A 72,089-nucleotide genomic window follows, 5' to 3' on the forward strand; every position below is an offset into this window, starting at 1 on the left:
ATATTTCCTGTAAATCATGTATTGTGCATACATACGGTAACCGATGATTTAATTGCGTAAGTGTTCTGTACCAACTGATATTTTCTTAGGGAGATATTGAAAACGTTCAGAGGGGGTGGGGGGTTAAGAGTTCCTGATGGCTGCACTCTTGATGTACTGTATTTATCCCCACAACGTTAGAGCTACTTTCCCGTACAATTACGCGAACCACGTGATATCATGTGATTGCTAGCTGAATTACTCGACCTCGTCCGGGAGATATTTTGCTATTTTATTTTGGAGCAATAATTACTAATTCCGTATAGATAAAAAAAATCTAGGATAAAAAAACGCACGATCGTCGTTTATTCTAATGATATGTATTTTTATTTGTTTATGCTCTATCGGTTTACGTAAACCTCCTCAGTTTTAGTTATTGATTAATCGACGTGTTAAAAAGCGAACAAAATATTTCCCAGTGAAATAATGAATTATAATGCGCGTACAGGGTATCGCCGATAATTGTGGATAGGTAAGTTTGAAAGAGTTTACGGTTGCAATGGATCGCAGAGCGTTCGGGAAACGGCACCGGCAATAGTTTCGCCGGAATCCTTTATTTTGTCGGCATCCGTGAGAACGGGTGCACCTGCGTAAGGGCATACGCTCAAAGCCCGTCAAACAAGTCCAGAAAACTTTTAAGTCTTTGTGTTGTTCACTCGCCCACGTCACATCGTTATTGTTATGTTTTTCGGCGATGAGTTCGTCATATATAACAAACTGGGCGCGTAGCCGTGAAAACACTGTCAGCTCGGTGAAAACGGTCCAAAAAACGGCTCTGTCCAGCTATACCGTATGCGCGAAAATCCGTGTTCAAGGCCATCTTAGGCTATGGAGGGGTTTATGAGTACCTGGAGCTTAGGGGTATTTTTAGTAAACCAAAAAAAGATGAATGAAAACATCAAAAGCTTATTTTGTATCATGACTTTTGTGTAGCCGAAAGATATGAGTTATTAATTTTAAAGAAAAATCTTTTGAAATAATGGGATGAAAAATGAAATATACCTAATGCAATCGCACACAATTAAGTATTCATTATTTATTTGACATTAACATTTTAACATTGCTATTTATCTAAAATATTTTTACTGCAATTTAAAATTATTTTATTTTATAGGCAGTCGTATTAATTCGTTACAGATTAAAATTCAAAGTTGTAATTTCTATTATTCGGGGCCTCCAGCCAGATGGGGGCCCTGGGCACGTGCTCCAAGTGCCCATTGGGTAAAGATGGGACTGCCCGTGTGCACCCAAGGCCACAACTAGAACCCACTAGTTGGGAGTGCAGAAATTGTTGACAATAAAATAGATGGTGTGATGATCAGAAAAAAAAACTGGGGTGCTAAATTTGAACTCAAGGTCGCAAAGACCCTCCTGCGACCCTCCGGTCGTGCCAATGATTGCACCGACATTTTTTTCGATTTCGATTCTTTAAAATTTCAACAGTATCGTCGGTACCGGCACACGTGTTCAACTTGATAATCTGATTTACGTTAAAATCATAATCTTGGAACTCGTAAGTAAAAATAAAAAAAAATAATAAAACAATGATGATCTATTTGGAATACAAACGTTATTAGTGGTACTCAATTCTAATGTACCGTTGATAACATTGCTCTTGTTAAACCTCGCATTGATAAGTTCAAAACTGTTCTCGGAAACTTTTCCCAGGACAGATAATCGGAAAATATGTATTGTTGAATACCGATAAGGAGATATATGTTTCAACAATTTAATTCATTGCTGCAGGCATTGTAATAATGATATTGTTTTTAATATCGCATCGTTGATACGAATATGCGCCAACCGTTACTCCGAATTGTCGCGATTCCAGCAAATTTCGAATTAAACACGTTAATGCTCGGAATAACTCGTCGATAAGATGGCGAACAGCCGTAGCGCGTTGTGCGTTGGTCGAATGTGTCTACTGTGTATGTATTGTTAATAAATAATAACTGCAAACCAGAAGATGACTACACGACACATATGATTATTACATGTGTGTTTTGATATTTCAAATGATCGCGAGGACTTAGTCGTGTTCGTACCGACAAGTACATTGCAGCTGGAACAGTGTAAGTATCCACGGTCAAGGATCATAGACGCAACTAAGGCAAAAAATCTAGTGGGGGGGGGGGCTACAGCCCTCCGACCAAAACTTAAAATAACGTGTAGATTACCTCTACTCTTACATACCATATTAATATATTTTAGATTCTGAGCCAAGTTGGATTTACTGCAATGTGTTTTTTTTTTTGTTTGTGACACTATTGTGAATTAAGTATGCAGTATGCGGTATGCAATGTATAGCATAGTATATTTATAGGGAGAGCTAAATCTTGGTCCGAGCGGGGGGAAGCTCCCTAGCTCCCCCTAATTGCGCCTATGTCAAGGATGCCCGTTCGAAACGAGCTTTTGCGATAACGTGGTTCCGTCTCATCTGTACGCTTGCGACTGATGGAATGCGTTGAATCGGGTTTACATATTACATACATCTATGCCCGAAAAGTAACTACGAGTTTATTCGGCTTCCGTTAACCAATGAACGTTTTGCAAATAATATTATTGCTTTCCTTTGTATATAACAGCACGTAGAACATCATTATCGTGTAACAGTAGTATAAATTATACTGTATAACTTGGTAATATTAATTGCTTGGTAACAGTTATGCATTCAATATTTATCGGAGATATTACCGTTACATTGTTACACATCATTGTCGGCTGGAACAGTGGCCCGCAAAAAATCTTCATTCATGAGCCGTTTTTCCGGAGAAATGTTTTTGTTTGAGGACCAACAATGGGATTTGAAGAATAAAAAGGTCCACGTGCAATTGAAAGTAAAGAGATAAGACGAAATAAATGAAAGTTTCAAAATGTCCACTAAATTTTTCTTACATCGTAACGTTCAATAAATTATTATTTTTTAACCATTATTTGGTTAGTGTAGATATACTACGTAGATATACGTAGTGTAGATATATTGCAACCCGACACCGAATCACACGTTAAACATATTCCTGATCTAAAATATCGTGAAAGAGCCTGGCGTATTGAAAAAAAAATGATTAAAAACAGCAATTCAATACTTACGTTTGTATTTTTGTACAAGGTTTGTAGAAAACTTTTACGAATCTAATTTTCGTTTTACATTTTTTTTTATGAAACTTCCTGTCTGTGAAATGTTCGTAACGCTTTGGGAGATGATAATTATTTTTTTAATTGGCCACCATTGAGAGGAAACGCGTTTTCTTACATAAAAACGGATTTTTTTGTTTGGTAAAATTCAAACAAAAATAAAAACATGTGTTGATTTATATTTTATAAAAAAATGTTGTTCAAAGATGGATCAAAGATAACAGTGTTGGTGTGTTGCAGTCCAGGCTTTTAAACTTAAAACTAATCTATCATTTTTTCGTAAAAACTATTCTGAGTAAAAAAGGTCAGGTGGATCACCTTATATTTATAAATATGTTAAATATAGTAGAAGAACTAAATGTCTTATTAGTTTTAACTATTAATTTTATATCTAATATTCAATTCTTATACATAACAATTAAAAATCTTAAGAATTTTCGTCTACAACAGTGTAGCAGATTTTCGTGATTTTTATTACCAAAATTTAATAATCAAACCCCTGTATTTTTATTATCATATTATTTTCTTTTTTTATTAAACTCGATTTTTCATTAATCTGGATTATACGTTATGTGATAAACTTTGTATTAAATACATTTTTATCTGACCAAAATAAATTTATTAACCTTTTCGAAAAAATCTAATATGACCAGGAAATTTCAATTTTTTAAAAATAGTTCAATAAAATATTTTACAAATCATACCACATATAATGAATGATGGTATAAAAATTTAGTAAAAATATCAAGTTCCTATGACCATTATCTTTTGAGTCTTAAAAAAAACAAAAATTCGGTTGTTTTGAAAACCGGTTAAGTATACGTTACTATTTTGTTATAACTTTTCGTTAGTTTTTCATAATTATTAAGAAAACTGTTAAGTAAATTCATGTAATGAATACTTATTTTATTTGTTATTGCTCTATAATACAAGAGGTTCTCATAGCCGTTGAAAATCTGTGGAATAATAAATATTCCAATTTATTTCAATTTGTTTGCGATTTTAAAATCGCAATAAAATGTTTTCTTCAGGAATTCCGATTTTCTCGATAAATCGTATACTATTCCCGATTTTTGTCCCCATCGTAATCCCATAGCAGCATATTTACAAACATTATAAATAAATTTTTTTTGTATCTACTTCTATGTTATGCTATGCAACTTTTCGTATTATTTCCGCTAATATCTTCCGCGTGTTGTGTTATTTCGTTTTCATTTGTGCCGCGGCGTCATCAATTGTTACTTCTTATTCATTTAGTTATTATAATAACCGTCGAGCCGTAACATAGCTTGCACTGGAAGACGAGAAAAATGAAACGCACACCAATCCACTGTTTCGAATTGTTGTATGGGTCCAACGTGTGAGCTACAGAAATAAAAAAAAAAAACCTCTACGGGGATCTGTTCGTACCCCATCCCCTTCTCACGATCCGGCCGACGCGTCGGTTACAATGCAACGACAACACATATTGAATACATGACATAATACGACGCTGTCTCGGGTGCCGTACAACTGAAATCGAGTCGTTTAAATTCCTCGTGCGTGTACGATACGTGTACCGTCTTGGCATAACGGCGTATCGCGTACGCATCGTGCAGTGGTATCTCTGTTTCTCCTTAAGGAAACGATATATTACCGGGCACACGTATACACGGTGTACGGTGTACACGAGGAATACCATTAGGCGTACGTCACGTGTTCCGTACACTACCAATGCAGTGTTCGTGACGGGAGCGCGGGTGTAAAAAGTGAAATAAATTACCGACGGGAAAATATGACGTACGTCGCGCGATGGGTGGGCCGGGCGCGGGGGTTGCTCGGAGACGACCGGAGGTGTATTCCGTTCCCGGCGATTCTCATTAGAACGAAACGAGGAATGAACGTTACGGCGAAAGACCGCGGCGGCAGGATCGGAGGCGCAGGTTAAACGAAGCGGGTAGGGTTAATGCCTGTGGTATGCCCTCCACGGCCGAAGCCGTATTGTGAACAGACACACGAAACGCGTTCGTCGTTGTAAACACATATATACGCGTACCCGCCCGGCTCGTACGGTGAAAATAATAAAATTATTCTTCTCGTTAAATGCCTGTTCCTTTTATGTTTTATATTATATTTCACGCGCGTACAAAAAGGTTTTCGTATTCGACCGCGCACGGAACAACGAACCGACAGGATTGTTCTGGTTCCAAGACAATGTGTGGGGGGGAGGAAAGTTCTTACTGGCAAATTTTAATTATGAGTATACCTACGTTTCTTTTGTCCGTACAATAAGGTAACCCATGTATTTACCCATACGAGACAGGTTACAATACATGCATATTCTTTAAATAGGAATTTTTAATTTTTTTTTTCACCACTCAGCGTGCACATGCGTACATAAATATATGTATATATATATATATAGTCACTATTATGTTAGTTACACCAAACGCGTACGATTTGTTAACGTGTCTTCGTGTTGCACATCGACGTTTCAAAAACATGTAATAATATACTGGTGTGAATAATGGACGAAGGAAAACGCTAGACCGAATCAGAACAATAATTACCGAAATTATTCGTTCAAAAGATTTTACATCCTTCGAATACGATGCATCCCACCTCTCCTCCTCACCCGATATAATACGAGAGAAATGGTTAAATTCGCTATCAACTTTTTATTAAACATGGCTGGTACATTAATATATTTAATACAAGCAATTACGATTGAAAGTTCATTTCTGTCGATTCTATAATAACAATGATTCGTATTCAACATTGTAATCGGTAAATAATAATAATACGTTATTACACATAGTTTTGATATTAATCGAATTATTCTCTAATTTTAAATAGGAAATAATTATCATAATGATTAATGACTTTGTGTAAACCTAATCAAAAGAGCACACAGAGAAACAAAAAAACCCAATTAATATTTGATCACGGAATAATATTAATATGCATTACAATTATATGCGGCTGTAATAATTAACGATAGTAATATGACATAATTGTTTCTACGAGCATATAATCGAGACGAAGCGTATTATTAACGAAGACTAAATTTTAATGTCAACAAATAATATACTTGTCTAGATATCCTAATCGAGTTGAATAAAAGAAATAAATAAATAAATAAAACCGTTTATGTACGCAACGTATTAAACACAATAACATCCACTTAACGCATTTCATAATTTATGCTATTACATCCTATTGGTTTTTCTTGAGAAATCAGTGGATGATTGTAATACGTTAAAACATGTCTTTGCTGTAATATGACAATTTTTCATTAAATATCGACGGGCGTGTTTGCGATATAAGATGTTTTCGTCACGCGGACGACAGATTCGTCTAAAATAAAACAAATTAATTAATATGTACCTAATTAGGTTAGTGTATCATAAATATGTAAGTTTATACTAGGTATCGATAATGTGGAGTTAAATGTGGAGTTCACGCAGCTGTCCATTCAATGGGTCGCGTAGTTTGTTTCTACGTTTTAAACGCACTTCTAAGACTATTGGTATTTTTTAGATGACTTACACATCGAAGTTATATTCAATTGTAACACCTCTTTAAAATATCACAAATAGTACCTGTAAATATAGTGGTTTACAATATGAAATGCAGTGCAGATGTACAGTAATGGAAATTGATTTTTAAAAATTAATCGTATTTTCAAATATTATTCAATATGATCATATTCGAATAGTTGAAAATAATCTGTACAAGATTTAGTTGAATTGATCGTCGAATGGATGGGATGTAAATGGATATATATATATATATGTACGCGTGTGCAATTAATAGGCAACAAGTATCATGCTCAAATAGTTATTTTTAAATCGGTAATTATTCTCAATCATCGACATTTTTTTCTTATCAAAAATTATTTATACAATGAGCACAAGAACAATTATAAATAAGCTAGTTCCTACGTGATAACATTTAAGAATTGTGTACGTAATGACAATTATGAACAAAGGAGAACAACAAGAAATAAGTGACCGACACATGGTATTACGGTGAATATAATATATATAAATATATTTCACGAAAATTGTAAACATTTTAACCGGCTGAAGGTGTTAATTACAAACGAAAAGAAAACCCTGCATAAAATATGTAAAAATATCGAATTGGTAACAGACGTATGGGACTAAACGATATGGAATCGGCGAGACTGGTGGTAAAAGCATTCGGTTGAAACATCACAAACGCAGTTATTCGGAATTGAACACGTTCGCGACGGTGTGAATGAATACGATTTCGATTTGATGGATTCGGAATAGAAAAACCAAAAAATGTCGTTAAGATTGCAGCGGGTGAACGGGAAGATTAGAAATAGAACTGAATATATTACTTGTATATAAGTACAAATTCTATTGCACGAGTACGACGCGACATGGCAGTTGTATTCAAGCCTTTCCATGTCACCCGTACTATACAAAACAAAAAGAATTGTTACTAGTTCTTGAAAATATTTTCTATAATAATTATTAATAGATACCACGAAAATGTAATAGTAAAAACCATAAGATCTTTCGCTTCACCCAGAATCTTAAAAAGAAAGACAATTATTAATTTAAATTACCGAACAAAGGCAAATTAAAAAAAAATAAAAATAAATAATAAAATATTTAAATTACTAAAATAATTTTTTTTCCATTCCTTTTTAAGGCTTCAATAACTTGAATTATTAGCCTAACATTACATTTTTACATAGTATTTTTCTTAAGATTAAATATATTATTTACATTACAGAGATTATTACTAATCAAATGAACGTATACAATTTTAATTATAATATTGTGATCGAATAGAAATTGATTTTATATAGATACTATGATTTTAGCTCTAAAAAATTCCCAAAAACCATTGAACCTACCTGTTATTTTACTTTTTTAATAAAATTTATAAAATAAAATAATAATATCCTTTATTTATGTAGTGAATAAATTATCATACAAATATTAAGCTATTTTAAATATGTTTGAATGGTATTTTTCACACTTTCTACTGTTATTATATAATAAATTTATCTAGCTAAACATTATGATTTACGACTTATGAGTATGTAACTTATGACTTATTACGGCTTACTCTCAAATTTTGAAAATAGACTCGAAAATTCTCGTAAATAAAGACGCATCGTTTGGTATCAACTTTAAAATTCTAGGACGACTATCCAAGTCCTATCCCATCCAGGGTTAACTTCATGGTAGGAAAATGGAATTTGCGGGTAAGGTGTGACCTCGCAAATTTTGAAAATGGACTCGCAAATTCTCGCAAATAAAGACGCATCGTTTGGTATCAGTTTTGAAATTCTAGGGCGACTTGGAGGGGCTACGTGAAATTGGCTTACCCTTCTGTTTTTTAATTATAACTCGCAAACGGCTTACTCGCAAATTTTGAAAATTAACTCGCAAAATATTAGTATAGGTCTCGAGTTAATTCGTGAAAAAGGGTGGGCCAAATTCACGTACGTGTTTTGCTAAACTATTAAAGTAGAATATTAATTATTAAATGTTGACTTCATTATTGATAAATATATGTAGTAGGTACTGATTTTCTTGTTAACGATAGATATTTTTTAATTTTTTGTGTAGGCTCATACATTATAAATGTGACGATAATGAATAAATTCCTAGAGGTTGCAACCCATTTTCCTCTTCGCTTATATAGTGTTATAATACATGTTGCTTATAGTATTTACTATATAGTAGGTATTATTTACTAATTTATACTATTTTTTTTTTTTTTTTTTTTTTTTTTTTTATTGTTACAGCATCAACATCATGTTTATTAGCTTAATTATACTATTTTATACTAATTTATATTAGTAGCGAAGAAAACGATCAGTTTTTTTTAGGGCCTATCTTTACCTATTACACTAGTAGCGAGCGAAGCGATCGGTATTTTTTAAAGGTCCATTGGTACTTAGATCCCACTTTATTTACTTACACACTCACCAATATATAATTAATCAATTCTTCTATACTGGAGCGTAAAAAATATTAGTAAAAAAAAAAAACCCTTGTCTCAAAAACTAGGGTAGGAATTTTTTTTTTTTATTTGCGGAACACACAACTTTTTAAAAAGTAATATTGTGAAAAATGGGGCAGTTTTCTCGCCAAACGCAGTTATGACGCTTGCGAGTGCATTCCAGAAATGCCAGAAACAATCATACTACGACCGTTGTCTGCACACATTTGATTTCGAGGTCGACTTATACATACTGCTTATGACGATGTTATAAAGGTATGTGCTAAAATTCAGCTTAATTGGATTATTTCCGTACGGAAGCCTAATTTTCGTATAATTTGACTGGGCTTCAAAGTAACAGCTACCGTAATAAAAATGTTTATATTTACTAATCTAATAGTTTCTTATCGCTAACCATCGGGAGTTTTATATCACGCCACTGAAAAACCGGTCAATGAGCAGTCCATAGTATTTACAATCAACGATACCATGTTTAATGTTTTAGTTTATTAGTGCATCTGCGTTTCAAACTTTACAGCAATTTTTGATTTTTCTCCCACCCCGTGGTCGCAGTAACGAATCTGCAGCACAAAGTAACCCAATTTATTTAATAGAAAAAATGTATAAATAAAAAAAACTTATAGTCTTAGCGTTTCAAGATGCAACATATACTCAGTTGTAACTGATAATGTCACACGTAGATGTAAATGTACTTAGATATTCCAGTAAAAAATTGTGTTCAACAACGAAGGAGTAAACAAAAATGTAATAAATTATATACACAGTTGTGTACAGTATTTTTTGTATTATTGCCATTACTAAAAAATTAGTGGCATATCATTAGACATGTCTTACTTCCAATGTATTGATTTGTTGATAATTTCAATTAACGAACAGATTGGTATGTCGTATTGATTATTATACATAAATACAATCGATATTAGTAATCAACGTCTTGATTCCGGTTTTAAGTTTCAGAACAGTTGACTATGGACTGTTTGTGGATAATCCAAATGTCCAGGTATATTTTGTAAACTTCTCTGTCTAACCTTTAGCAAATTATAATTACTATTATGTATTTGGATTATAAAAAATCCAAATACAATACGTATTTCAATTCCAAGTGGTATTGGCATATATAAAAAAAAAAAGATTATCTAAAATGAAATAATTATTTGTTCTTAAAAGAAGAAGGGTTTATCGTTTTTAAAAACTATCCGTTTATTTTTGAGTTAATTTTTTAGTTTTTCATTTTTGTACATTAGTACTCAAATGATAATTTTGTTTAAATTATAAGGAATAATTTCAAAGCATTTTATTTTCACAAATAAAGTGCACGAATAATTATGGAAAAATATTATATGAAATTAAAATTCATAAAAAATGAATAGTACAAAATGTAGGATTGAAAATATTTAAAAATGAATTGATAAGTATGAAATTCGATAAAATTGTTTTTTATTTAATTTTCAGTAAGGCATAAGTTTATTTTACATTCTTTACAATAGATCATCGATCATATTTTATTTTTTTGCAACTTTATTATTATCGTACATGGAATAATGTCCAATTCTGTTGTAGCGTATTTCATAGCATGAAGTGTTTTTTGAAGATCTGTATTTTTTTTTCGAAGATGGTGACGATAAAACTAGAAAAATAACGTTTACGTTATTTCTTATCATTTTATTCATAGTTCTATCTTTGGTCCATTTGACCGTATATAAATAAAAAACACATTCCGCTTTTGTTCGAACGTACATCATTGTTGTCGTTCATACCCGTATATTATATGCATACATTGTTGATTATTACGTTGATGCGTGTTAGTCAATAATTAATTGTCGTTACAAGATTATTAAAAATCATAATTAAATTGATTGAGACAATAAAAAAAATATAAAAACCGTACAATCAACGAGATTCGCGTGAAATTGGAATATGAAAAAAAAAATGGTTACTGTTAAAATAAAAACTTATTAAAATTAAAAAATACAAGCAAATTACCAATACATGATTCGAAAGGTCATACCTGGACATGCAAGTGTATTTTACGACTGTTTTTACGACATACTTGTCTAAATGATAATATAATACTATTATAAAACACTTCTTATAGGCATATAATATTTTATTTCTATAAGCACTATACTCTATAGTAATTGAAAAAATTATGTTAAAATGTTATTTACCGATCAACCATCTAACCAAACAATACCATGGGACATCTCATTAGGAATATCAATTTCTATGTCTTCTAGGAAGTTTTTTAACTGACGATGTGTTTTTGTACTTGAATGTATGTAATTCACAATTTTTAAAACAACATCCATTACATGATCATATTTAAAATATTTAGCAGTTAGATGTTCTCTATGGATAACACAACTGAAGGATATAAAGTCTGAGAAATTAATATCATTGTTTAAAAATCCTATTAATCCGTTTTTACAACCCACCAAACTAGGAGCTCCATCAGTTGAAATGCTCATAATTTTGTTTAACGAAATTTCAACTTTTCATAATGTTTCATCGAGTCCAATCTTCGTGTTAATACCCCGAGTGATTTCCTTTAACGAAAATAGATATAACAAATGTTTTTTCACATCTTTATCCCTCGTAACATAATGTACAAATATGGCCACAGCTGATGTTTATCTTTATTATCGTGTAGATTTATCTAAATCTAGACTTTGATACGTACAATTAAAAATGTTGTATTTTAAATGAGTGAAACTATCAAAGCTAATTGTTGAAATACGCTTATCGTACGTCTTGAGACAGGTGCATTTTCAACCATTTTTAGAAGTTTTTGATTTTCAGAATTTGAAACAGAAATTACATTTAAAATACTTTTTTTTATATACTCGCCATACGTATACGGGCGTTTTGTACGAGCAATATTCAAGGCTATTACAAGACTTGCTCCTACACTGTCATCTGCCTCGTTAGTAAACATGGTCATAACATTAGTTTGTGTAATAAATTTTAATTTCATTGAACATAAGTTATTTTGCTTCAAACCAGAACCGATAGGAAATTGTCGACTAAATGTGCCGTGATTGGTTTCGTAAAGACATTTTAAATTACTGACATTAAACTGTGATAATGTAAGTTGGCGTATGAGATAAAATGGTTTATCGTTTTTCTGTATCAAATAGTTCTTTCCAATTCTAATTTAAACTCTCGTTTTTCTAACTTTCGTAATATGTATCGGTAAAATGTTACGAACATTTTATAAAAAAATTATGGTGTTTACAACAGAACCGCTCAACATGGACTATTTTAACAACGATATATTTTCATAATGTACCTATTGGAATTCGCGGGAAAACTCGTAATCTGATCAAAACAATATTGGACCAATCGTAATTCGATATATAAATCGGCCGTTAGCTATGTTAATTACTTTTGTGTTATAAAAGTACAGGATTAAACGAAGAACCTGTATAAAATCATAAAACGCGTTTACAAATATTTCGGTTCTTGGTATTATTGCATTTACGAATATATATACGTGGCTCGCGAACATATTCATGTTGGTTACCCTTGCTTAATAAATATGTGGTAAAATAAATTAATATCTTGTGTGGTATATGAAATGAACGACCACATGGTGGATAAAAACTACCCGTTGTTGAAATGGAGTGACCGTTTCATGAAATATTTTCGTATTTCGGTAAGCATGAAGAGGCCATTTCCATTTCATGAAACGGTCAATTTCGCCAAATGGCACGTGTACACGAAAACGCGCTCATACGTTAAAAGTGATATTTATAAAACCTTTACGATTCACGACACATGAAAGTCACACCGCGGCGCAGCTTTAAACATTTGTGCATCCATCAGAGGCTGATAATTATACCGTCGCCAAGCGTACAAGTGCTGAGTAATAACAGTCAAATTTCTAAACGCAAAAAATCATACGAAAATCGTGACACCAGCAGAGCATATTTTAACATACAAATTACGAGGGGCACTTGTCCCCCCCTCCCCCAGTGATAATTGAATGCTACCCAGTGGAGGGTGTTCGTGCCAGATTCTCATGACGACCGCAGTGACGGGGGTTCATTTTTCCCGTACATTGCTTTGCAGAAGAACACCACTTCTACGAACTACGGTGGTAGACGATTTTATTGAGGTGCCACCTGGTGAAAATTACTTAAAATATATTCCGAACACCAGTAACTGTGAAAAGCACCGCGACTGTACCGGGCCCGCAAAAGCGGTGTGTGTACGTCGATGTCACATAATTCAACGTCAAACGTCGATTGCGGAGCGCAGTGCATTACGTGGTCATTAGCCGTTATGTAACGCAAGAGAATCTAGTCGATTTTAATAACGTACCGTCATCACCGATAATCATTGCTAAATCGCACGACGTGGGATTACTACACAATCGCATGCGATTATTAAAACAATTAACTGTACTCATCTCCACTTCCTTATCTAATTATTTTTTTATTTTTTCAACATAATTTCTCGTCAGCACGTACGTCGACAAAACGAATGCTATGGTGTTATAAATGTCTTCTACGTTATTGTTGTTACAATTCCCATGATCGTACAACAATAACGGAACGATCGAAATTGTTTCGAATTATACGACGAGTCGAATTCGTCATTCGTTTTGATAGATCGTCCGCGTTCTAATCGTAAAACATTACGACGACAAAAAATGTACGCAAGAACAAATAATTTTATTGGTTTTTTTTTTCTTTCGTCTTAATTTTGAAACCGAATACCGTAGCTTGACCGTTTAGAGAATAATACAACTTCGATAGTTTTGTTTTTAAAACGTGCAGCAGTACATTCCGACCACATTGTATGTCAGTGATATTGCACACATATGCATGCACATTTGCAGGTATTCCGAACGCGTTTGCTTGTCAGCAATTATTATCAATCGCAATTGGCTAATAAACACCACGTCGAACGGCAGTTATCGAATTCCACATTCTTCGTCGCGTCGGAGACCTTACGTGCATCGTTGAATTCGAATTTATTCGCTCAAAGGGCACGCTTGCTGATTGTCGCGTTATTACTGTACGTACTCCGAGTGTTACGTAATCAAAACATTAAAAACGAAAATTGGGAGAACAAACTATTACACGGCCGCGACAGTAGCCCGCTGCGTGCATAATACTACCGACTACGACGGATGTTTATAACGTTATAAAACCAAAGTGGACACGATAAAATGAAAAAAAAAAAATGGTCTTCAGAAAATTGTAAAAAAAAAAAAAAAAACAACAATTATTGATGTTGAAAAAAACCAACGTGACTACCGAGTGTTGTAATGAAAAAATGATTCGTACGGATACCGCGCGAGTGTGACTTGACGGTTACGTGGCGAACAATTAGCGTTGCAGGTGTGTTGTAATACGTGCCTTGTAATGTAACGTTTTATTACCCAGTGTAATATTTTATCACGATTTTTTTTTTTTTTATCGTCGGTTTATTCGTTTTCGTCCTTTGTAAATTTCGTTTTATCGTGCACCGAAGGCAATTTACGACGCGCGCGAACACGTACGCGCCGGACGAGTCGTCTTTAAAAATGTTATTTCGGAACATTGTGTTGTTACTTCCTCGGAAGTACAATATCCACGATAATGTTATTCCGCCGTACGACCACAGTGTATCATGTCCGGAGGATGTGCCCTAATCGATGTGTAGCTGAGTTTAAACAAATCCCATAATACTCGTACAATGGTCAGGCGCATCGTGATCTGTATGTTTCTCATAAGTTACCGCGATCTTGAAACGTGTATGTGTGATGCGATTTTTGCAATCGAAGCCGCTTCACAGGATCGTCCGTTGTTTTCGAACCGTTTATAAGAATTTCTTTCCACTTCGGTGAAGAACACTTGTATGTACTATTGCGATCGTATGCATTGCTATACGAAAACGCAAGATCTTGACCGGTTGAAAAGGACTTTGAAAGTTTCGAATAAACACGACAATTACACCAATAACTGTAACGGTAATGACGTTTGTTATTTACACGGGGGTTTTATTTTTCTTGCGCCTGATTCAATATAAACGAAGGTATTTCATCAAACACGTGTCTTGATAATAATAGGTTTTATAATAGGTTTTAAGTCGTCAAACTAAACATGAGTACAGATACGGTCTAAAACAAAAAAACTATATAATTAACAGAACTTATCTATTGTGTAGATATGGAAAATATCCGTATCTCGATTTATTGTCTTAGAGCAGCTCGTCTCTCGGAATCAGTGGCGTAGTGAGGAGGTTTTCCAGGGACCCCGGCCAACATTGGATATAAGGTTGGTGGGTGGGTAGGTATAGACGCCTACGATTATAGGCAACTAGGTAATGTATAGACGTAAACGCCGTTAAGTATGACAATGCTACACTTAAACTTATATGACGTTACAAGTTATTTAATTACAAAATAATTGATAAAGTAATAGAAACAGTTATATTAACTGAATCCACAATATTCGAGTATTAGGTATTGCTGTATAACACGTACTCTCGTATATTATGAATTATATGCTATAATAATAACTGCTATTGAATTATTATTTTGCATAGGTAAGCAAACTTACAATACGGGTACTGGCACCGCCATCCAACCACATGGTGATAAGATACTAAAAAGCCATAGATAAATTAAATAAGTGATGTATTGATGAAGTCGTTACTTTTTAAATAATATTTGTTAAACATAAATGTATAATTTCAATGCAACATAATCAAATTTAAACATTTTTATTATAAAAAATACTGTAAATGAGAGAGATAATTTTAAAATAAATGATATACCACCCTTAGAATTTAAATTTAATTGAAAAATATTAATTTTAGGTAGTTAGGTGGGTTAGTATACTTGGCTCCTGGTCAAAAAGTAGTTCGCCACACTACTGCTCGAAATCTAAATGTCCGATATTCGAACTGTTCTTCTCGTTCGATTGCAGACGGTTGACGCTGACGCGTTACGTGAGTGTACGCGAAAGATGTGCGTTTCGCACGATTTTCACGATCATTTCATATTCGCAATCATATGTAAGACGCTCGGACACTATAATGGTCTCTCTCCGGATCCAACATCTTACGGATAAACCTATCTATAAACGGAACGGAAGTGTACCGCATATACAACGTGAGAAACAAAAAATAAATAATAATTGGTGCAAGTCACAAGCATACCGCCGTACACATGTAATGTTTACGATCAACGTTATTATCAACCCAGGCACGACGCCTTATCCGAACAAATCTTACCCGTTCTGATTGCCGACACGTGAACGCTCTTCGCCGCTAGCGCGATATTTTTCCACGGTCACCCCAAGGTGGTAGACGCCATTCGGGGACGACTAGGTTTCCCTAGTTTTATTTAGTTTTATTCAACCCCTCGTATTTTTTTTTTTTTTTTTTGTTTTTAATGATTCGTTCACGATCAGTAACTATAACGAAAAAAAAATAATAATAAACATATATTCGGGTTTGTTAAATTTCTAAAATTTAAGCCCTCCTTAACAATTATTCAAACTGCGTAAGACTCGTAATGTTTCACTTGAGTGTATCAAATTTTCGTTCGTTTATCCGAGGTTTTAAAATGTATACACAACGGCACATGTGCCACGATGGTTAATCGATACGATGTGGTAATCCAACAAATACATAGTGGACGAAGAAAAATAAGTATACCTAAGTGAATTTCGCACATGCATCCGAACGTAAAAGGAACGGGATTTTTAATATAACTTTTTTATGCAAATATTATTATAATAAACTGTACTATATATACCCATGTAATTAACGTGGAGGAAAAAGAAATGCACGTTTTGAAATGAAACGCATCAAATGGCATCAGGAATTTTGTTTAGGTAGGGTCAATAGGGAGCCAACAATTATAATATGTAAAAACATAAAAAGTAAGATTTCATAAAAAAAAAAATGATAATAATAATAACTTTATTAATATTATTCATTTATTAGCTTTATAATTAATTACTATGATTATAAAAATTGTGTTACTGCAATATATATTTAGTTATATTATTTAAATTATGCCTATAGATATTATTTTTAAGAATTGTTTACATATTTAATAAAAACTATTCAATTTATACTTTCTAGTGATTATTATAATATTTGATTCCTAAGAAAGAGAATTAAATAATACAAATAATGGTTGATTTAATTTTTTAATATTTTAACCATTAATATAACTCCATAATAAATATTATATATATATTGTAATGAATTATTTTATAAAACTATAATTTATTTATAAAAAATGTATTTTTTTTTAAACGAAGTACTTATTATTTACTACTTATTTCCCATACATAAATGTACTTAATATAAATATTTTTGGTCATCATTTATATTGGAGGTACCTATTAAATCAAAGTTAAGTTAATTTTTATTTTACTTTTTTTTTTAAGTATAAATTTAAAAAAAATAGTGTAAACTAACGAATAAAATAAAAAAAAATATTATCTTTTTCTAGATAAATGTTTAGTTATCTTTGCGCCACACCCATGAGGTACACCAAATCATTTCCATGTCCATACATAGCGCGTAAACGATAGTAATTGGATTCTGTTTTTGTTACTCACACGCATAATGTGTTTATTGATTGTTAAATATCAAATAAAAACGATTTAGAAAAAATTAAAAACAACTCTTTATTCTGTTATTTTTATAAAATCTGTTTTATATGGGGATTTTTTTTTCTTCAAGAAACGTTGATGACAGTTATGCTTGATCTCGTGAACTTTAATTTTTTTTCTCCGATAAAATTTCATAAAAAAAATGTATTATTCAATGTTTGATTTGATTTGATTTTTATCTTATTCATTATTTCTTCATTGATTAAATGTTTACATTTCTGTACATATTCAAGACACTTTAAATACATTTTTCTATTAAACCGCGAAAAAAGTCGGATAAATTTTCGTGACCAAGCGTTGACAATTTTCATTATAATATTTTTTTTTTGTATTCACGAATTACTCAAATAATTGGCAATCGCACTTATGTCCAGTATGAATTTTACCTCCATACGGCATATGAATTTGTATTAAAAACAAAAAATATACTTCAGTACAACACGGTTGGATTTGATTAAAAAAAAACTATTGAATTAATTATCTTAGTATAAAAATAATTAATATGCATATAATATATCTTTTGTTTGAAATATGTATTAACAATTGTGATAGTAAATCTCAAAAGCTAATACCCTATGCTGTCGAAACTATAAAGATCAATAAAAAAAAAAATAAAAAATAAAAAATTATGATATTATTCCTATAATGGTCTATCAATTTAAAAACTCTCAGATATGAAACGTTTCCTTCGAGTGTGCTGAAGAAAAAAAGTATACAAAAAAATATATATTAAACGTATTTAGTACGCATGCTTACAAAATAAATATCCTTAAAATGGTTAAGACGAATGTGTTACAATTTAGTACTTACTTCTAGTTATTGTTAACTCGTGCAACGACTACCGCGGTGTATTCATGAAGATAAAAAAAAGTACCCACTAAATGTATTATTTGCCATTGCTATTAATACCCGATAACAGTATTTGACGAGAACATTCAAATATTTGCCTTAATTACACTTGGTGTGAGCGTTGAACAATCATCGGCGACGAGTACAAACTCGTACACGTATTTTTATAACATTGTATTCTATACTTTTACGGGATTAAGATTATAAACTTGGTATACACTTTTAGATACACTTATTTTTAATCTTAAATTTTCCTTCATCCGGCACTTAAGCTCTCCCGTTACACACACCCGTCACAAGTATAAAACAAACACACAGACACATATGATTAATAAGCTAATCCGCACATGTATATTATATGCAAGCCCGTTGGTTTTATTTTGATATATACATGCACAATTTTTCGACGAGCACATCAAGTGGTTGTAAAATGTTAATAAAACTTTTTCTCTTTCTTATTTCGATTTTACTATTCCGTGAAATATCGATTTATGGTTTACAACCGCTGTATTATATTTTATTATGGGGGCCGTAGTATAGCTTATTAAAATAAAATTTGCATAAAATGGTTTTATTGAAAATCTCGTTCCTTTTACAGTCGGATTTATAGACGGAATTCACGTATAATTATTTTTCGTCGTCCACGATATTTGTTGGATTATCACATCGAATCGATTAACCATAGCGGCCAACCTGCGCCATTATATACTTATATATTTTCGAACCTCGGAGTTTAACTAAGACCCTTTTGGTACACTTAAGTGAATCATTATGAGCCATTAACGCGAATCGTTTATACTGTCAACGATGGGTATAATACATATTCAAATTTTCCGAAACACGATCACACTTACGCGATACAAATAAACACGCATTTCATGAAAAAAAATCGTTAAATCATTCGATTATGTTTTAACTTTTTAGCATACGAATAGGTATATACTATACATAAACTATGCGTTCCAAGATTATTATTGAATAATTTACCGGCTGTAAAAAGAAAAAAGAAAACTGTAAACGGTATCGTACATAATGCATAATGTTGTGTACTTAAATGATCCATGACGTAACGCTGGCAGCGGAAGTCATTGTCGTTCAATGTAAAAAGTGTGTATCAAAATATCACTTGCAAAACACCTTAATGGCGTTTTATAGAATAGTATGTCGTTGGTTTTCACGAATTCACACATCCTTGCGTGTCCGGATCGTTTTAAATATGCATGTGACGTCATCATCGTTCATTGCCGATGTCCATCATCAAGTGCATACAATGTCCATTGTAGTCGTGGTTGCAAATCGATCGATGTAAATTCGTACGAGTACGTGATTCGCGAGATTAATCGTATCTACAAACGCATACATCATAAATCTCATCAGCTTTAAAAATAATATTATTAAAATAATATTAATAGGACGATGACGATTGTTGACTTTTTTAATTTTTTTTTTTTTGCAGCAGCAGCCAATAGACGATTTTGTTTGATAAAAATGTGTTTCAATAACACACTATAAATCTAAATGAATAATTGTTATTCCACGCGTATCATTCATTTTTAAATAATTTATGCATATATTTATTTATAACTATATCGTAATTTTGAGTACATAGATAAGTATTTAAGGCGTTTTATTTAAATAATACGTACGTTGTAGGCCATAGATGTTATTTACTATGGCATTTTAGTAGATTTTTAAGGCATTGACATCCGGGCCCTGATTATGAACAAAATATGCTAATACGGAATTATTGATTTGTACTAGTAATATTTTAAAGGTATGAATAAATGGATTAGGAAATGAGTATATATATATACTACTGATGGTTTCTTTCCATTATTTTTTCCCAACAAATGGTAGTTTATGTCCTTATCTAAGGTGTAACCTATCTTTGTGTCAAATGTCATCAAAATCGGTTAGTTTCGGAGTCTATTGGACACTCAATCTATGGATTTTATGGTTTTATAATACTGTTAATTTTTTTTATTTTTCAATTTTTCCTGTAAATACTTTTTCGAATAAAAATACTGAATCAAAAGTTCAATCAAAGAAAATTCATCATTTTTCAAAGGATCTCAATAGTTTTATCAGACATGAAGAGAAACTGCCGGAAAACTGAGGAAAAATGGTAAAAATGCGTTGTAAACGAGACTTTCACTTTTCAGATTTTATTTATTTTGTCATAACTCCAAAAATAATATGGCTAGAAACTTAAAACTTATACGCTATTTCAAAAAATTTTTATTTCATATTTTATAATATTTTCAATAAAAAGTTAAGAACTTTTATATAAGAGTTAATTAAATTTGTATACAATTATTATGGAATTGACTACTTTTACACCAGATCATAATGAAACTTTGGATACAGATAAAACGACATGTTCTAAAAATTTGATAAAAAAAAATATCTATTTTGTCAGACAAGAAAATGTTAAACAGGTTGATAAAAAAAATAATCTACCGACAATAAGATTGTAAAATATATGGTAAAATATATAAATGATTTATTTGTATACCGAAGCTTTGCTCAGATTGATTTTACTAATGAAATGAGTTACCATTTCTTAAAACTCAATAGAACTATTACCATTATTCAGTCCAAAAACCGAAGGGATGAAGGATGAACTTTCACAATCATTATCTTACCTAGTTTCTTTTATTTTATCAATAAGATAAATAAATGTATGTAAATACAAGATCGTGAAGTAGCATTTATTGCTAATTTATATAATAATGTTGTTATTGTACGTCATGGACCGGTTTCATCTATGTAAGTAGGTTAAACTATATTTCTTTTCTTCTACTATTTTACAAACAATATAATTTCTTACATCGGAGACGTGAGATTTTCATCTTTCTCATTACTGGTTTCATATCTTAACACGGAGGAATACTGTTCTGTTTCTTCAAATCGTCATTATCGTGCCCGTCTGTAAACATCGAATGAGTACGCTCCTGAGACAGTTTTGGCCATCAACAACTTACAATGAATTATAACTGAGCTGATTCATCATTCTTCGCTGGTCAACCTCATAACCGTAAACCTAACGAATACAACTATACGTTTTTTCTTTTTCAAATGGATTTATTTTTATTTTTGTAAGCTTAAACAGTGTTACTTTATAACGAAAAGTTTCATAACAGACGAGTTCAACCGGGTTACATATTATATAGGGTGTTTCAAAAAGAACGCAGAATTTAAAACTGTTATAAATTAAATGTATTTATTTTAAAAAAACATTAAAAATATATTCTCTTCGGGGGAAGTTATAGTTTAACAATAAAAAACAATATCGGACCTTCCCTACTAGCCCTACAGGTGACTATTTTTTCCATAAAATTTACCATCATTCGATCACACATTGCTCATCAAGTTCGTTGAGGACATGATGAATTCCAAGATATTTCAAACTTTAATCTGGTAAACTCGTGACTTAGTGTATCTCTATAAGAAAAATCACATGGTGTCAAGTCATAAGATCGAAGTGGGGTAGCTTTGTTCTCCACGCAACGAGATTAGTCTGTCCAGGAACTTCTCACGCAGCAGAGGGATTGTTTCTCTTGGACTGTAACAAATTGCGCCGTGTTGTTGCAAACATACAAGAATATTGAGCCTACTGTGTTCAGTAATTTTTTTTGGTCTTATTTAGACCAAATGAACATAAAAAATGTTTGGTTTCAACTTGTTACACTTCAAGAGAAACAATCACTAGTAGAGAGGGTCATATGCCCGATATTGTTTTACACTATTAAACCTTAACTTCTCTCGAATATAATGATGTATTTGTTATGTTTTTTTTTAAAAGAAAAAAATTTAATTTATAGCAGATTTAAATTCTGCGTTCTTTTTAAAACACCCTATATTTCAACCGTATAACAACTAATAGCATAAGAACTAGATGAGCAACAATTCATTTAGAAATATTTCTATTTGCGTGTACCTAAAAATAAATGAAAAAAAAATATAAAAGAATTGCACAGTTGCAAGTTAATTTATAATAATTTTAGTTTTTCGTTTGCGGAGTCGATATAAACCAGTTATCACACGTTTTACGTTAATATTTAATTTATGATGTTAAACAGTGAAAAAAAAAAAGAGACCTTAAACGAAAACGATAAATAAAATCAGTTTTGAGGGCTCCAGGCATTTTCCCCGAATACTCGGTTGCGCACAGTTATCCCGATAGAATCAACTGTACGTAACTCACTAACTCTAAAATTGGCCTGAATGTAATGAGACAAGAAAAAAAACGTCTAGCTGCGCCCGTTTTACGACCGACCATACTTGGACCTCTTAGTCATTGCAGTTGTGGTTAGGTTGGTTTCTGCACGTTTTGAAGGAACAAAATATTATAACGATTATATTTGGCTACTCGACGTTATTTTTGCAACGTACCGGTTTTCGTTTGCGCATTACTATTGTTAGTTTTGACTTTTTTCGTAAGACATTTACACATCGTTCATTTTTTTGGGTTATATATCATTTGCACTTTTACCAGTTAAAGATCATACATAATTTGCGCATCAATATTATTTAACAATAGAACTGAATAAATGTGCATATACTATAACAACATATAACTATTCAGGAGCGTAGGTAAGGGAGGGTTTGGAGGGTTCGATCCCCTCATTCAAAACTCCCGATGAGTAAATAATTAATAAACGTAATCAGAAAAAAATCTATGCATGTACTATAATGTATATACTACTAACAACATAAATGACATTTTAGTTAAAACGTTCACTGTCAATGATAATATATTTATTTTTTCACGTTAGCTCATTACTAATTCTTTAAAGTTGAAACCCCCTTCATTAATAATCTATACTTACGTCCCTGATACTACATATATACTCAAAAGCTTGAGTGGTCTTCTAATTTAAAGCTACAAATTCACACATCTCTAAATTTTACAATTCAATTTTCAAACATTGTACAGGTATTTCTACGTAATAATATTGTGTAGATAATCAGTTAGACATTAGATAGTAGATTATTGTTTAATATGACTGTTGACTCGTGAGACACTGTCGTAAGCTGTATACTGTAATCGTTAATTGTTGAGTGTATTTAATAATGAGTAAATTAAAATATGTAAACTCAATTCAAGGAAAAACATTTTTCAAATGTTTTTTTTTTTATACGGAAATAAAAACTCTGAACAATTTTACTATAATATTTATGTTCGAAAAAAAATTGCTATGCCTCAATATAAATTGACGAACATCGAACTACGGTGTTAGAAATATGTGGTCAACACACATATCTCCAATTGATGGATTCGGAGGTTGAAAAATACGAAGTAAGTTAAAGTAAAAAAATAAAAACACACATATTTTCAAATCAATACATTTATTGCTTCGCTCAGAATCTAAAATTAATTATTTTTTTTTAAATCAATTTATTTTAGATTAAAAGCAATACAAAGAGAAGAACTACGGAAGAAATATCAACAAGACCTAACAAAATTATTCGGTAGGCAATATCTGAAGTAGACCATAGTAGATGTAACAGTAATATTTCCAACTATAAACAAAAAATATATAGAAAACGAAGAAACTTTTTACTAGTGTTACCGAAATCATATGATGAAGCTATTTCAAAATTAACTTCTTGGCAGGGAACACTTTTAATTTTTAACTTGAAAAATATCTTTATATTAATAATAATACAATTAGTTAAAAGCGACGTTGCTGATATGTCTATGATATTTCTTAAAAAATAATATTGATCATTATTATAACTATTAATATTACTGTTACTGTAATGTTGTCGTCGCGGTCTAGAGAAAACTTAAATCAAACCGTAACGGCACGGAGTCGCGTGTGTACATGATAACAGAGAATTTGACGTGAAACGCGTTCAATGATAATAATAATAATAAATTAAAAGAGGAAGTCACAATTACTCCATTATGAATAACATCAATGCAGCCCCGGCTGTCTCTATTTATGAGCTCGGCAAGCGGTTTGACTGTCACAATTCGCGATCAACTTAGTTCTCGGCTAGCGTACCATTTATTATTACTTTTACAATAGTTATCTGAACCCGTCTCACGTTTTCTACATTCGTGTCGATCCGTCTGAGAAGCAAGTTATTACTACATCGTTTATGGTTTGACATTCTTGAATACATATCTAAATTCGTAATATTAATAAGCCTAATACTTTCAACTATTGAAGTTGAACTATTCGTACGACACATGCCATATCAGTGAACAATAATGTCTGTATGACGCGTCCTAATATTTTTCAAGTGTTTATAAACTCATATATTCGCATTGCCGTTGATATGTTTCAAAGCATACAGTGCGACACTCGTTGAAAACCGGAAGCGAGTTTATCTTTAGTGCCGTTTCTCGATATTGAGTGTTTCAAACGGTTTTCAGGGATTTCCATTTTGGGCAAGCTGCATTTTGTTGAAACATTCTAATAATTATTATATTGGTCGGCTTTACAGTCGTATTTGAACACAATGCCGTAAAAAATACGAGTCCGTTAGGGTAAAGTTATTATCCGAAATCGCACAGTCAGCTTTCACGAATGAGAAAACATTTTTAAACTCGAATATTATGAGTACAAGGGTGAGAAAAAGATTTGTAAAATTATATGTACATAGTTTGGAAGTACATACGGCTGCGAAACCTGGGTATTAAATAAAGCAGAACAACGAACCTCGGAAGCATTGAAATTTGATGTTGGAGAAAGATGCTACGAGTGAATTGGATAGAACACCGTACCAAAGAAAGCATGCTCAGTGAAATAAATGAACGCAGAGAGATATTTAAAACCATCAAAGTTAGACGACGGAACATGATTGATTATAAATTGAGAAACAAAAACGAACTATTTCATACATAGTACAATAGAAGGTAAGAAAAATAGAGGACGTCCGAGAACTTCGTTTGTCGAGTGAATGATCTCCGATGCTGGACCATCGAACTACATGGAACTAAGGAAGTTTACTGGTACAGTGGAGAGAACGTGTCTGACTGCGAAACCAACTATAGGGTTGAATACAAGAAACGAAAAAAGAGTAGAGTTATCAGACACATATTATTTATTGGGAGTAATAGGTGTTCATTTGAAATCCCAAAACGTTCGTATCCTCTGTTCCTAAATATCAACGATAAATCAATCTTTTCATCGTTGTTTGTATTTCATTGCCTTAACCCTACACTGCACAATGTTCCACAATGTTCCACAATGTTCTATTGAATTTTCGATAAAAGTTTTTTAGCAAATATTTTTGGAGTCGCAATTTCATAGATACAAAACCTATTGAATGTTAGAACCTCTAGATAGTAGAAAACCCATAGTAAGACCTTATTTCCACATAATGTTTAAAATAAATTATTACATATCCAAATAATATGACATATTATACTAGTATTTTTTAAACGATCAATTTATTCTATTTAAAAATGCACTCTCAGTCAAAAATGTCACTCTTGAAAATATTCAAATCGTATAGATTCTAAATAATAATTGGAAAAAAAGTCATAAAGTGAATTTATATAAATACCTGTTTATACTTGCATTAACCTGATCCACTTCAAGGTCACCACTGACCCAACTATATAAAAATAGCGGTACAATAATTAATTGTATTTTGTATATGAGTTGTAAAAATAATTATAAAAATAATGAGAAAATACGATCCAAAAGCCTCTTACATGTTTCACTCTCACTGAAAGGTTATCATCTCCCACCGACATCTTCGTTTTATTGTCTTCCAATTTAGCGCTTCATATTTTACTCTAGTAAAACTCACATTCGTTTAAACTTATCAATCCAATTTAATGCGTTTATATAATACACTAATAATACTAAATAATGTAAGCAAATATAAAATGTATATCGTCCAAATAACAATAGCGAGTTGCTGCTCCAGTTACATTTTACTTAAAATCGTTGAAATTTATGTATTGAGTTTGTACGAAATACGTCAAATTGTTAATCTTGTGCTCACAGCTGTTGCCTTGCACATGTATACGATTTTAACGAGCGTCAATGTGAGCCAAATCAATAGTTGATTACAACGTAAACAAAAATGAAATGTAATGTAAATACGACTTTGTTTGCATTTATTTTCGTTGTGCCTCTTGCGTTTCGCAAAAATTGGCATCATACTTTGTTACGTAAAGGTTAGAAAATAATAATAATAAAAAAACAATAAAATTTATTGGATTTTTTTTTTTTTTTATTTTTTTCCCGTGCGCAGTTAAGTTTTAATAACTATAAAAACGAAGGGCACCACTTTTATTCGAAGTGGATGTTTTTCGAACGAAGGTATGGGGCTACTGCGATAATATTGGGTGGCCACTGATTAAGTATTATAATTAAAAATAGGAACGTGGTGTGTACACACGTATTACGGCATAAATTATGTTCGATACGAACTACTACGCGCGATCGTTACCGCACGGTGTCGATGTTTGAAAATAATAATGATGAATTAGAGAATATGCAAAAATTATGCTTGTTCGAATGCGGACAATATTCCGTGGTAAACAACGCATATTAAAACGAAATAATGAAAGTTGGGTTCATCGCGGGAGTACACGACAGGAATATTCTGTTGAATATCGAAATGAAGGTGCAATATCGTTGACCATTTACCAGATATATGTTTAGAATCTCTATATTCAATCGAGTGTTTTCACGTTACAATATTTTTTTCCGCTATTTTTCAGTGGTCTCATGAGTTATGTCCGTCTTCAAACTGTAACCTTAAATATGTAAAGAATGCCATTTTCAAAACTACTACAGATCACAAAATAAATGGTTCTAACCTCGGTCATTTCGCCTTATTTAATATAAAAATCAACAATTAAAGTGTCATCATTATTGGACGACTTATTTTCTCCATTTATGTTATTTGTTTAACTCGTTTTACTATATCACATAAATTTATTATGTCTACCGATATAGATTGAATATTTCAATTTAATATAAAAAAAATAGTCTTATTACAATTCATCGTAGTTCTATAGATATATGTATGTATTAAACGTGAGCTAACGAATTCAATAGAAAATGAAAAACTATTAAAATGTATAAAATGCGAAAAATATGACCATAATTTGTGTTGGTTTTTAGTCGTCGAAATAATGAATTATTAAAATGGTTTGTTTAGTTGTACAAAATGTTTATGTTACGCAATAAATGACTGTTGTTTATATAACTGCAAGTAAAAAATATAAAGAAAGAGAAAAAAGGCACGCTAATGATTTATCGATTGGAATTATCGTTTACAAGATTTTCTCCATCGTTCCGCCAACCCGCCTGATATTGGACCATATACCAGGTAGATACCGATATACCGATGAGACAATAATCTTCCGTGAACATTTAACTAAACGCTCCTGATCGAACGGTCCGGATAGGGCCACTTTCGTATGACCTGCACGCGCACATGCGGTGCATGTCAATCGTCGGCCAAATGACGGAACCTCGAAAGAGACACCGACGACGGTGAACAAACGGAACGGCACCGGGACTACACGAAACGGGCGCGGCGAATATTAAAAATAATGTTGACGAAATATTATACGTTTTGTGTACAAAACACCTCCGGCCCGAGGCGCACTCGGAGCTGTGGGTTGTGACGACGGAGCTGGGTCCGGAAATAGTGTCTGCGCGTCTGTTGGACACATGTTCTCGCTGCACCTCGCAGGACACGACGTATGTGCAATGCGTGTCTGCGTGTTTTGTTTAAGTGCGTGCGTGCGTGTGGTTGTATACGATAAGCATGTGTGTTTATAGACCGTGGTGTTATGATATACAGAGCGCGTTCGGTCGCAAAACGTGGGACCGCCGATCCGGTGTGCCGCTGCGAAAATCTCGTGTGTCCGTTTCAGGCGCATGATGCGCAATCGGGATCCGATAAATGAAATTGAGGTCGGCCAAGGATAAGGTTTCGAACATCCACCACCAGAACGCGCTTGCACTGAGAATTGTGCGTAAAGAAGAAAAAAAAAATTCGCGGCCGCCACGACGGTTAAGGTTTTTCCTTTTAAACGGGTCGTATCGGAACCGCGGCCGGTACCGATATTTCCTTGGTCCGATCCTGACGAGTGCACCGTGGTCCTCTGTTTTTTCACGCGCGCCCTGTATGCGACGCTACGGGCTCTCGTAACGCATCGTGGTGTACTAAACGGTTACGTGTGCGCGCGCGTACACGTATAAACAGTAGAGTGAATTTACGAAGGAAAAAAAAATTAAAAAAAAAAAAAAAAACCGGAGCGAAGTGTGTGCGCGCGCGGTGACACGACGGCGGTACGCCATCCGTCCTACGGCGCGGGAAGACGGTCGTCGACCTCGTGCCCGTCGTCGTGCCGCGGCAGAGTCTCCCGCAAAGGCTCATGTATCCGCGTCGCCTGGGGCCGCGGACCGGAAGTGCGAGCCCGACGGGTGACGTCGACCTTACCGTTCGGGACGAAGGGTAGGGGCACGGTTGATCCGGAAATTCGTTTAAGACGGAAATGCTCTCCTTCCCGTGTCCGCGCGACCGTGGGTTGACGAACTCTCGAAACGCCCACCACATGAGCGAGCACCATTACATCACGATTGCGAAACGGGTCTGCTAAATAGGTGTGCGCACTTACTTAGAAACGGATTATTCAAAACATTCTTCGTCCACGAGACCTAATGGTAATAATAATAATTTTCTCGTGTCAGGCATCATTTGTTTTCGAGTAGTCCTCTCCTAGTTTAGGAGTCCTTCGTTTATTAAACGTCTCCTGAGGTCTATAAAAAATATATAAATTTAAAATATTCACCGGTTTTTACTATCAAATAAAACTCCACGGTTAGACCTACGTTTTCGTTTTTTTCTTCTTTTTATCATTTCTTCCATAACTTCGTTGAACGCTATAATACCTAACCTTGATTATCCTTGATTTGGTTCATCGTTGCGTTTAATCTGAATTATTATCCATTTAGTTAATTGCATCACAAAATAAACACAAATTCAGAAATAACGTGAATTCATCAAGCAAACCGCTGTAGTGATTGTAGTGACAACGAAAACGTACGGATATTATATTATATTACATGTTACATATTATGGTTCAATAAGATTACAAAATAACATTTAACCGAACTATTATCCGTATAACGACACATCGTAACGCATTGTGATGCCAATTTTAAGTTTTAAATGGCATAATTTAAAAAGCGTAATTTTATGGGCCTATGTATTCGTGTGCTATGTGCTATAAAAAATAAACCGAAACCGCTACAGATTATTATTAATTGCCATTAGGGCGGACTACGTGCAACATGGCTACGATGATAAATAAAATAATACGAACGTGTTTCATATTATACAGAATGCGTGCACGTCCAATAGGTCAACAAGTCGTTTTACACGTTCCACATTTTAAACGCACACACACGCACACACGTAAATAATACGCGTCGTAAGTCCAATTATTTCCTCTCCACGGCGCACACCGAAACACAATCCGTCGGAGCGTATGGTTTCCGGATCACGACAACAGTTGTGCGTCCTTCTGCGCGCACTGTGTTGATCGACGGTTAATCGTATGCGATGGGCGGTAAACCTTCGACGGGGAAAAAAAAAAAAAAAAACCGATAAAACTATAATAATTCTTTCCGAGGATACCTGACCTACCTTCTTACAGTGTTTTACCCGTGTACTGGAGATGATGTTTTTTATTTTTTTTTCCAATTCCTTTTCGTTTTACCTGAAATTAATTAAATACCAACCGGTATACCGATGTAATCGCTTAATTTCCCCTCAAACATTCCGCGCGCGGAAAGACTATGATATACGTTAACACACACACACAGCACATTTACCTATATGTATACTCCGATACAATAACAATACCATTTCGATTACGTTTCACGTCGACGGATACGATATGTAGTATTAACCTTTTTTTTTTCTTTTCGGCGTTACATGAAGAGTAGTTTTTACGTGCTCAGTGTGTTTTATTATTTCCACGTATACGATATATATATATATATATATATATGTTGGTGTGTGTGTGTGTTATTCGATATAAATTTATGCAATTTTTGTCGAAACACAATACAAGTTTTCCGAGAATCTGTCGTTAGAAATAACCAACAGTTAGCAACATATATGTTATAGAATGCAGAAAGTAAAAAAAAAAAAAAATATGTAATAGTAACGAAACGGTCCGATGTTTTTTGACGTAATTCGAACGAATTCGACACAATAATACACATATTATTATTTTACATTTGTGTGTTCCGCATACTATTATGATGTAGTCGGATAGCGTGCGGTTCAACGCGACGTACTCGATCCCAGACTGAACGAGGTCTTGTGGAAATAATAATAATAATCACCATGTGAGTTTTGTGATATAAACGCAAGATCTTCGTTTTGATATTGTATTATGCAAACATGTTGGCTCAGCTGTACAGAAATACATTTCTAGGCGATTATTAAAAGCAATCGGGAATAATAATAGTTTTTTTTTTCGATTTTAATGAGACTTCTTAGAGGAAATCGTAAACAAATAATGTTTGTAATCTCCAAGGAGAATTAATGAGATATGTGCTATTAAAAATTTTTATTCAAGTGTATAGTAGTTTTCGGTGCCTAAAAATGTATTACTTAATATTACTGCGCATCGCTGCCGGTGACATAATGTCATTTTATACAGCGCGGGAACTAAAATCTTACCCAGCATCTGGTCGAGTACCGTCCGAGAGGTTGAAACGAGTCCCATAACTAATGAATCCTATCGTTTTTACTGAGCGCGTAAAGAAAAAAATAATGTCTACCCTCCGTGCTGGGATAGAAAAACATCGTTATAATATAATAAATTCAACGTCGCAAACAACGTGGTAATCTCAACGTTTAAGACTACGACGAGTACTGTTAAATCTAATGTTTAATAAAACTATATAGGTTAGAATAATAATACAGTGCAATCCGAATTCATAATTATAACAGCAATGTTATGGTACACGTCAAAACGTACATTATCTCGTTTGCATAACGGTTAGTCTTGCTACAGTTTCTAGCAATGACACCTGTAGACCACATTTTATTCGATATTCTAATATGCGCAACAATTTTACATTCCCCAGAAGCGGATCGATAAGCCAAAGCGACCGTATGGACCTAACGTCAACTATTTTAACTATTCCAAGCTTTTTTAACAAGTGTATACGTTTTGCATGATTTTGTACGGTTATTAGTGTACACACGTAATACCAACAGAATAGGAGTAATTGTAACTCACAGATCTGAATTTTGCACTGGACAACGATAAACACGAGAAAAAACAGCTATTCGTCTATCCCGGTGGTTCCCAACCAGGGTGTAATGATACCCAAGGGGTAGAATAAGTTTTTTTGATGGGTAATGACTGAAATATTTTGTTTTTTTTTTTTTTATGTACATATAATGTATTTATTTCATTATGCATAACTTCTTATTAAAATTATTATTATTGTTTTATTATATTAAATTTATATTTATACAGTATATGCTTTCTTTTGCGAAACGAACATTTTTATACGAGTAAAATAAAAAATAAAAATTAAATGGTTCTTTACATCATATATCCATCATTGAGGTTCCGTAAATCGGTCTAATTGTATTGCTATCCGTGATTTCGATAACCCGATAATGCTGGTTTTCCGTTAGGTCATTCGTGCCATCTTAGCCCTTTCAGACCCAGAATTAAATATTTCAAGTAAGAATTTTTTTTTTTACTAAATATGTAGTAAACGGGGTATAAATATACTAAAAAAATTCTTAAAAAATTTTTTTGGTTATATCCTAATGAGATATTGGATTGTCCTCTGTGAGGGACATTGGGTTCTTACGCAGTCATAATTAGAATAAAAACAAATATTATATGCTATTATTTATTGTGTATTTAAATTTCAAAAAATTAATATAACAGTCTTATCCCTTTAGACTAGTTCAAGTATTTCATGTATAATAATAAAAATAGTTATAACAATGGTTATGTGTATTGATATATAATTATATATTATGTATTTAAATAATAAAAAATTAATATAACAGTCTTATCCCTTTTGACTAGGCCATGTATAATAATAAAAATTAAAAATAGCTATAAAAATAATAAAAAAAATTTTTAGTTTTTTACTCTCTATGTTTTTGACGGTAACATTCTCGCTTAGGAATGAAACATAAATGTATATTACATTTGTCACAATAAACATGTGTCCTGAATGTACATGGGGCATTTTTGCATGAAAAATGAGTAAAAACAAATTAATATGTTCTTATTTCGTATTTTGATAACATATAGAAATGATAATATTTCATCATAATTTGACTCCATAACAGCCCAATGTCTCTTACGAGGGACATACATAACAGCTGTTATAACTTCACTGATACTAGTTTTGGGGGAATAATGATCATTCGTACATATTGATTATTATGTTATCTTATCAAAGAAAAAATTTCAGATTTTTAAAACCATTTCATCCACTAGAAAAAAATATTTCTGTTATCTATTTATTTCAAAAACTCATGAAAAAATTTTTTCGAGACATTTCTTACTATAAAATATACATTATAAGTAGGGCTCGGAAGTTGTTGCATTTGCATGATTTTTTTGAACCATTAGATTTATTGCTAAGTAAGCTAGAAATTCATTCCAAGACACTACAAAAAACATATCAAAAGTTTTTAGTGCATATTTTTGCATATTTAGTGATTTTTAGATTTTAGAGCATATTTCTTAATTTTACAATTTTTTAAAGCATATTTTATAATTTATGGAGATTAGTAGATTCAACATGAAAATTTGTAAATAAAAAAATAAATACATTCATATTCAGAGACCTTACTAGATATTCTTGTATCGTATTATTCAAATTTCCATTTGACATTAAAAACTGTTTTTCCCCTATCGGTTAATATGATATAATATTAATATATATACATAAATTACAACTACAGATAGCTTTATCTAAAATATAATATTATACAAATCTAAAATAGAAACAGCTGCTATCGAAGTACGACGATTTTCTATAAATACTTTTATAGGAAAATAACTCAATGATTATTGACTATTGTTAATGGCATTTATAGACCTACCGCTTAGATATTTTTGTCAGTTCCGGCTTATACGTCCGTGTTATCTGTTGTTGTTAGTAGTTCTATGCGTCATTCTTGTTTCAATTACCTACTTATATTATTTTTATTTCATAATGCCGAAAACCAAACAATCTGCGAAAAATCGTTTAAATAGTTTTGTTTTGGAATATGGTACAGATATATTCAAAACCGACGGAAGTATTTTATTCTGTAAGTTATGTGAAGTGAAAGTTAACAGTGATCGAAAATTTGTGGTCACTCAACACGTTAACACTGAGAAACATAAACGAGCAATTATTAGAAAAAAACGAAAAAAACACAAATTCTGAAATTCAACAGATAGTAACTAATACTCCGAAAAAGTGTCTTTTTCACATGATTTGTGTAAAGCATTATTGTCAGCAAACATACCACTTTACAAAATAAGTAATCCTCAATTAAAATCATTTTTAGAAAAGTATACGTCAAGAGAAATTCCTAGTGACTCGACACTACGCAAAACTTATGTCGACGACATATACGAAGAAACTATAAAAAATATAAGAGAACAAATTAAAGAAAATAGAATATGGGTGTCTATCGACGAAACAACAGACTCTGAAGGCAGATATGTAGCTAACGTTATAATAGGAACTTTAAATACTGACGCACTGGGAAGAACTTATTTGCTAACAACCGAAGTTTTGGAAAAAGCAAATAATTCAACGATAATTAAACTTTTTGATCATTCAATGTTCGTCCTCTGGCCAAACGGAATTCGTCATGATGACGTCCTATTGTTTGTGACTGATGCCGCACCATACATGGTGAAAGCTGGGCGAATACTTCAATCACTGTACTCTAAAATGATACACTTAACATGTCTCGCACACAGTATCCATAGAGTAGCCGAAAGTATACGGGAAAAGTTTAAGAAAGTTGATAAACTTATTTCCAGGGTTAAACAGGTGTTCTTAAAAGCGCCTTCACGTGTTTTAGTGTTTAAAAGTGAAGCACCAGCCATACCACTTCCACCAGAGCCAATACTAACTAGATGGGGTACATGGATAATGGCAGCTTCCTATTACTGCAAATATTACAAGGATATACGTAGAGTATTACTAAGTATAAATTCTGAAGATGCAATTTCTGTTAAAGAAGCTCAACAGTTAATTCAAGATCCCAATGTGGAAGCTCATTTAATATACATACATTCAAATTTTGGATTTATACCGGAATATATTACGAAACTTGAAACACAATATATTTCACTATCCGATTTCACTATATTCACTATTTCATTATCTGCAATTAAATATGTCCAAAATAAATTAAACGACTGTGAGGGTGAAATTGGTGTTGCGGTATTTCAAAAATTCAATAATGTATTGAAGAAAAATTGTGGATTTAAAACGATACTTAATATTTCAAAAATATATTAAGTGGACAAGAAAGTTCAATGAAAGGTCTTCCTGATGCTTTGACCGGTGACGATATTACTTACTTCAAATATGCGCCGATTACGTCAACTGATGTTGAACGTAGTTTTTCAAGGTACAAAACTTTGCTCGTGGATAATCGGCGATCTTTCAATTTTGAAAACATTAAAAAAAGTTTAGTGGTCCAATGTAACACTTTGGAAGGTAAGAACAAAATTATATCCAATGCATTTTAATTATTAATTAAAATACTTTTTAATTAGGCATGTACCTGGTGGTTTTTCTAATTTAGTAATTTGTGTTATGTATTTCAGGTATATAAATATAACTCGACAGAAGTGCATTTTTTTACTCAAGGAACATTTTTAATTTTTAAAGCGATTTTTTTATTATTTTTTTGTTTAAATTATGATTAAAAAATATAAATAAAAATAACTTATTACTTTGCTTTTTTTTTATTAACAAATTTAAAAAAATATTTGTGCTCATGAAAATGTTGTGTAAAATAATTAAATATAAGTGCATATTTTTAGAGCATATTTGTACTTTTTTAAGTGCATAAGTGCATGCATATTTAGTACATTTTAAGTGCATTAAGTTCCGAGCCCTAATTTATAAGACTCACATTATAAATATTATGTTTTTTGTATTCCTTACATTATTAGCATGTCAAACAAATATTATTTATTTATTATAACCAATTTCTAACCTTATCAGAATTACCTCAAAAGAATGTCCTCTGTGGGGGCCATAGGGACTGAAAGGGTTAAAGGGTAGGAGTATTAAATTAACACGTTCACAGCCACCCCATGATTTGAAAAGTCGTAAAAAAAAACACAACATAAAATTCATAAAATTCCATAGATATTGTATAATTCCAAAGATATTATATACAATTATACAATATAATTAACGATTTTGGTTTCCCGGAAAAATTAATAAAGCTAACTAAAACGTGTATGGAGGAGGCAAAATACTGGGTGAGAGTAGATAACGAACTTTCGTCACCATTTACAGTGGATACAGGACTGACGCAAGGCGATTCGTTATCTCCACTACTATTTAACCTAGCTCCGGAGAATGTGGTTAGAGAACTTCAAGCCGATGAAGGTGGTATCCAGGTAAACCAAAATAGAATATAGGTGCTAGGTTTTGCGAATGATCTGGATATTTTGGGTGAATTCTTAACAGACGTAGCTAACGCCACCAAAATCTTGAGTAGTGAGGCAAAAAAAAATAGGATTACACATTAGTGAGGATAAAACCAAAATAATGGAACTACTAGAAAGTGATGAAGACCCCAGAGTTACGGAGGATTTAATCTATGAAAAATTTGAAGTACCACGTTTAAGTACATTAAGTACCTGGGTGCGACCCTGAGTACGAAAAATGACTGGGCCAAGGAGATAGGTATTTGTATAAGTAAAGCAGAAAAAACATTTTTCGCGTTGACAAAATTTTTTAGGTCCAAATGCCTCTCTAGAAAAACCAAAATTAGGCTGTACACAACGATAGTTAGATCAACCCTCACATACAGTTGTGAAGCATGGGGCAATAACTAAGCAAAATGAAAAAAAGGCTGAGGACGTTTGAGAACAATATTTGAAGAAGAATTTGCGGTCCCATCTATGTTGAAGCAACAGGTAGTTGGAGAAGAATGTACAATAAGGAACTACTCGACATAGTTAATATACCACCAGTAACTAGTTTCATCAAAGGGCAAAGAATACAATGGCTTGGGACACATCATGAGAAGGGGGGAAAGTGATACTGCTAAACTGGAATGCACGGGAATGAAAACCACATGGAAAGAGACCCCGCGGAAGACCCAGGAAAAGATGGATCGATATTGTCGAAGAAGATCTAAGAAATATGGGAATAGACGCATGGAGGGAAAAGGTGCTTGACAGGGATAGGTGGTGCGAGGTTGTATTGGCGGCTAAGACTCTTAGAGAGTTGTAAAAACTAGAAGAAGAAGAAGAAGAAAGATACAAGTATTATATAATTCCATAGTTTGTATATAATTCCATAGATTTTATATAATTTATAGATTGTATAATATACAATGTATATATTACCAAAGATAATACATAATTCCATAGATATTATATATAACCTATGGAACTATATACATTCTATGGATTATATAATATCTATGGAATTATATTATATCTATGGATTATATATTATCTATAGAATTTTATACAATCAATGGAATTATACTATATCTATGGATTATATATTATCTATGGAATTTTGTATTATCTTTGAAATTTTATACAATCTATGGAATTATATACATTCTATGGATTGTATAATATCTATGGAATTATGTATTATCTTTGGAAATATAAACACTCTATAGATTAAATACAATATATGGAATTATATAGCAAGTAAATACACATAACACCAACTAAAGTAACATTTCTTCTAAAATATAAATGTGGTATACTTGTTTTTTACTTGTTGTACAAATAATTAGCATTCCATAAGTATTTGTCCATAGTGTAAAAAAAAACTTTAATGTACCAATGTAACCATTTCTTTGGAGTCTGGTAGTATCTTATCATCTAGTTTGCTTGGTCTATACCTGACATATTATTATAGTCAAAAACTATGGAGGGTTTGAATTTATTCCATCCAATTATAAATTGTCAAAAATCAAACTGTAAACATATACAAGAATCATACAGTATCACTCTTAAAAAATAAAATCAGTATGCCTACACAATAAACACTACTAATATCACTATCCAGCTGTTGGATTTTAAAATCAAGTATACCAATCGATACACAAAAAATTTTTTAAATAATCATGTTATCATAATATTTATTAGAATAAATTAGTAGAGTCAAATAATTATGTATACAAATGAATGGACACCATGTCAACTATACTTGACATGGATTTATCTAAAGAGAACCCTATGTCAACTATAGTTGACATGAGGCCGTGAACGTGTTAAATTTTACCTGGTTTGCGGGTAATAGTCTCGATCGGGAACCGCTGGTTATACCCCAAAACAACGATGCAGTTTCGCTGATTCTTCTATTAATTGTATGACTACGGTCGTTTGGTCATTCGAGTTAAATTGATTTTGTTTCAACGTAATCTTGATTGGTTAAAAGGAGAAAAAAATTGTATTCGACCGATTTATCATTGGCGTCGATGGTTTTTTTCTCGCAAAACCCGAATGCCACGTCGTGCCCAGGTGCGTTTATGATCGTCGAAGGTTCACAGAGGATTATTAAGGAACGAGGTTCGTCCGCGAACTTAAGTGTTACAGCCGTTGCGTTCGACAAGTTGCACTAAACGGACAACATATGTGTGTATATGTATTAACAGAGGCGGAACTAGCTGGTGGAAGACAGGGATTCATCCCCGGGCGTAAAATTTTAGAGAGTGTCATTTTTGTAATTATCAACAACTAATTTGATATTTTTAACTTTGTTAAATATTGATAATATTAGGTTAAAACTCAATGAGTATGATTGTACATTAATTATTAGAAGAAAATGCTCGAGAAGAGTATTCGATTATTGGTCTATGATAAGGCGTAATTTTAACATTTTCCCCGGGCGTAAAACGTTCCTAGTCCCTCCTCTGTATATTAGGTTCATTTATGCTGTAACTAAAGAAACGGCGAGTCCGGCGGAAACGTTAAAAACCGATTACGGTCGGCGGCGCGACGATGTAATGCGTTTCTTCGCCCAACCTTCGCCGTCGTGCACTCGGGGAATAGTCACATCCGCGGCGCACGATGCTTACACGGGCGGGACCCGTCGTTTCGCCCGAATTTCGTCGTTATAAGATTTTCGTTTCGTCCGGACCGGTTCAGATCAACTTGGAAGAACTACGTTGGTTCGGTTGAACATTGTATTTTAACGAATGGCAAAAAGAAATGATGCTTATTCGGCATAGGCATGCGCTGTACAGACGACTGAACAAGTTTTTGATCCCGAAAATACGACTGTTATATACAACCTATGGTCATTTCAATCAAAAATAATTTATAAAATCCATAGCAAATACGTTATAACGCGTAAGAAATCCAATCGTTATCGAATCTAGATCGAGCAAGACCTGTAAAGCGTATACCGAAGTATTTTTTTTATAAATATTCTGTAAATTCAATTTTTTAATATTACGTTTTCGTTAAATATTGTGGACTAAATTTTGAATCTGTTAAATGTACCATTTTTGTGAACCGAAAAACTATTTTTACCCTTAAAATGTTGGCCCTCATCAGTAGAGTTACATGCATAGATCCGAGCGCGGATTTACGCGGAACGAACGGCGTCGGTGCGTTAAATAATAATTTAATAATTACTGACGTTCTATCGGTTCGGCGGATAAACGTAAATATCGAAAAGATAAAATGTGCAGACCGTTTCCCGTCTGGATTTCGAAACGGTGAAATCTGCATAAAGTTTTCCCGTGACGGACGTGCGGAATGCGATAATAATTTATGACGCGTGCGGTATAAATAAGTCAGCATACGCGTTGAGATTATTACAGACGTTATTACGACAAACGCGGTCCAGAAATATTTTATGAGAGCATTGGGGATTTAATGCGAATATTCGTATGGCGAGCAAGGTAACAGTATAAGTGTACGCAGTAAAAACGGTTTTACAAAACAATTTTACTCTGGGAGAGGGTACGCACCCCTTCGGCTCTCTCTCCTGAACACGCGCCAATTGTTTCGGTTCCAGATCTGGGAGTAGGCGTGTGCTCACGGAAAGCGATCAAGAGAAATTGAATTTAATTATATACAAGTTACACTAATATATTAATGTATTCTTAAATCACTGCTAACACTCATCAATGTATACGTTTACCTAAAATTTAAAATCATTTAATTTTAATGGTGTATATTGTCGGAAATAATAAAATTGTGATCGATTTATATAATAGGTTATTTTATGTTTTGGTCTATTATTATTATTATTATATTTCTAATCATTACTTTAACAAGAATGAATAATTTAATATTTTATTGCCAAAAATATTAAAATATCACCTCAAGAATTCGATCTCGGAGTTACGTATTTTTTGAAAATATTAGCTCCAATCCGTACTGTGCATATAATGAATATAATTTATAGTGCGGTTTATATTGCGTTCAGCATTTCTTGCTACCAACTGAGCGACAGACCACCCAGGAGTTTAGCGATGAAGTCATGCAATCACTGAACAGACAATTATCTAGTTACAATGCTATTTAATAAGTTATTGGAAAATAATAATCAATTATTTTAAAAGTTAAACGGATCAAGTCAATTATCTCGCTGTACCAGTACCAAAGTTCTATCGTTAATGAGTATGTATGAATTTTACGTGAAAATGTAGAGCATAAAAATAAAAATTTAATGTATATACGTACGTTGAACTTTTGAACGAAAAGTTTCGGTACTCAATAAATCATACCTTAACGTATGCATGGATATTAAAAATCAATATGCATTATTATAAGAGTGCACTAATTATAATATTTTTTCAAACTTCGATTGCATCATTAATATCAACTTGGCACGTGCGGTTTGCAAGCCGAAATACAACATAAACTACACATTTTTTCACCCCAAAATTACATTTTTGCTGAAACATTGGTTACTTTTTTTTTTATAAATCTATCGATGAATGTATTTACTATTGTTGCCATGATATCAACAATGCGCGAGTCGAAAAAAAAAATTTAAAAAAACCGTAACAATTTTTTTCAGCCGAACATTTATGCTTTTGCTTAATCGTTGGTTTTGTTATCGATGAAAAAATGTTTTATTTCCTCGGGTTTTAATTTTTCAAATATTTTGAATTATACATTACGTACTATAACCAATACTAAAATCATTATATTTAAAACACTCGTTGGTGATATATATGTAGTTTAGTTATCACTTGGAAATAGAGTTTTTATCATGTATACATAGTTCCCCGTTACCCATTCATTGTTGTTAATCGATAACATATTTTAATATCATTTTTGACTGATTAATCTCCACGAAAATATATTCTATATAATATATGTTTAGTATGTATATATAGAAATAGAATATTGTGTTAATATGTTACGAGGTGGATAAATCGTCCTATATATTAATAAAATTGAATTGCTTTTAATTATCAACGAACTTGATGTACTATTTTAAGTAAAAATTACTATTTATTGACTATATTATAGTGATTACAGCGAGTCGGTGATTTATTACTATCAGATATAACTACGGTCGCTTGGCATGGTAACGTAACATTTATTAGTTAATAGAAACATTAGTTTTCTAAGTACTCTTAGAATAAACTTTTCGCTTCTATTGTCGTATTACAGCAGTCACCAGAACGATACGAGATTTTCCCTAACTTAATCGTGCGGAATTGTGATAAACATGTAATTTGATGAGGTTATAAAAACACAATGAACAAATAGTCATTCTTGTCGCTTTAACACCAATGTATATTTTATTTGTTTCCTGCCCAAAATTATTCGATTACAAATACTGTGTTATTAGATAACAATCGTAACCTACATTACTAATGGACCGTATTATAATATGATACTCTCGTTAACAGTTATTTGTGTAATCAATTGAGTTTTTTTTTTTATCTCAAATGCATATTTTTTTTTTATGCTAACCAGACAAGGAAGTGCATGATAAGTAACTTTTTTGAAATTAAATGTTCAATTTCTGAGTTGCCAAAACCGTCGATGAAAATATTCAGAAATACGGTCACAATCCGGCGTTCAACACGGCACCTATAATATATAATTATATAGTTTATAATATACTTTAGTAATTTATACAGGTTCGTTGAAATCGAAATCGCACACACGATATCTGTCATAGTGTTATCTCGGATTCAAAGCATTCATCATCGTATTATGTTAAACAGTGCGCCGCCGCACAGTGGGATGATTCCCATATTTAGCAGGCCAAAAGTCCCATTTTTAAAGCCTACAGAATTCTAAATTCTATTGTTAACTATTTTTCATTTGAACATTTTGTGGATAAATTTAAAAATTTAGATCAATAAGTTGAATATCAAGTGAAATAGAGCGGTTTGATTAGAAATATTTACCTTTATATTGAATAATTTCGATTTTTACGCGAAATGTGTCAGAATAATAAAATAAAAAAATAAAATTTACGATTTTGTAGGTTTTAAAAACAGGAATTTTGGCCAGCTAAATATTGGAATCATCCCACTGTGCGCAGCCCATGTCGAGCAAACGATTCGCGTATTAATTCGCAATCGTGCGTGCACGATAATAATAGTTTTCCTTCTCATCGGTCCGACCCAATATCGCCGTCATCCTTGTGTTTTCTTTTGCCCTCGCGAGCGCGTTCACCGCTGCCCCGTGCACGTGTTTACGAATTATTTATTGCAACGGAATGCATGAGCAATCGACGCGATATCAAATTAGCACAACACGCGAAAAAAATAATAATATTAACAATAAGAAGTATTTATAATTTTAAATAACGTTCAGTTCTTAGAATAATGGTGTAGGCTTACCGTTTCTACTTGCATTGTTCAATGAGCAATGAAGAACTGAAAAAAGATGCATGACGTCATTGAACCCGGCTCGTCGAAATAGCCTATCTTGTACGTGTAAAAGTTGCTCGATTCGTACAACGATCCATCGGTCTAAGAATTGTATTTTTTAAGTTTGATTTCCGTAAAAATATATGATTTAACGCGTGTTAAAAGCGATGGTGGAAGCGTCGGAATTTCAATGTAACGTTAATTATAGTGTTAAAAATCCTAAAAGAGATATTTTTGCGCGTTACAGCGCGATTCATTGTTTTGATACACAGAGATCGGTTATTGGACGACGAGTCTAATCAACTCGAACAAAATTTACAACTAGCTAAGCTAGATTAACGTTTTTCTATTGTAAATCAATACGTGTAATGTACAACTATTGGTTATGGAATAAATTATCTTTTTTTATAATTCATTGTGCTACAATAAATTATATTTTATGGTTTAAAGTTCTTCTGAAAACAAATTTACCGATATTTTTTGATCGGTAAGTGGATGACGAGTGGTTGTCACTTGTCAGAGAAATTTAAATTTTCCTTGTAATTTTAATTTTCAATACATCACCGGGGGAACATTCAAGTATTGTATCAGCAGATCACGGGGAGGGGTTCGATAAAACTAACTGTAACATTGAGGGAGGGGGCTAAGTCATTTCTTATATCAGTATAAGTAAGAGTATATCCGTAATCTGATATGAAGTAAGATACTTATGTATACCTACTAGTATATCCTTCTTGGTTACGAAATAATGAAAACGAAATAAAAAAAAAAATAGTTTTTATTTAAATTGTGTATACAAAAATTGAATTGGTTGCAAATAAAATGTTTTTAACTCTTATCCAACGGAGGGGGTGGGGGTGATCTATCTCACATAACTACCTCCGTAGATCCACCACTGGTATAACATGTTTATGATACTTTCATCGGATGGCAAACTTATTGCTATCAAGATCAAGATGAACAAGGTTCAATTTCATAATAATTTAAATTTAAGTGTCTTAATTTTCTTATTTTTATTTTTTGTCATTTAAAAGCAATTTTTTTTATTTTTTTATATTCTATATTATCATTTTTTTATCACATATAAAACGATATATGTTTTCAATATGATTAATATTGGTTGTTTTTTTTAACATTTTCATGCGATGGATAGCGGTGAATTGAGTTGCTACGACATTGGTCAGCGACAGCAATGTGTCTTCGTGTGTGACTGGCCAGCAACGTAGTTGCTCTGTAATCATTGCGTGGAAATATCTGTTTTTTCGTGTTTTCTTTACAATTATCAATTGTTCTTATAGTTAAGAGTCATGAGGTACTGAGATCACAAGTCTTCTTTTCATGGTGACACTGAGGCATCTTTATCATCATTATGGTATCCGGTAGCCGTAGCTTTCGTCGTTAATCCATTATCGTCGTATGATGCACAATTAATCTTTCATATCTTGTCTTTTTTCGTTGTGTACACCTTGAATTCGTTCACGAGTGTTACTACAGCCATTTTTTGTTTAAACGACGTTTTTTTTTTTTATTTTGATGTTTGATAAGTGTTGTTCTACAAAACTTCATTGATGTAATGACATTAATCATTCAAAATTTAATGAGAAACTTCTATTAGTGAGAAAACTAAGTAATAGGTAATATTTTAATTAATGTAATTGGTCTGATATTATTATAATAAAAACAAAAAAATGGGCATGAAAAAAAATAAATAAATTACAAAAAACCTGACCGAGAATCGAACTGAATCTTCTCTCGAATTTCAATCGATCACAGTAAAATGGACTGTTTTGAGGAATACTTGCGTGAAACAGAAAAAGGATGACGTGCCTTCATATCTAATGATTCGAGTAATTTGTTGGCTTTTCGCAGTATTTTACTGTACGCATGTACATTCCACTCCACTTTACCAGCTTTTTAAATCGACACGTCACCTATGTTATACGGCGCCTGAACGAGACAGCTCGGACGCATAGATGGTTAACAATTTTTGCTATTATATAAAGTATAGTTTTGAGATTTAACTAGATAAAAAAAAAAAATTAAAAAAAAATAGATCAATATCTATTATTTTATTTAAATAAAAATTTGTCTGTCTCAGAAATATTTAGAAATATTTATTAACCTGGACATTTTTTTTTACGATATTTAATCAAATCGTCGAACACTGGGGTCTGTAATCACTTACGAATGAATGCAACAAAAAGGTATAAAAATTATCCTGCACACGAACTCGTATGTCAACATTTGCTCACAATGAATTTCGCAAGTCTACAGTGCTGGACGACGACAGTGAATTAAAACACGTTATTCACAATCGTCGCCGAAACAAGTGGAACTATATAATAATAAACAAAATGCCAATAAACACTTACCAAAAGACCGACACAGCACAAAAGCAAACGAAAACGCGGTTATGTAAAAAAAAAAGGCTGTAAGCGGACGAGAAGTTCACAAAATTTGCATGTGCACACGAATACGGACCGAACGATAGAAAACGAGTTGGTGCCGATGACATTTCCACGAAGTCTATGGCCACTGAACACACAATGAAGATAAATGCTTCAGTGTCACCGCCTTAAGACTAGAATTCGTGGAATTATAAAACTTTGTGACACTGAGACGATGACTTAAACTTAGACTGAAACATAACCAAACTTATGAACTCACTGAATAACGGTCATTATTTTTTGGGTGATTTAATTATTTATTTATTTTTTTTACGTACGATGATAATAGCGGCATACGCTATTTGTCGGTCACCCACGGAAACATGTCTCTTCCGCTGAACGTTACTGCCATAGATCTATTAACGAAAGTTAATTTTAGTTGATAGCTCTATGGTTACTGCAACAGAGCAACACGCCAGGAGCGTCTAAAAACCATAGAGTAATATAATATTACTCTATGCTAAAAACAGAATTTAACCATGAAGATACTGTGCATGCGGGAGCTATTATCATTAATATTTCGATTCGTGTGCATCAAATGTAGTTAATCAATATTTAATTTTTAACTTATACGCCGTAACACAATGGCTAAAGTTGCTTTAGCCGGGTAATGTGTACAAAACTATGATTTTAAATGTTAATTGTTTACTTTATCCAACCAGTGTGGCTAGAATGCATAATATCCGGATAGTGTGTACTTTAGCCATGTTTCGAACGTTAGCCGTAACATATATACAACACACACGTAAGTATATTACGAGTATAAGTATATGAGGAACACTATGCGTCTCCTCCCCATATAATTTTTCTGCTTCCGCACAACTGCAGACGCGTTGCAGTTTCTTGTCGTTTCGGGAACGAACAAACATTTCACCGGACAAGACGAAACATGGACCTGTCCACTGTTAATAATAATAACCAATAAACGTAGAGGAACATTTCATTAATACGCGTTAACAAGTGTGCTCATTTGTGTATGTGTGTGTGTGTGTGTGATTTCCTAGTTACACAATTGAGTAACAACAAAGTAATATTCTTAATATTATTTTATACAATTATTATTATGATTAAGCCGTGAAACTATTTCACAGTTGTTAGGTATATGTGGTGTAGCAGAATCCTTGGCAAGTTTGAAACGATTGAAAAGAAAATTATTTATCAATAACATGATTGCTAAAATGTAACTTATCAATAATGATCATTATTGATTGTGCACCAAGGATAGACAATGTTTGAGGTGAGAGATCACCCACCGATCGCGCACCCCTAACCAATACAAATCATGTCGAACACCAAGCCGGATTTATACCTTTCGCTATTCAACTCGAACATTGTAGTCTTACGTGACGTACTATTGTGTTTCGTTTTAATCTTTTTTCCGTCATTTTTCCGTCATATCGTCAAAACTCAAATGCACGTAAATGTTCACACATCGGAAAAATAAAACAAAATGTGTTAGTACGTATATCGGTGTCAAAGGTTTCACGCTGTGAAATCGCATACATGATATCTGCACTCGCGTGAGTACACGTGACACTTCGTACCGGACGAAAACATTCGGTCCATTGTGATTCGGGAACGAAAAGTACACAGAGGATACGGTTATTTTAAAAGGAAGGATGCACGCGCGATCGAGACATTACGCGATGAATAACGTCTCACGGATGATAAATGAGCGCGTAAATGAGATTCGTGGATACAGATGTACGGCCTATATATAGCGCATGAAAAAAAAAACGAATTTACGCGCGTGCCCCGATTGGATCGACGCGAAATCGTATGAATTCAATTATTTCCCTTGTGCATAAACGTATAGACTCGCATCGAGAGTCCCGTGCACCAAACACATCTCGTTAAATACGATCTTTCGAACGTCAACGCGATAATTATGTTTGATCAAATGTGTATAAAGACCAACGAAGCGCATTTGTCCTTTAAAGTCCTTTAAAAAAAAAAAAAAAACATACACAAGATAAAGTACCGTTCGTAAGTAGTTTTGTAAATTTAAATCAACTTTTCTTCGTCGTTATTGATCTCACCTCGAGAGACGCAGACTTGTAAATTATTCAATTATTCACGTATTAAATATTTGATTATTTAAAATGACAGTAAAAAAAAAAAAAATTAATTAAAATAAGTAGGTAGTATTTACCTGTACAACCGAACAACCGTATCGACTGTTAGATTACAGTTGAAATCAATAATATATATATAAACAAAATGCTAAAAATGATTTATATCATAAGTATCTTAATCTACATAAAAAAAATGATTGCAATCGTTTCAACCGTTCCACGCACGATGCGCATTCTATTGTTTATTTTTCCGGATTTTCCTTCAACGTTCGCGGGCGGACAAAACCCCACTCATTGCACCCTTAAACACGCCTTTGAACGTGTTATCTTTCGTAGAGTCGTAAAATCTGGAATACCACACGAAGGACTAGGGACGTAACTAGACACTTATTGGAATCGCGAATCATACCGAACCCATCCGAAACGAATAAAACACGGTGTGCTGTGTTTCCAGAGAATCCCCAGGAGGACAACGGGACAAAGATTCGAATTATGCATGATCTAAGTATTGTGAATTTTTATTTTTAATTTTAAAACATGGTTTATACACATCGAATAACTGCTACAGTTATATATATATATATATATATACATATAATAATAATATGCAAATCACAAAATAATATTGATGACCCTCGGCATACATAATCGAAGGTTTTCAAGTTTAAAACTTCCTAGACGCGTCGTGTAGTCTGCACAATACTGATTGGTCGGTTGGCTGTCGTTATTATTCATAACGCATAATATGTTTTGAATATGACGAAAAACGCTCTGTACATTATCCGCATTAAATATAATATAAGTATGCAAATATTCTCTTTGAAAAATTCGATAGGTTCTTTCTTTTTTTTTACATTCGCCGTATTGAATATTATTACATTTGGCCATAGCCGGAAGGTTTCGTTTGGCTATGCCCAACGTAAACTCTATATACGTATAATAGAATATATGTTACACAAATGTAACTCAAAAGAACTCGTTTGCTTACAAATACGATTGTATTACGACCGTAATGTCCGTTGGTGTTCACGTAAATCAATAAATAACTCTCGACGACAAAGTTTTCTCGTTTCAAACGACCAAAACTTATGAATATGAATGACTTCACTTTTGTTATTTTAAGACTAATATCGCAACCCAATACACCATTATGATGGCAGAATTATATCCTGTATTTACAAATTACAATGTAATTTATTAAATTTTAAATAAAACTGCCTTTAATGATTCTAAGAAGTTAAATCAAATTGTAATAGCATCAAAGCGTTTGTACATGAATGTATGTTTAAAAATGTTATTAAAATGTGAAATTAGCTCTAAGGTATGCTTGTAAAATAAATATTTCTTATTAAAACGGAAATACTTTTACTTTTAAAAATGTTATTACTATATTAACCATGGTTATTCGTGAGCCCAATCTAGGATCCTTCATCAAAATACATATACTACGAGTGATTAAAATAAAAAAAAACTTAAACGTACCTCTTAACCCTATTTATTAATTAACTAACCAGCTTGTTTATTTTTAATTCGCGTTTCCGGAACAAATATTGTTTTATTCCTTCCTTTTCGGGTGACGATATTAATCAATTGACATTAGGTTTTAAAATTAAACAAAATAGGACACAAAATTGATACAATCTCAACGTATACCGTGTTTGTGACAGTAAAATATATCATATAGATATTCAGCTGAGTATAAGCGATTGCGATTTTTTTCCTGCATACGTTCTGATCGACAAACGATATAGATTTATGTAAGCTCATGATGATTATGTTAACGACTCGGATTCGAGTATAATAACGACCGAGAAACCCGGCCCCTTAAACTGAATCACATAATATGAATAGGTACTGTATACAAACACATAACATTATACACAATCAACAGTGGAGCGTGTGAATATGTAAATTTTTATCGGCGTTACTGTCGTACGAAATCCCATGATCGTCGCTCTCCTACATAAAATCCCAAATCACTAAATCCTAAACTCGACGCTGTGTCGTCGCATTGATACGAATATATTTACGCGTGCGTATCAACAAAAAATAAACAACAGTAATTAATGTAATACAATACGTAGGTACTATGCAATGTGTTGGTTTAAAAAATGCACAATTTTCAGCCTAACGAGTATGGTGATATTTGTTACTTATAGTTTTCAATACTTTCAATTTCGTTACTTTTGTCTTAGTGCTGGAAAAGTTCGAAAGATTTTACGATTTATTTTTCTTACAATAATAATTATTTTCACGACTATAACTCAAACATGCTCATCATCAAGTACTGCGGAGTGGATCAATAAAAACAATTAACGATAGATTGAATAAAATAAATTTAATGATTTATTACAATATGCCATTTATCTAAAAATAATTATTCATACTAGTGGTTGACATATCCGGATTATTCAATTCAGTTTTGCTGTCCAATAACTTATTTTTATAATCATATAAATTTAATTAAGATTTTGCAGTTAAGATAAGTTAATTAGATATTCAGCCATAATATCACTGTACGACATAGAGAGGTATAAAATAAACTCAACAGTATAATAAATTATTTTAGTAACTAACAATAAATTACAAAAACTGTTGAAGTCATGATAAATATACTATAATTCATAAAGCATAATACTAATTTGTCATTAAATTTTAATTGCAAAAAAATAAAATAATTTATTATACTATAAATTATCATTTACATATAAAGTATCACATAAAATGTGATACTTTATGAAAATCCATAAATCCGGATACTTCGGTAAATCCTAATAAAAATTTGATTTAAATCTGGATTTGAATATCCGAATAGTCAAAAAATTTAGATTTTCAGATTTTATGCATATCACTATGTTCATACATACCTGTAGGTATGATAAATGTTATATTGACAAGTACCGATTTACCAAATGCTTAAAATAAAATGGATGTGTGAGTGGGTATGAAATATAATTCTAACTGCATTTATAATATGCAACCGAGCGTGAAGTGTTTGAAAACAGAACATTTCTTTTACATTTTTAAAATTAATTTTATGATAAAACGTCATTTCATACTCAATAGTGTAGCACTGTTTTATGTATCGAATTGACGGCATATATAAATAATGGTACCACTATATATACTAATTTTTTTTCTTTACAATTTTTGATTCGTTTTAATACCGATTTTATCTAATATTTTTGGTATTTTTTCTGAATTGTGAAAAACAATTTTTATTTCCCCAGATTTTAAAAAGGGTAACCCTTTATTAATTCTAAATTATCATCCTATTTTTGAAGTATCAGTTATTCCTACACTATTTACTAATTTATCTTTAGTAAAAAACGTAATACTCAATTAATTTGTCTTTAATGCACAAACAGATTATTGTTATTTATATTGACATTTCTGAAGCATTTGATCAAGTTAATTTTGAAATATTGTTCTGTGAATTACATTATTTTGGTTTTTCTGATCCTTTGCTACCTTGGTTTCGGTCTTTTTTATTTGGCCGTCTTCAAATAATTAAATACCTTAATTTTTGTTCTCTTAAATTTAGTGTTCCGTCTGGTGTTAACTAACCTCCAAAGAAATCACTTAAACTGTCCTTTATAATATTTTCATAAATGATTTACCTAAGGTTATTGGAAAATCTGAATTTTTATATTTCTCGATGATACTAAACTTTTAAAAATAATAAAATCTTATCAAAACGCTATAGATTTACCATCATATTTTAACAACTTACGAAATTGGTGATAAAGAAATTGTCTTTTTTTAAATATTTAAAAATATAAGATTTTGTGGTTTAATTTAATCAAGAACCCAATTATTTTTAACTATTTTATATCAAACTATAATCTTGAACTTGTCTCTAATTTTAATGACCTTGGAATTATATTTTTTTCTATACTACATTTTTCTTACCGTACTGAATTAATTAAGCATAAACTAATACATATTCTCGATTTTATCAAACGTTCATTTAACGATTTTTGTGATCCTTTTTCTTTAAAAATTCTTTATTGTTTTCTAGTTTAATTGAACCTTAAATATTGTCCACTAATTTTGATAAATTATACATTAAAACAAACGAAAATTATTATATTTGTACAAAATAACTTTTTGCGATTTATGTCTTTTAAATGCAACACACATAAGCCAACGCATGGTTCATATGATAATATTTGAAATTACTTAAACCTTATTATCCTTAAAGTAAGGCGCATAGCTCTTTTTTGTTCTACAATTTTTTTCATAAATTAATTTCTGGCTTGACTGATTGTTCAAAATTACTTTGTTCGATCAGGTTTAAAATTAATTCCTTTGACTCGAAAAATACCGAACCTTTTTATCCTGAGTATTCTGACTAAAGCTATACGTTAAACTGCCCTGCTAATATAAGCTGATAATACTTTTGATTTTAACTAATTATTATTTTTATATGAACTTCTATTAGTTTATTGTATTATATTCATTTAGTTTAATAATACCTACTAAAGTTAATATTCATAATAATTATGATATATATATATATATATAATATATATATATAATATATATTATAATATATATATATAAATAAATCAATAAATAAGTTTGTATACAGAAATAAAAATAATAATACAAAATAATTCTCAACCAAAGTATTATTATATTTGTAATGTACGACCGGTTTTGAATTAAAAGTTCATTATCAGGTATATGGTACAAAGTCAATAAAATCGCAATTCTGGAATGAATAATAACGATAAATAAATACATATACGTAATATATTCGTATTACGCCTACCATATGAAATTCACGGTAGGAGTTAAGTTACGAAGGTCCCCAATCAGACCGTGGGAGAGTGATAAGCCGGATTCGACGGGGAGCCGTAAGAGTGCGAGTGAAGGGTTCGGACGAGGATTTGTGACGAACCTCTTATTACTGCGCCAGCGGATTGCAGACAACCTTACCGTAAGACGCGTTTTGAATGTATCGCAGCTGAAGGACGCCCAGTAACACCCCCCGCGTAGGCTCAGGGGCGGAACTATGGGGGTGGAAGACGAGGATTCATCCCCGGACGTAACATTTCAGAGGGAGTAATTTTTATAATTATCAACAACTAATTTGATATTTTTAACTTTGTTAAATACTGTTATTAAGTTAAAACTCAATAAGTATGATTGTATATTAATTATTTGAAAAAAATTGTCGAGAAGAGTATTCCATTATTTTATCTATGATAGGGCGTAGTTTTAACCTTTTCCCCGGGCGTAAGACTGTCTAGTTCCACCTCTGCGTATGCTAGAGGAGACCCTCCGGAGTTTTTTGGTGCATCGACGAGCAAGCGAAAACATAACCTTTGATTACGCAATCGTATTGAACCGGTGCGGTGAATCCGTTTTGATTTCAGAAACGAACTGTATTGACGGGCCGATACATGCAATGTCTAGATCGATTCAAACTCGATCGATTGTGCAACAACCGTTTTATTGACGTCTCGGATTGCAGAATGGCTCCTGGACGATTATTACTGGACGAGAATGGTAAAACATCGATGTATTCTCGTTACTTTCTCGTCTTATAAATACGTACAAGGATAACCGTAACTATTTCAATTTCATGAACGATGCGTTTTTACCACGCATACTTAACATGTTCAAGAGTCGATTTTGTTTTTATATATACCATTCATAAGTAACACAATATTGAACAAATACTCGAGTGAATAACCGATAATTTCTTAAATTAATGTTCACGCCTAACAGTGTTCTGTGTTGTAAATTATCATGCATTAATCAATACCTTCTAAATATTAGTTAAAAAATGTTGTAACAGTAATAAGACTTGCAATGGGGTGGGTACGAGCGACATCCGTGAAGATTGCGTTCGCCAAATGAAGAATGCACGGCCACACTCGGTCTCTACTTCTGTCGCTTATCAGACAGATTTTTTTTATGTTGATGATAATAACATGACGTGAACGAGTCGTATTATTGCTTTTGTTCAATTTCCGTTGTGACCAAACAACCTTATGGGTTCTTAGCCATTAGGCGCAAGGTAACGATTGTATTAAAGCAATCAGTAGTATCGTAGGTTTATCAAGTTGTACACTATGGCACTGTGACATTTAATTACGATCGTCAATTATAATAATTTAATATTGTTGTTAAGTCTGAAATAATCACCGTCAGTGTTACTTATACGCTAATACTCATTTAAATTTTGATTTATTATAAAATGATGTTTTAGTTAGCTATCTATAATCGAAGTAATTTGCAAAGATTTAAAATTAATTAAATTTATACAGAGATTGTCAGTAATGCAATCGAAGGACTGTTTTTAATTTGTTTAGAATAATAATTTTATACAACAAGTAAATTTTGTTTGTCGCTTATTTTATACAAATTACATATATATTATTGTTTTTTATAATCTTAAATAGATGTCAAAATATATAAAATGTGTACAGTAGAACCCGTTTAAGACGCTCTCGCTTAAGACGGTTTCTCGGCTAATACGTTCATTTTTACAAGTTCCTTGATTTTGACAACATTTAACATGTAATTAACTCTGGATGATACGCCCTATGTTCCCGGATAATGCGCTCGTCTTGTAAATGATGTTCATATAAAAATATATTGTATATGTATATACATTGTATAAAATTTAAAGAAATACTTCACTAATAATAACGATAACGAATAATAACAAATAGTAATAAATGCACTTTATCATGTTAATGAGCTAAGAAGATTAATTGTACCTTTTGACAACGCTGACGTTACGTTACATCATCTTAATAAAATTGAAAACATCCTGTATTTAAAAAACATCAAAACTTTGAAACAATGAAAGATAGACGATTTTTGAAATAGGTAATATAAATGTAATAATTCACTCTGCAAAATAAAAAATATAATTCATATCTATATAACATGGATGTATTGTAAAATATAAAAAAAAATTTTGTTCCCGCGTAATACGATTTCCCGTTTAAGACGTTATTTGTAACTGGTCCCTTGGAGAGCGTCTCAAACGGGTTCTACTATATATACACATATATATTACACTTTTACCCTAATTTAAATTTTGACTTTACTAATATTTTTATTTTGAATCAACACACACTAGGTGTTATAATTTTGTTTATTTTAAAAAAGTATTTTTTCATCTTTTATAACTTTACCTATCCCCGAAATATCGTTTAGTTCTTTTCAATTTTCATTAGTCGCTATAGTATCGACTCATCTAACATACTTACAAATTTAATAATATATTGAAAATGTTGATCACATTTTCTATTGATTATTATTTATTAAAACAATATATCTAGAGGAAAATGAAATAATCATCTACATCATCTAACTCCATCTAAGATCTAGAAACTTATAATTCAATATGTAACTTAATCTAGGTAAGACTTGTCTTACATTTATATAAATTTCTATTTTTTATTTTTATTTTTTGTATCCGACTTCAACATTGGTAGTGAGTTCGCGTTACTTGATACCATATTAATACGTATGTTATTAGTTTGTCACAAAAGGAGTTCTCCGTAAATAGTCGAATGTTTACATACGATGAGAACACTTCATCGACCCGTCGGAAACGTTCACGCGTTAGGGAACAGATTTTTATTTTTATCTTTTATTTTTTCCCCCCCGTGATCCGATATCTTGGCGCCGTCGTCAATAACGAACCTATTATGAGCGTTATTTCATCCAAAAAACACACATGTGACGCACCCCATTCATTGCCGCGACCTCGCTGTCAATCCTTCCTCTCGCAGGATCACATTTGAGTTTAACATCTTATTACAATTATTATTATTAGACTGTTACGTACGCACGCTCTCTGATAAGTCCGCCCGTCATCCGCACCCCATACACTGTATTTTTAATAATTATTTCGACGACAGACTGAAGCGCACGACCGTAGTTCGTCGGGGTCGGAATAACGAAACGAATCGTACACGGAACACAGTGGTATTGTGCCAATAACCGTGCGCGTATCGATAGGTTATCGAATGCCTCGCGGGGAAAACAATGATTTGTCATCCGAACATAATATTATTAATTAACGCTGTGAAACGACAACATTTCAAATCGAACGCTCAAATAGATTTGCGATCCCAACGTTAAACTGTTATAACAGTATTCGTGGAAATTTAAACGGGCCACTGCTTTTTAAGTTCACGATTTTCGTGTAGGCAATACTAAACGTTTTTTTTTCCGTTTTATTGCTCAAACGTTTTCGATTGATTTTACACCAACGGAATCGATAAATGGTAATCGTTATTGTTCAATTATTTTCGACGCGTTCGGAACGTCTGTTTGAACAACTTCAATGTTGGATCGATTTTGGCAACAATGTATTTTGGGACGAAGCGAATTTTTCTTTTTACCCGTGTAAAGTTTTGATCATTTACCATGGCGTAACAGCGGTACACCCGCAACGTTTTGCTGCAATCGAACGCTCCTTCTCGTTTTTCTACCGTCTCATTACAGCGTTGCGTCCGCGTATCACTACTCTGCTGTCATAAAAATCTGCTCCCGTCATACAACCATATGGTTTATTTTTAACTTTGAACGCTACACGACATTTGTAATTCAATATGTAATTACGTTGTTATTATTATTAATGCCTCGCCCGGAGAAAATAAAAGCAACCGAGTGCGGCAAGACGGTATGTTACGTAATATTTCGTTCTTTGTCACGTGGTCTTATGATCTATCTCGTACTATCGCGTTGTCCGGACCAACGCGAAACACTCGCGTTTTCGAAAATACCATTCGCGCCGTACTTGTCGACGAAAGCTCTGTTTTCACTGGCTCTCGTAACAAAGAACAATCGCGTCGACGAACAGCGCCACGTAACCGTCGAAACAATTGGAGTGCACGGTCGGCGTACGCACTCGACGCCGGACACGTGGCGCACCTGATAACGACGACGTCGTGCGAGTCCGTCCGCGATCGCGACAAACGTTCGGTTTTACGCGTTTCTCGAACGAAAACGCGATCCGGAAAAGGTTAAACGTAGAAAAAAAAAAATCAATAAACAAAAACAAAATCAAGCGCGTTCCAAATCTCGAGAATCCGAACGGACAACATTGTTCCTATGAATAAAATCCCCGAGATTTAATACGCTCGTGTTCGAACCGCAAGACATGCTCGTGGGAACACCTCACCGACCTCGTACCTGTGATCGTAAGGAGTCGGCCGAAAACTCTTCAACGCGCCACGTTGAATTGCGTAACTCTGTTTTCAGTATTTCCAAATAGCATGCGTACTCGTTGACCGGACGAGAAGCTCGATTTCCGGCGGTAAATATGAGTCGGTAATAGTGGCATTCGACGGTTCTGAACGATGACGTTCAACGACACGGAACGAAAAGATAACTAATCGCAATATTGCTACAATAGAAGTACAGTGACGATCTAAACCGAAGAGGACCGGGTCGTGGATTCGTTACGAAGGACAAATATTATGCAAGATTATTTTTGAGAAATATAATAATGTTTAATAATAATATCAATGTTGGGCATTCGAATTTATCGTTTACAAAATATGTATAAAAAAAAAAGAAAAAAAGATTTTTACTAATGCGTTTGACGTCAAAAAAATATCTTTAAATGGTGAAATTAATATCCCTAGTAGTTTCTCGATCAAAATTATAGTTAAATCATAATTTATAGGTTTAAATGTAATAAATGATCAGTTTTTTTTAAGGTTTTTTTTTTTTTTGTCGTGCATATTTTAAAAACCAGTATTTAGTCAACTTCTAAGTACTCCTGCGTGGGAGTCGTACACAATATTTTTTTGCTTAAAACATTTTTACCGTTAAATAATGTTGATAATACCTAAAGAATTTAAATTTTCTTTCGAACGCGTTTTATTTTTTACCGTAACAGTTTATATTTCTATGTTATTCTTTCCTTCGCCCGTTTAGACAAACACCCGTCACCGGACTCCGGAACTTACACTGAACACGTGCTCTCGCTATTTGTTACAGGACCGGTAAAAATCAGCGGAATCGAGCGTAACACCATTTAGCCGTCGTAAAATACAAAAAAAAAAAAAACTATCGTTACAATAATGTATGTTATATCATATTGCATAATTTTTAAGCAGCTCACCAAACCAAACCGCAGATATCTCGTTTGTTTAAAAAAAAATATCCGTTCGTTTTTTTTTTTTCGTCTACCAGTCCGCTAATTGTTCGGCTTACGAGATGTGAAATTCCGTTGAATCGTAATGCCGTCCCGGATCGCAATAATTACCAGTCGTCGAATAACGATCGATGGAAACAGTAGGGTTATAGACTAATTAACGGTTAGGTTTTCGCGCGTCATCAAAAACAACCGTGAAGAACGGCGAAAAAATTGTACGATAAATAAAAAGAACACGAATTCCACGTTACGTCGCTGTGGCGCGCGTCATTGTCTGCGGGACAGGAAAACCACTGAACCGACTTCGAATGCGAACAACACGTGCGTTTCCGAGACAGAGTTTTTCCCAAGAAATGCCGTGAAACAATATCGCGTCCATAGTTAGTATCATTTTTAGTTTAGTTCTTATCGATTTTCATCGTTGAACGCATTTCGAAACTTTACAATAATAATAGTGATAAATTATACTTACGCGACACTGTTTTCACAATGACTACGAATACATTTTTCATCCCATTACGGGTCATGTATAGGGTGTCCCACTCGAGGATTTACTAATCGCTATATCACCGACGTGTTAATAAAAATCAAGAAGAGATTATGTTTACAACGTTCAACACTGCGTTTCTTATTATTATTTTTATAAAATATACATTTCTAGTAACTAAAACGATACCAATATTTTTTTTTTTTTGTAAAATTCAAATGCGATTCTTTTACGTATTATGTTATGGTATCAGTTAGATACATTTTATGATTTTTTTTATCCATAATTTACCGATTAAAGATTAATCAAATAGAAACTGATGGACAAACCTATTAGACGACGAGCAATTGTGCTAAAACAAACACATTTTAAGAAATTCAAAACAAATAATTGAGATAGGTAACAGTTAACTGTTCTAAATTTTTCGTATACTATCATATTCCATAACCATCGCTGTATAGATTTTGAACGGCCAAGTCGGAATTCCAAGACCGGAACGTCGCAATATGGTTGACTCACGGACACCTCATGAACAGAACGGATCCAGCCCTATGCCCCACCTGTGGAGTAACTCTCACAGTCAAACATGTAATTTGCAACTGCCTAAAATACAGAGACATCAAAGACAGTCTAGAAATATCCGACAACCTCCAGCAAGCACTAAGTCCAGACCCAGAAAATGTTTACAAAATTTTTAAATTTTTAAAATTAACAAAAATGTACAGTTTAATTTAATATAACTCTTTATGTATTCAGTTGTACCTCCCTTCAATATGTAAATATAACTTTAGATTAAAAAGCCAATAACCATTGTAGTTGTGGCTTCATCAATAAAAAAAAAAAAATATGCTAAACTACCAGTAATAATAATAATAATATTACATATAAATACAATTGATCAGAAAAGAGTGATTCGACTTAGAGTGTACGATGAGCCGTATTGTAAACACTCTGGCGTATACATGTACATAAACAACCCATCATAATAATACTGTAGCGAAACCAATAAGCGTCCGGGGAAAAATGTTAACCGTTCATTCCGAAAACACAAAATCGCAATGTTCAATGAAATCGAAACCCGTTTTGTTTTCTAAACTGTGGAAATGTACCGAAATCTATGTGGATTGCGTGTACGCACACAGCGCTGCTTTTATAATAGCGCTGTACTATTGTCATTCGAGTTTTGGACCGCGCGCCAGTGTTGAAGCGAAAAAATCGTATCGCCTCGAACAAAGAACTACATTCAAAATGATAATGTTATGCAAACGTGAACGCACGTCGCTCACAATTATACTTTATGTAAATAAATAAATTACCGTGCTTTAAACGTAAGTACCCGAAGTCGTTACGGGCTGCGTAGGACAAAAGAATTCGAAAGTAAATCGTTGCACAAATGTATAGAAAACAATTTTTTTTTAAAAATACGTGTCGTGGATAATGTTGCGAATAAATAATATCCTATGGTTTTTCCTCCCACATCATCATTATTCAAGTCCGTTTTAGCGCTCAATATTTCTATATTAATCTCCCGCTTCGTGCAGCGATATCATATTTTGGACGTATTAAAAAATGCAGGGGAAACATAACCGTTAATCCTGTACGGGTGTACTGTTTCGTCGTGCGTATTTGTACGTGGATTCAGCGGCACATCGAAGGCGTCCTGGAAACCTTACGACGGCTGCAAGGACTCGTGAAAACGGAATGCGTGCTTGTAAGCCTCTCGGACTCGAATAATGGACCACCGCATATCGCGTGTTATCCGCGTCGGTATTAAACATTTCCGTTTCGGGTAGTTGTAGTTGATAAATACGTACCGTAACATCATCGCGTGTACGTACACGAGCACGGGAACACACAAGTCGCAGCACATACGCCACTCGCATAACTTCCTCGCCTCCGTGCCGCGTAGAATATACGTAATTCAATACGAGTCCGCCAAACGGAATCGGGAATATTGATATCGAGTACGTTATGATCGAAACCGATATGACGACGTGTTCGGACTGCGAGAGCACGTCCAAGCAACGGTAGTAGCGTAAGACGATAAATTTATAAGCATTGAATGTTGTCGTATCCGTATGAGACAGATTTACTCGTTGCGTTGCGGACGGCGATCCTGTACGGAGCGGAAAATGAGTGCGGCTCGGAAATTGATACATTTCGAAATGACAAATATTCAAAACATTATCGAACGTGATATTTTCGTGACCAGGACCCGCTTCCGATCGAAAATGTTGTTCGTATTCGTCTTCGCGGGCGGACATGGACGGAAATCAGTTAACGAATAATACACGGTGCGCGTTTAAATAGTGCACGGTTTGGACCGCTTGGAAAAGTAAATGCGTTAACTAAACGAAATCGGAAAACGAGGCCTACATGCTCCTCATTCGTTGAAGAGTTCAATGGAAAACATTGCTTTCCGATGTGTACCGTTAACAATAATTCATTTGTTGCGCGACATTACTGTTTATTTGTTTTTACCGCGCGCATAAACTTTTAATGTACATAGAAATTATTATCCCGATGAGTTTATTCCAGTTCAATTCAATTCACGTTTTTTCGTTGTCTTATTTATTCAAAAAAAAAAAAAAAATTATATATTTATATATACTTTTTACACTGGTATGGACAGGCACTATTGTAATAAAAATACCAGCGATATGTATAAAATAATAAAATATATTCATTATAAATTATAATGTACGATATTATATTGAATTAAATTTACATTTTTGATCGTGTATCAGACCATCTTTATCGAACATAAACTTCGAGATGTACGATTGTTATACTATTCCGAAAATGATATTAACTTTTTATTCATACATATAACATAATATGTTTAAAACCTTTCACGATTTATATCGGTTGAATGATATTAATGTCACTGAGTTATTCGAGTCTAGATGAGCATTCCGCGGTCTTTCCGGTTCCGTGTAAAGATCGAACGGATTATTTTTTTAATTTTTTTTTTTTTTTTTTGCAGAGTATACAGGCTCGCCTACACGCACTGAATGTTACCAAACTCAATTTTTAAACAACAGGTAGTCGTACTACATATATTTATACTCGTATACATATACGATATTTAAATGGTGTGCGTACACGAAACGATTATCTATGCCTGACCAGCCGTATATTACAATTAATGTTCATAATGACATACCCAATACTAATCGCTAAATTAATTGGGTTTTTTTTTTTTTTGTATATTGTTTTGGTATGCGATTAAAAGACTCGTAAAGACCGTGTCGGAGATAACGATCGGAATACACGTTGAATCGATGCAAATATATCATACCAGTGGTGGATTCAGGATTTAAAAAAAAAAATATTTTTCTTAATTCACAAAGTTTTTTATTTTTAATATATATTTTTACTGATTTTTGGGAGGTTTTAACTCCCCCCCTCCCGTGGATCCGCCACTGTATCGTACCATGTGTCGCGCGGTCGTTAATATTATTTTATTGCGATCGCTGCACCCGTACACGGTCTTTGCGTTCATTTCGACAATAATCGCAGTGTGCACGAAACGCAACGTCGCAATAGCAATGGACTCGAGTAGTGTTCTCCGTACGAGGCGCATAGTATCCAATGCTGCACGAGCGTTGTGCGGCCAAAGGCAAATACTTTGTTGTCGGTAATAATATTGTACGCTGAGGACACGCTGAGCTAATCTATACACCGCCGTGGTTAGGTTAGGTTAGGTTAGGTCCGTAGAAAACGCGTCGCAACACTGTTAAAAACAGACTGCAGGCTCTTTGCATAATTGCTATATGGGTGAACTCATTTGATTTTATATTCTCCGGATTATGTCCATTCGCGTTAGGGGGATTATTGCTATTGGTGAGACTTTTTACGTGTTGAACTTGACAAGCGACGACCACAAAATATTCCATGTTTATTTTCATTTGTTATAAATTTGAAATTTATAATAATTTTTTGTTCATTTGATGTCATTTTTTTATAAAAAAAAAAAAAATATTAGACAAAATGTGACACCTTTCAACTTGCGACTTGGGGCTATTTCTCCCTGTTCTACCCTCTTGATCCAGCCCTGTTTCTACCTACCCATTTAAATACCCAATAAAAGCTCGTAAGATTTCTAATTAATTATACACAAAATTAGATACTTCAACTTAACACATAACTAAATTCATTACATATCGATGGTTAATGATCACCGAATCATTTTTCACTAACCACTGAGAATATAAATTTTAACTATTATTGTTAAGTACTGATATAATAGCAGTATTAATTTTGTTCGTCGATTTTCATTTATTTCCGAATCAACTATATTGTAGACATTGACTCGTCTTTGGGTTGACGTTTTATACTATGTTAGCACAAAACATATTCGATTAGTTTCGGCGTTTACTATATTACACTGGTTCTCTATTTTGGCGCTTATAATATCGCACAAAAATTTAAAACAGAGTTTTTTTTTTAAAAAAAAAAACATAAACGATGCACAACATTGTCGCTCATCCGCAGTCTTGTTTTTAACTGTGCTATTCTCCCCGCTGACTTCTAGAACGTGTTCGGCTCAAATGCAAACAATAAGGGTGTCAGCCACAATGCCGGCCAAGTGCGGAAAAGGTTAAGTGGTTAGTGGAGAACGTTAGTCCTTGCCCGCATTCCAAAAATCTGGACCGTTTATAGAAATATTTACAGCTGGAATATGCACAATTGTTGTTCTACGACCCAATGCAAAGCAAAAATTCAGCCAGAACGTCAACTCTCGGACGCTTTTCGAACGTTTCTTGATCTCCTAACAATAGAGCGTTTTCTCCGCCCAACTGCGACGGTTCTATTAAAGTGCCCTATCGAGATATTCGTGTCAATAATAATCGTTTCGCCATAGGTATTCTTAAGAAAAAACAGACCTCAAACACTCGTGGGTCAGTGTAATCAATATATTACTATCAACGTCTAAGTTGGCGTCATAGAATACTTAAGTTTTTTAGGCATTCAACCGTTCTGAACGAAAAATACTATGATTATTGGTGATTTTTCTCTTAACATCTCTGATAATAACTACCACGATTTTTCGCATTTAAATATAACGTATCGAATAGCGTCCAAGTGTTTCGAAAAATAAATTCGTGTTCCTGCCGCCACTTGTCGTTTCCGGTGAAAAAAAACGCGTCGAGAACGAACGGGGCCCCCGAACTACCTAACTAGACTAATCTAACCTAACCAAATGTGTAATGTCGTTGCGGCCGTCATTTCGAGTGGTTGGCTTTTACCCGGAACACAGCGCGCGAACAGGGATCGAAATGGACTCGATTTCTGCGGCGATCGCGACAGGTGGGTAAGACGACGCCGCGTGCAACAACAACGATATTTTCGCACGCGTTCGAGTCGCAACACCGTTGCGATTAAAATTGGTATTTTTATTTTTCTCTCTCCGTTGTTTTTGTACCCAGACCAGTGGTAGACCGCGGCTCCCGAGGTGGTACACTCTTACGGCCAACTCCCCCATCCCTCTAGCCATCGTTTGCATCGCCCGTTCGTGTGTTCCGTCGTCGTCTGTCGTTTCCGAAGTGGGCGTCGGAGGGGCGGTGCGCGCCGTCGGGTACCGGTCCGCAGGAACAGGTTGACCTCGAAATTCCGCGCGGACGAAAAGAAGGAATAAACAAAATCTCTCGCACACGTACAACGCACGCGGGTGTAACGCATGCGAATAACACATGCGCACGTGAATTAAAACAATTTGCAATACGAACATTAGGATCCATTGGCGGTATAAATCGTGTTTTAAAACTCTGATTTATTAGCGCGACTCGTGAGAGATGTTCTTCGCGTACGAGCCCGAGTGTTTGCAAACCGATCAATTCACTACTGGTTCACGGTTTCGACCGGTGGGAACAGCTTGGAATTACAAGTGTACTAAGTTGATCGTCCGATTACGGACGACAGCCGCAAAATGGATAAGCGCAATGTTTAACGTACGAAATACCTAGAATCGGAAACAACGGGAACCATGGAGACTGAATACACTCCCCTCCTTAGGCCTTGGGTACTTGAAATGTTTCAAATATTACCTTAGTTTTCAATTTATTAACCATAGTAAAGAAGAGCAATACTTTACTTATAACACAGCACATTGCTTATTGACATTTAAGAGTGATTAGTAATCGTGAATATTGATGTAATACTCAATAGTCCTAACTTAGAAGTATGAAAACTGTGGATTGGTCAAATCGATTTTCTAATAGACGGTGGTCTTTTTCGCATACTACAACTCTTACCATTGTTGTTATATATTGTACCCAATAAAAGGTAATTTTGTTATTAAAATTTTTAATTATTAATTTACAACACAAATATATGATTATTATTTTATTACTTTGAAAACTTTAACTTAAATTGTATGTGAACTTTGATTAAAACTAATTTTAATTGTAAATAAAGTTTTTTGTCCAGCCCCTTGTGATTATTTCCACCCCCCCCCTTTTTTTCGCTTCTATGTCCGCGCCTGGAAATGTCTAATAAATATTGGCACTTTATAACATTACGTTTTTCATACTGCGTTCGTGTCGTTCACAGCGGATTTCAAAATATTACTCAGATATATTATTTTCGAAGGGGAGCAGTGTTTCGTTTTTATTTTTTTTTTTTTTTCCTATGCGAGAAACGTCAACGTGACGACCGCGTTCAAACATCGCGTAAAACGCAATATGGCGTAGGGACGCCTTAGAACAAAAACCCAAGCACACGCACACGAAATGCACGTGTAGACCATACATCGTTTACGACAACGGTCGGTGGGGGCGGTCGCGTTGGAATCCTAATCAGAGATCCGCGAACGCGCACGGGAACGATGAAAGGCTTGTTCCCGCGACCGTTATACCATCACATAATATGTATTCCACAGTTCATGCGTACCGTTTACGGGTAACAGGTACAGGTACCCGTATTACCTGTTCTTCTACGTCGCACGTATACAATGTCGAATGTTATTATTACATCAGGCCAGGACCTCATCAGACTTGACGCATTTGTACCCCACGTTCACCTATAAATATACAAAATTCGTTAATATATGATATTGTACGTATACACATATATACGTATGCCTTCTCGTGCCATCCGATAACAAATACTTTTACTTTCCCCACGCGCGCGCCTATAGAAGCGGCGAGAATATTGCATTTTTCCTTTTTCGTACTCGCACACCTGCCTCCTTACACACACACACACACATTAGAGAGGCGCACTTTATCCTTTATCCGCACACACACGTATATACGTATATACGTAAATATATAAATGCGTGTTTATTATAAATCCATATTACTACTCCTATGGAACCGCCTATTGTCCGGCGGTGGTGGGATCCGTCGATCTCATGGGGTGCCCGGATGAAGGATTATACACCCGCAGAGAGCCGCGCGGGATAACCGGTTCCAACCCCCTTATGGTACGCCTGCACGTGCATATTATGCGTATCCTCTATAAAGGAGAATATTAAACGTATAAACTCGGATTCGGTGGCGATACGAAATGGTAATAATAATAATAAAAAAAGGGGACGGAAAAAATCATCGCGACTATATTTCCCAGAAGCGTAGTAAGTAATGTACGTGTCTTACGCGTACACGAATATGCATGTGTGTGTGTTCGTACAAAAAGCATTCCTTCCCGCCCTCGCGTCGTATTACTTCAGTGTACACGTGTGTGTGTGTGTGTGAGTGAAGATACCGACTGAGCCGACACTAGTGGTATTTTATCAGAAAACACCCTCACACACACACACACACACACGTACATACGTACATTAACAGGGTGTAACAAAGTTACGGTTCCTTTACATTGAAATCAGTAGAAAAGTAAAATCTTTGTTGAACCGAGTACATGTTAAATGTGTGTGTTCCGACAACATGAACCATAATCATGTCACATTTTGACTACGAGAACTTCCATGAAATACGGTAAAAACTATTTTATAACAAAGCTTATCGAAGATAGTAAAAGTGTTTTATTGTTAAATCGATAACAAAGGTTTATCGCATTAAATAATGGCATCGCAATGATGAATAATTTAAATCTACTGATCGAAACAAGCTGGAGTGTTTGTTCACTAAACACGTTTATTCGAATTTACACAATCTGTTTAATCTTTTTTTCGTCTCTTTTAATCAACGCGTATTTAACCTATTTTACGGAAAACGTAGTCAATACACCACTCTGTACACGGAGTATGCAACGCTCCCGCCGTTTTCGTTTTCTTTCTCTCATTTCTTCCATTACCGTGCGCACTGCACGTTTGTATTTGTCACCACTCGCAGCGCACGTACTTGTGCGCGCGTTTACGAGCGCTAGGTTAGTACTGATAGGAAACGATACGCACCGGAAACGGTACGACCGGTAATGGAATTTATTCGGACCGGAGCAGGAGGAATGGGAGGATCGCGTCGTGTGGCCCAAGTCCAAACGTTTTGTCCTTCTTTATTCTTCGTCCGAACAAAGACGTACTCGTTGCGAGCGGTGTGGCCGGACGCCAAGGCATTCCTTTACTTCCGCAACTCCACCGCCGCCGCCGTCCGATCCGCGTTCGTGTGATCTACATATTTCTCGTGTCCGATATTATTTTTGGTCCTACAGAAAAACCTTGGCCGCTGGTTTGGCGCGTGCACGCGTACTACAATTGCAATTATTCTTACCGTACTGTTTACTATTGTACTATTTCTACTTCTGTGTTTACTATTCGCACTGCCTATTATGGATGCGGATGTTATTTCGTTTATTTCTCATCTGTCTACCGTTTTCCCGTACACGACTGCCGATAACACGTTAATTGTTGTTTGATAATATTATTTTTTTTTGTTTCCCCCCCCCCCCTGATTTACCCTGATTTACTACTTTATAAATCGTTCGTTGTGCATTTATAATTTGTTATTTCATTATTATTTCATCTATTACATTATTTTATATAAATAACGTTACGAAACATTTGTAAAGCTATACACGACTGTACGTCACTCATCATGAAACGTCACGTATGTATGTAAAGAAAAAAGAGAGACGCACGTGGACTTCTCTCCGGGATTGACACGATCGCTCGGACTACCAAACCCGTTTGCTGCGATCCTTTTTGCGATAAACGTATAAGGCAAATCACCGGACACAATAATGAGCGTTCGGCCGAGGACCAGTTGACAGTCGGTTAGCGGAGACCGCGGCGCATAACGTGCGTATGATTGTGGATGGACGCGACAGGGCTCGGAAAGAACGACTGGAATACGGTAGGGCCGATGAGAACTTTCGAGGGGCTTATCCGTTCCAGACTTTGCTTACGCTCGATAGGCCAAGATTTACATACTACTTGTACACACTTTAGTACAATAAAAATGTTCACATTCGTATCTCATGCTACGGCGAACGGGATTATAAAATAATTTTGTATAAAATAACGGGCTCCAGAGCTCTAGTCATCCCTGTCCCACCCTCTTGTTGGCTATGGTCGCGACAAAGATGTCCGAACGCGCAAGTGGTTTCCACTAATAAGCCTTACCGGTGACGAGTAAAATCGAACGCAGTCTTGGCGGTCCCGATATCCTCGACAGGACAACAATAACTCAGGACCGCATGGTTTTACCAGTCGGTCTAGTCTGGAGTACCGCGTGTGTCGGCCGTGTCCTCGTCTCCCAACGGTGTGACAGTGGACTGTGGCGCAACGTCTGCAAGAACTCGTACGCGTCCCGAAACACCATCAAAGGCGAGCCTTTAAGGCGGATTTACACGTTGTCGTAAGCCACTACCGTGTTTCACGATCTCGTGAGTTGTTGACACATGACCGTGATTTCAAAAAGCATCACACGGATCGTCAAGGTGTTTGTACACGTTTATACCGTTCAGTAAGATGAAATCGTTAGTGGCGGAAGCGATCTGTTGTATACCACGACACTGAGCTTTAACGACTGAAATATCCAACATGGTTAGATGTTGTACGAACCAGTCATGACAGGTTCATGAACGACAATTCTGATGTGAAATACGAATCGTTTACACAAACCGTAAGCCACGATTATGACTCACGTCTCTTGTAGACCCGCCTTCACGTTCCGTTCGAGGGCGGCGGACGGGCCGGGCAAAAGGCCACCCGGTGCCTTTTTCGTAGCATTCAATTAACAATATGGTTTTGGTTTTGAAATATCGAAAGTCAAGCGCCTCCGGGTAAATCCGTACGATATTTTGATATTTTCAACTTCAACATCGTGTTCTGCAGGCACTCGTATATTGCAGCGATGCAATTGGTATAATGAATTGTTAGACAATAGTGTATTGTCGAGTTCTGATAACATCCGCGCTGGGGTAAAATATTTTCGCATGAGTTGTGCACAACAGAAAAATTTTTTGTACGAGTACTAAGGCGTGCGTTTTTTTGATTTCGCGCGAAATAAACATCTCATGAGCGCAAAGACGTTGTACACGGGTAAAGTGTGTTTTTTTGAAATTATTTTCGAGAAGTAAAATGAATGTAATAATTGTACCGAGTACCTCGACATTTAGATCTAAATTCGAAGCCCTCGGTTTTCAAGTAGTCCCATCCGGAAATTCGTTGTTTTTCTGCGCACGTGTTTTTTAAAATAATTGTAATGTTTTAACATGAAATACAACACAACACTGTAAAACTTCAGCTGATGAACTCGATCAAACTTATTACGCAACGAATACGACATTGAATCAGGTAAAACGGTTTATTTTAGCGCTTTCATCTCACTACTAATGGGTTAGCGTTCGTTTTATTTTTGCGTTTTCGGGTCGTTGAAAAAAAAGAAAGGTCGATTTGCGCTTTCGGGTTTCACCGGTGCAATATACGACGACTGGTTACAACCGCAGTAATGGACACACATGGGGAGGTACCCGTGGTCCACTGCGTGATCTATATAGATCATGTTTGATCCGACCGTGTGCGCGAGTGCAGACGTGCGCAAATCCGTGTACTCGTCGACACGTTTCCCGTATCGGTTTCCAACTTGAACCCGTGACCCGGACCCGTCTCGCACGCGTGTACCGTGTCGAACGAAAACAATGCGCGCCCGTCATCGATAACTTGTCGTTGAAAATATGCATTTTTCACGACGGCAAGACGCGTACAATTGTCGCGCTAATAGAAAATACCACCTATACGTAGTCCGCACGGCGTATGTACTACGCGAAACCATAAACGAACATTGCATTCTTGTACGCACGAGAATAACATGTCAGGTGCGCGTACGATATTTGCACGTGCGTTTGTGAAAACGCGTCAAGAACTTCGCTGATCGACCGACGTACGGCTAAGTCGTCCGGACTCCGAATGACACGGAGAATTGTAGTTTTATTCGTTTATTTGGTTTAAAATTTTTTTTTTTTTATTGACCGGTCAACAACGTTGATCCATCTTACGCGATCCATCACACTCTTACCACCGGACGTTTCTTTGGGCTTTTGCAAAACGTCACAGGGCACGTCGACAAGAGCGACGGAACAATAACGAGGATGAATGACGTCGAGTCGACGACGGCGTAGCGGGACAGCACCACGAGCCTAAAAATAAGATCGCTGCGGATAAATAATATTTCGGGATGCACGCAGATCTGGAACGCGTTCAATAATAAATAATGATTTCGAACGCGACAACGGCACAACTTGGCGTTGGTTTTGGCCCGAAAAACAAATTAACATTCTGTACATTTCAGCGTTTCGCCGACGTACACAGCCTTAAAGATTAATCTTGCGTTTAATGTCACGATACGGCCCATTGTCCTCGTGATTAGATGTTTTATTTTAGATTTCGAGTGGAGTGAGAGCGACGTTTGGTTTTTTACCAGCTGTCGTTCGGTTTCTCCGTAGCTTCGATCGTCAACTGCAACTTTTTGGCAAATACCATCGATGTGGTTCGGGGGAGAATGGTCGTTTTTGGAATTTCTCGACATATTACCAAGTATAAGAAAATATTAAAATGATAGAAACAAAATCCTAGAATTCAATTCACGTTGATCGGTGATTTTTTTTTTTTTTTAGTGTTGGTAAGATTTCTTCTTAAAAAGACAAGATTCCCGTAAAACAAACATTCTGAATAGTTGTACTCACAAAAAAAAAAAGTGTTGGTACGGAAAAATAAATTAATGTTAAACGCAACGCACTATCGAAATTGATCTATCCGTTAATTTTTCCTTAGATTAATGGTCGTCTCGAATGTCTGAACACGTTTAAATGAAAATATAATAATAATAATATTACTAATATTATTATTATTACTACGGGTCAAATTATATGAGGGCTGTTGTTGTTTGCGTAGAGGTCGTAGAAAATCGAGACGAGGGAGGTTAAGGATAAGGGTTGCCGACCTCAAATAGTTGGAAGAAAAGCGAAGGGAAAGAAGAAGATTATTATTACGGGTCACGCGATAATTGCTGGCACCAGAGATGTTTCCGATGACAAACAATAACGGGAGAATGAGATAATGTTTGAAATACGATATTTGTCGGTGATGAATCGGTTGGAATATCGGTAAAACAAGACGTTGACGTTGTTAAAAGTATTAAAAAAAAAATTTAAAAGTGCCTTATTACAATGTTATCTATACATGAGTAATGAATCGATAACTGTTTAATTTATCAATGATAAAACAATGTTGTAGCAATTTCTACGCTATGTATTAAACAAAAATGTTTTCAAATAACTATTGCGTTATTTAAAAATATTATTATTATTTCACGGCAAACGCGATGGATCTATGTAACAAAAAGTGTGACTGTTTGCCACATGATTTATGAACGCGTATATAATTACTAAAATCTAATAAAAATAAAATGATTTATTTGCTTATAGTATTGCACGAATGACGATACATTTTCCTATACACTGATTCAAAAATTGTTATTATTGATCACATACGAGTAAATCTTGTTCAAGACCAATCTTAGGCTATTTCGCTTAGGGCTAAAATTTATAATAATTGATCCAGGTGGTTGATCTACTAAGATATTTCGTAAAATAAGATCTACGACAAATATTAAACCTATCAACTTTCGTAAGGAATTTTATTTACAGTAAAACCACTGTCACACAACGTTACTTGTGCATCAGATAATATCGTATTTAAGCGTATGTAAATTTAAAGATCCTTTCACATACATCTAATCTTAGTCAGTTCTGAGACTTTCGGACTCTTCCGGTCAAAAAAACATTGTCAGTGACCGATTTTCTGTTCGAGCTCGGACGGTTGGACACGGGATTATGCCGGACCGGATATGTATGAACATGCATCCTGATTGGAGTCCTATAAAAGTACGTTGTTTTTAAAATTGATCATGTTTGTTCGTTATATATTGCATACTAATGGCACCGAATACGTAATTAAGGTGGTGTATTTGCACCACCTAAAATTGATGTATGAGTAGTCGATGTATGAGTAATGTATATTGCATGCAATTGAAATGACTCGTATTACAAATAATCCTCAATCATGTGTTCTTTTAAATTGTCAATTTTTCCTGTTAATATCATCGGACACAAATAATTCTCACTCACCATAGCCACGAATGGTTTGTCAACTAAAAAATACGACACTTTTGTCGACATTTACACAAAGCGGGCTTATGTGTAATGGAAATGTAAATCAATACTACTAACATATAACATCATTGTTTATTTTTTTTAATATTATTTTATGACAGTATAGGCGAAGTTCAAGACAAAAAAATTGAGTGACAATAATTATAATAGTATAAGTGCTTCTTTCAGTTGATATTTTATTTATGAGATTTATGTTGTTATCTAACAGAACAAATAATCCATTTTAATAATTAAAAGTATTTAAAGATATTAGTAATGTTTTTTTAATTTTTTTTTTTTTACAGGATTTATTTTCTGTTGACTTATTTTAATAATATAATGTTTTAGTATTTATCTTTGTACAATAAAAATTAAAAATATTTTAAAGGTCACTTATTATTATTTTAAATGTTGTGTTAATTGTTTAACTAAGTAAACAGTTAATCTTTCTTTCGATGATATAGGGTTCCTTCAACGAGTTTTCTTCATCTTTATTATATTTTCTTGTATTATTATATTATTCTTCTATTATATTTTCTTTTTCGTGTAAGATATTAAAATATTATTACTAAGATAAATTAAAATATTCATAGAACTTTTGTTAATTATTGACCAGTCCATTATACAAGGTAAATTCTACTTCGGACTTCTTTTAATTCCAAATATCATGTACCCACACAGTTC

At 33.8% G+C, this 72,089-nt stretch overlaps 1 pseudogene; it reads left to right on the forward strand.

The window, feature by feature from the left end:
- The first annotated feature begins 34,618 nt into the window (after positions 1–34,618).
- LOC112691917 lies at positions 34,619–35,505 on the forward strand (annotated as a pseudogene).
- The last annotated feature ends 36,584 nt before the right edge of the window (positions 35,506–72,089 follow it).

Source organism: Sipha flava, unplaced genomic scaffold (genome assembly GCF_003268045.1).
Source record: "Sipha flava isolate LNK unplaced genomic scaffold, YSA_version1 67_pilon_pilon, whole genome shotgun sequence".
NCBI lineage: Eukaryota > Metazoa > Arthropoda > Insecta > Hemiptera > Aphididae > Sipha > Sipha flava.